Raw genomic sequence first — 72,089 nt, forward strand, 5'->3', positions numbered from 1 at the left:
CCATCACTACGGAGGTGAAGCATGGTGGTGGCAGCATCACGTCTGGAGGAAACCTGGCACCATCACTACGGTGAAGCATGGTGGTGGCAGCATCACGTCTGGAGGAAACCTGGCACCATCACTATGGTGAAGCATGGTGGCAACATCACGTCTGGAGGAAACCTGGCACCATCACTATGGTGAAGCATGGTGGTGGTAGCATCACGTCCGGAGAAACCGGGCACCATCACTACGGTGAAGCATGGTGGTGGTAGCATAACGTCTGGAGAAACCAGACACCATAGCTACGGTGAAGCATGGTGGTGGCAGCAGTCATGATCAAGGCAAGATGAACAGAGGAAGTACAGAGAGATGAAACGTAACAAATGCACTGTATAAAACACTTCATTCCACCTACTTGTTTCTGTGAGGTTGACAGTTTGGTCCAGTCCTCCCGCAGCATCTTCATCTTGCCCTGAGGGGAAAAAGGTGACAGCATTATAACAGGTGCGTGTTATACAGTTACATTTAGATTACATAACAACCATCTCTTTAACGCTGGTATAATGGAATGTGTTAAAGAATATTATATTTTCATCCCATTGACTCACAACTCATGAAAAAGTATTTGATTACTGGACACAGATACCAACCTGTGTCGCCCCCGGACTCCTCAGTACCAACCTCGTGCCCCCCCTCTTGACTCCTCAGTACCAACCTGCGTGCCCCCACCCCCCTCTTGACTCCTCAGTACCAACCTGCGTGGTTCCCCCCCCTCTGGACTCCTCAGTACCAACCTGTGTGGTTCCCCCCTCTGGACTCCTCAGTACCAACCTGAGTGCCCCCCCTCCCCCTCTGGACTCCTCCAGGACCAACCTGAGTGGTCCCCCCCTCTGGACTCCTCAGGACCAACCTGTGTGGTCCCCCCCCCCCCTCTGGACTCCTCAGGACCAACCTGTGTGGTTCCCCCCTCTGGACTCCTCAGTACCAACCTGTGTGGTCCCCCCTCTGGACTCCTCAGTAACTCCTCAGTACCAACCTGTGTGGTCCCACCCCCTCTGGACTCCTCAGTACCAACCTGAGTGGTTCCCCCCTCTGGACTCCTCAGTACCAACCTGAGTGGTTCCCCCCCCTCTGGACTCCTCAGTACCAACCTGCGTGGTCCCCCCTCTGGACTCTTCAGTACCAACCTGTGTGGTTCCCCCCCCTCTGGACTCCTCCGTACCAAACTGAGTGGTCCCCCCCTCTGGACTCCTCCAGTACCAACCTGTGTGGTCGTCCCCCTGGACTCCTCAGTACCAACCTGAGTGGTCCACCCCCCTCTGGACTCCTCAGTACCAACCTGTGTGGTCCACCCCCCCTCTGGACTCCTCAGTACCAACCTGTGTGGTCCACCCCCCCTCTGGACTCCTCAGTACCAACCTGAGTGGTCCACCCCCCCCTCTGGACTCCTCAGTACCAACCTGTGTGGTCCACCCCCCCCTCTGGACTCCTCAGTACCAACCTGTGTGGTCCACCCCCCTCTGGACTCCTCAGTACCAACCTGAGTGGTCCACCCCCCCTGGACTCCTCAGTACCAACCTGGTGGTCCACCCCCCCTCTGGACTCCTCAGTACCAACCTGAGTGGTCCACCCCCCCTCTGGACTCCTCAGTACCAACCTGAGTGGTCCACCCCCTCTGGACTCCTCAGTACCAACCTGAGTGGTCCACCCCCCCTCTGGACTCCTGTACCAACCTGAGTGGTCCACCCCCCTCTGGACTCCTCAGTACCAACCTGTGTGGTCCACCCCCCTCTGGACTCCTCAGTACCAACCTGTGTCCACCCCCCTCCTGGTACCAACCTGTGTGGTCCACCCCCCTCTGGACTCCTCAGTACCAACCTGTGTGGTGGGTCCCCCCTCTGGACTCCTCAGTACCAACCTGTGTGGTCCCCCTCTGGACTCCTCAGTACCAACCTGTGTGGTCCACCCCCCCCTCTGGACTCCTCAGTACCAACCTGTGTGGTCCACCCCCCTCTGGACTCCTCAGTACCAACCTGTGTGGTCCCTGCCCCCCCCCTCTGGACTCCTCAGTACCAACCTGTGTGGTCCACCCCCCTCTGGACTCCTCAGTACCAACCTGTGTGAGTCGTCCCCTGGTCCCCCTGGTCCACCCCCCTCTGGACTCCTCAGTACCAACCTGCGTGGTCCCCCCCCTGGACTCCTCAGTACCAACCTGTGTGGTCCCCCCCCCTCTGGACTCCTCAGGACCAACCTGTGTGGTCCACCCCCCCCTGGACTCCTCAGTACCAACCTGTGTCCACCCCCCCCCCTCTGGACTCCTCAGTACCAACCTGTGTGGTCGTCCCCCTCTGGACTCCTCAGTACCAACCTGTGTGGTCCACCCCCTCTGGACTCCTCAGTACCAACCTGTGGTCCCCCCCCTCTGGACTCCTCAGTACCAACCTGTGTGTCGTCCCCCCTCTGGACTCCTCAGTACCAACCTGTGTGGTCGTCCCCCCTCTGGACTCCCAGTACCCCTCTGGACTCCTCAGTACCAACCTGTGTGGTCGTCCCCCTCTGGACTCCTCAGTACCAACCTGTGGTCCACCCCCCTCTGGACTCCTCAGTACCAACCTGTGTGGTCCACCCCCCTCTGGACTCCTCAGTACCAACCTGTGTGGTCCGTCCCCCCCCTCTGGACTCCTCAGTACCAACCTGTGTGGTCGTCCCCCTGGACTCCTCAGTACCAACCTGTGTGGTCCCCCTCTGGACTCCTCAGGGACCAGCCTGTGTGGTCCGTCCCCTGGACTCCTCAGTACCAACCTGTGTGGTCCACCCCCCTCTGGACTCCTCAGTACCAACCTGTGTGGGTCCCCCTCTGGACTCCTCCAGGACCAACCTGTGTGGTCCACCCCCTCTGGACTCCTCAGTACCAACCTGTGTGGTCCCCCCTCTGGACTCCTCAGTACCAACCTGTGTGGTCCACCCCCCTCTGGACTCCTCAGTACCAACCTGTGTGGTCCACCCCCCCCTCTGGACTCCTCAGTACCAACCTGTGTGGTCCACCCCCCCTCTGGACTCCTCAGTACCAACCTGTGTGGTCCCCCCTCTGGACTCCTCAGTACCAACCTGTGTGGTCCACCCCCCCTCTGGACTCCTCAGTACCAACCTGTGTGGTCCACCCCCCTCCCTGGACTCCTCCAGTACCAACCTGTGTGTGGTCCCCCCCCCCTCTGGACTCCTCCAGTACCAACCTGTGTGGTCCACCCCCTCTGGACTCCTCAGTACCAACCTGTGTGGTCGTCCCCCCCTCTGGACTCCTCAGTACCAACCTGTGTTAGTCCACCCCCCCTCTGGACTCCTCAGTACCAACCTGTGTGGTTCCCCCCTCTGGATTCCTCAGGACCAACCTGTGTGGTCCACCCCCTCTGGACTCCTCCAGTACCAACCTGTGTGGTCCACCCCCCCCTCTGGACTCCTCAGTAACTCCTCAGTACCAACCTGTGTGGTTCCCCCCTCTGGACTCCTCAGTACCAACCTGTGTGGTCCACCCCCCCTCTGGACTCCTCAGTACCAACCTGTGTGGTCCACCCCTCTGGACTCCTCAGTACCAACCTGTGTGGTCCACCCCCTCTGGACTCCTCAGTACCAACCTGTGTGGTCGTCCCCCTGGACTCCTCAAAATGTTCTGCCATGAAGATGTTAAGGGTGACCGGGGACGTTTGGGTTTGCCAAGACTGTTCAACTCCTAAAAGTGGAAGATGTTGGTCAAGTCAGACGAGTCACCAGGAACATTTCAGTGGCACAACATCAGAACACACCACTACTAATACTATCACAAGGCCTTAGTAGTATGCCATTACATTCACTAGGAGGGGCCTGTCATGCCAAAGTGTCCACGGCCCACAGCACATCACTATGAAGTAGAGGTCGACCGATAATGATTTTTTCAAAGCCGATACAGATTACTGGAGGACCGAAAAAGCTGATTATAATAACAATTACAACAATACTGAATGAACACTTATTTGAACTTAATATAATACATCAATAAAACCAATTTAGCCTCAAATAAATAATGAAACATGTTCAATTTGGTTTAAATAATGCAAAAACAAAGTGTTCTTAACTGACTTGCCTAGTTAAATAAAGATTAAATAAAGGTGTAAAAAATAAATTAAAATACAATTTAAAAAATTTGGCCAAATCGGTGTCCAAAAATACAGATTTCGATTGTTATGAAAACTTGAAATCGGCCCCGAATTAATCTGCCATTCTGATTAATCGGTCAACCTCTACTATGAAGATCAATGAGCTACACTCACCCTCTTCCTCCTGATGGCTTTCCTCTTGGCCAGCCTCAGTCTCCTCTCCTGTTTCAGAGCAGCAGCCTGTGCAGGTGTGAGCTGCGACTGGTACCCCTGCATGTCCACCTTAAACTGTTCCCTGGCAGCCACTGACGCCTGTTGAAAAGGCTGTGGGGAAAGTCAACATGTATTTAGCTAATTAACCACACAAGTCTGTCCACAGTACAACAACACTGATATGTCAATTTCAGGTAGGCTATAAGTCAAACAGCCTATTTTCAGTTATTTAAATACTGGCAAGTACATCCATGTTGGTAGGAAGTAGACGCATGACAGTCTGTGTCGTCTTCTCTGATGGAAGGTGCAAACATGGACTACAGAAGTGTCAAATGTACTCTCCGTCACACACGGAGAAAGAAGATATCTAGGGGCCCTGCTGTCCATGGTGTCAGGGTCTGGGGGCCCTGCTGTCAGGTGTCAGGGTCTGGGAGGGATGCTGTCCAAGGTGTCAGGGTCTGGGGGCCCTGCTGTCCGGGGGGGCCTTGCTGTCCACGGCGTCGGGTATGGGGGGGCCTTGCTGTCACGCGTCAGGTATGGGGGGGCCTTGCTGTCCACGGCGTCAGGGTATGGGGGGCCTTGCTGTCCACGGCGTCAGGGTATGGGGGGCCTTGCTGTCCACGGCGTCAGGGTATGGGGGGCCTTGCTGTCCACGGCGTCAGGGTATGGGGGGCCTTGCTGGCGTCAGGGTATGGGGGGGGGCCTTGCTGTCACGGCGTCAGGGTATGGGGGGGGCCTTGCTGTCACGGCGTCAGGGTATGGGAGGGGGCCTTGCTGTCCACGGCGTCAGGGTCAGGGGGGCTTGCTGTCCACGGCGTCAGGGTCTGGGGGGGGGCTTGCTGTCTACTGAAGTGTCCCTACTGAATCAAGACACAACCTACCTGTTTCTGGTCTGCTGTCAGAGTTCTCCCTGCTGTCCACAGTGTCAGGGTCTGGGGGGGGGGCCTTGCTGTCCACAGTGTCAGGGTCTGGGGGGGGGGGCATGCTGTCCAAGGTGTCAGGGTCTGGGGGGCCCTGCTGTCCAAGGTGTCAGGGTCATGGGGGGGGGACATGCTGTCAAGGTGTCAGGGTCTGGGGGGGTCCTGCTGTCAGGGTCTGGGTGTGCCCTGCTGTCCAAGGTGTCAGGGTCTGGGGGGCCCTGCTGTCCAAGGTGTCAGGGTCTGGGGTGCCCTGCTGTCCAAGGTGTCAGGGTCTGGGGTGCCCTGCTGTCCAAGGTGTCAGGGTCTGGGGTGCCCTGCTGTCCATGATGTCAGGGTCTGGGGGGCCCTGCTGTCAGGGTCTGGGGGTGCCCTGCTGTCCAAGGTGTCAGGGTCTGGGGTGCCCTGCTGTCCAAGGTGTCAGGGTCTGGGGTGCCCTGCTGTCCAAGGTGTCAGGGTCTGGGGTGCCCTGCTGTCCAAGGTGTCAGGGTCTGGGGTGCCCTGCTGTCCAAGGTGTCAGGGTCTGGGGTGCCCTGCTGTCCAAGGTGTCAGGGTCTGGGGTGCCCTGCTGTCCAAGGTGTCAGGGTCTGGGGTGCCCTGCTGTCAAGGTGTCAGGGTCTGGGGTGCCCCTGCTGTCCAAGGTGTCAGGGTTTGGGGTGCCCTGCTGTCCAAGGTGTCAGGGTCTGGGGTGCCCTGCTGTCCAAGGTGTCAGGGTCTGGGGTGCCCTGCTGTCCAAGGTGTCAGGGTCTGGGGTGCCCTGCTGTCCATGGTGTCAGGGTCTGGGGTGCCCTGCTGTCAGGGTCTGGGGGTGCCCTGCTGTCCAAGGTGTCAGGGTCTGGGGTGCCCTGCTGTCCAAGGTGTCAGGGTCTGGGGTGCCCTGCTGTCCAAGGTGTCAGGGTATGGGGGGGGCCTTGCTGTCCACGGCGTCAGGGTCTGGGGTGCCCTGCTGTCCATGGTGTCAGGGTCTGGGGTGCCCTGCTGTCCATGGTGTCAGGGTCTGGGGTGCCCTGCTGTCCATGGTGTCAGGGTCTGGGGTGCCTGCTGTCAGGGTCTGGGGGCCTTGCTGTCACGGCGTCAGGGTATGGGGGGGGCCTTGCTGGGCGTCAGGGTATGGGGGGGGGGGCCTTGCTGTCCACGGCGTCAGGGTATGGGGGGGCCTTGCTGTCACGGCGTCAGGGTATGGGGGGGGGCCTTGCTGTCCACGGCGTCAGGGTATGGGGGGGGGGGGCCTTGCTGTCCACGGCGTCAGGGGGGGGGCCTTGCTGTCCACGGCGTCAGGGTATGGGGGGCCTTGCTGGGCGTCAGGGTATGGGGGGGGCCTTGCTGTCCACGGCGTCAGGGTATGGGGGGGCCTTGCTGTCCACGGCGTCAGGGTATGGGGGGCCTTGCTGTCCCGGCGTCAGGGTATGGGAGGGGGCCTTGCTGTCCACGGCGTCAGGGTCAGGGGGGGCTTGCTGTCCACGGCGTCAGGGTCTGGGGGGCTTGCTGTCTACTGAAGTGTCCCTACTGAATCAAGACACAACCTACCTGTTTCTGGTCTGCTGTCAGAGTTCTCCACTGCTGTCCACAGTGTCAGGGTCTGGGGGGGGGCCTTGCTGTCCACAGTGTCAGGGTCTGGGGGGTGGGGGGGGCCTTGCGGTCTACTGAAGTGTCCCTACTGAGTCAAGACACAACCTACCTGTTTCTGGTCTGCTGTCAGAGTTCTCCACTGCTGTGCAATCTTCCTTATCACATCGACAGATTTGACATCTGAAACTCACATCAACATTAACTCAGTGATGTGTGAAGACAAATGAATGAGTGAAGCTGTAGAGATACTGTCCATTCTAACACCAGTCACCTGGATACTCCCTGACAACGAGAGGTTGTTGCTGTTTCACAAATCTCATGTATCCGTTCAGGGGCCTCTTAGGGGGAGCGCCTGCAATGGTGGTCAAACTCTTTACAGCTGGGATCACATTGACGAACCTGCAACACACACAACACATTATCCCTACAACACATTATCCCTACAACACATTATCCCTACAACACATTATCCCTACAACACATTATCCCTACAACACATTATCCCTTGTAATGGAAAAATTGCAAGATTATGTTATAATGCTTTTATTGCATCATGGTTGTGTTATGCAACAGAATAGAGTATTTTGTTAACTATTGTGTGTGTGTTCTACTGAGGATGGGCTTCTGGGAGATTACACTGACTGGAGATTTACGATGTCTTTGGGTGATAAAAACCTAAAGAGCATTCCAGAGAATGAGGTAATGTTTCTGTTCTATACCGTATCAGGAAGAGTAGCTGCTGCCTTGGCAGGAACTAATGGGGATCCATAATAAACCCCAGGAAGAGTAGCTGCTGCCTTAGCAGGAACTAATGGGGATCCATAATAAACCCCAGGAAGAGTAGCTGCTGCCTTAGCAGGAACTAATGGGGATCCATAATAAACCCCAGGAAGAGTAGCTGCTGCCTTAGCAGGAACTAATGGGGATCCATAATAAACCCCAGGAAGAGTAGCTGCTGCTGATCATTCCAGAGAATGAGGTAATGTTTCTGTTCTATACCGTAGCAGGGTGAGATGGACCAGTCACTGGTCTATACAATGAAAACTGTTGACACAGCAGATGCTGTCTGCTATGTATTATAGATAGATACCTTTCATACAAATCTTAGCCTGGTGACCCATTCTATGTATTATAGATACCTTTCATACAAATCTTAATCTTGTGACCCATTCTATGTGTTATAGATACCTTTCATACAAATCTTAACCTCGTGACCCATTCTATGTATCTGTTGTTCGTCATATAGGCTGAGAGGGTGCATCTCGGCTATAAAGGATCTACTTTTTGTGTTGTCACTTTTCAATGGTTCATTAGAAATGGTGCATCATTGAGAGGGGTGTATTAGAAATGGTGCATCATTGAGAGGGTGGGGGTGTATTAGAAATGGTGCATCATTGAAAGGTGTATTAGAAATGGTGCATCATTGAAATTGGGGGTGTATTAGAAATGGTGCATCATTGAGAGGGTGTATTAGAAATGGTGCATCATTGAGAGGGGTGTATTAGAAATGGTGCATCATTGAGAGGGTGTATTAGAAATGGTGCATCATTGAAAGAAATGGTGTATTAGAAATGGTGCATCATTGTATTATAAAAGGGGTGTATTAGAAATGGTGCATCATTGAAAGGGGTGTATTAGAAATGGTGCATCATTGAAAGTCAAATGCTATTGCAAGGCTCTCATTGTTAAAGATTTAGTTTAAGTATAACTCTGACTTGTGTGATAAGTTTGTCTCTCCTCATTTGATACTAGAAATGAGCCACCACACCACAATACATAATCCCTACTACACACTAGGTGTCGACCGATTAGTGGTATGGCCGATTAATTAGGGCCGATTTCAAGTTTTCATAACAATCTGAAATCGGTATTTTTGGACACAGATGTTTTTATTATTTATTTATTTAACTAGGCAAGTCAGTTAAGAACACATTCTTATTTTCAATGACCGCCTAGGAACAGTGGGTTAACTGCCTTGTTCAGGGGCAGAACGACAGATTTTCACCTTGTCAGCTCAGGGTTCCAATCTTGCAACCGCACAGTTAACTAGTCCAACGCTCTAACCATGGCACTCCACAAGTAGCCTGCCTGTTACGCGAATGTAGTAGAAGCCAAGGTAAATTGCTAGCTAGCATTAAACTTATCTTATAAAAAACAATCAATCATAATCACTAGTTATAACTACTGATCCAGTTTATCAGGCAATATTAACCAGGGAAATTGTGTAATTTCTCTTGCGTTCATTGCACGCAGAGTCAGGGTATATGCAACAGTTTGGGCTGCCTGGCTCGTTGCGACCTAATTTGCCAGAATATTACGTAATTATGAAATAACATTGAAGGTTGTGCAATGTAACAAGAATATTTAGACTTAGGGATGCCACCCGTTAGATAAAATACCGAACGTTTCCGTATTTCACTGAAATAATAAACGTTTTGTTTTCTAAATGATAGTTTCCGCATTTGATCATATTAATGACCAAAGGCTCGTATTTCTGTGTGTTATTATGTTATAATTAAGTCTGATTTGATAGAGCAGTCTGACTGAACAGCAGCAGGCCCGTAATCATTCATTCAAACAGCACTTTCGTGAGTTTTGCCAGCAGCTCTTTGCAAGCGCAGCGATGTTTAGTCAGCCAACAATTGTGCAAGTTCTCCCACTTAAAAAGTTGAGGCCTGTAATTTTCATCATAGGTACATTTACATTACATTTAAGTCATTTAGCAGAAGCTCTTATCCAGAGCGACTTACAAATTAGTGCATTCACCTTATGACATCCAGTGGAACAGCCACTTTACAATAGTGCATCTAAATATTTTAAGGGGGGAGGGGGTGAGAAGGATTACTTTATCCTATCCTAAGTATTCCTTAAAGAGATGGGGTTTCAGGTGTCTCCGGAAGGTGGTGATTGACTCCGCTGTCCTGGCGTCGTGAGGGAGTTTGTTCCACCATTGGGGAGCCAGAGCAGCGAACAGTTTTGACTGGGCTGAGCGGGAACAGTACTTCCTCAGTGGTAGGGAGGCGAGCAGGCCAGAGGTGGATGAACGCAGTGCCCTTATTTGGGTGTAGGGCCTGATCAGAGCCTGGAGGTACTGAGGTGCCGTTCCCCTCACAGCTCCGTAGGCAAGCACCATAGTCTTGTAGCGGATGCGACTTCAACTGGAAGCCAGTGGAGAGAGCGGAGGAGTAGGGTGACGTGAGAGAACTTGGGAAGGTTGAACACTAGACGGGCTGCGGCGTTCTGGATGAGTTGTAGGGGTTTAATGGCACAGGCAGGGAGCCCAGCCAACAGCGAGTTGCAGTAATCCAGACGGGAGATGACAAGTGCCTGGATTAGGACCTGCGCCGCTTCCTGTGTGAGGCAGGGTCGTACTCTGCGGATGTTGTAGAGCATAAACCTACAGGAACGGGCCACCGCCTTGATGTTAGTTGAGAACGACAGGGTGTTGTCCAGGATCACGCCAAGGTTCTTAGCGCTCTGGGAGGAGGACACAATGGAGTTGTCAACCGTGATGGCGAGATCATGGAGCGGGCAGTCCTTCCCGGGAGGAAGAGCAGCTCCGTCTTGCCAAAGTTCAGCTTGAGGTGGTGATCCGTCATCCACACTGATATGTCTGCCAGACATGCAGAGATGCGATTCGCCACCTGGTCATCAGAAGGGGAAAGGAGAAGATTAATTGTGTGTCGTCTGCATAGCAATGATAGGAGAGACCATGTGAGGTTATGACAGAGCCAAGTGACTTGGTGTATAGCGAGAATAGGAGAGGGCCTAGAACAGAGCCCTGGGGACACCAGTGGTGAGAGCGCGTGGTGAGGAGACAGATTCTCGCCACGCCACCTGGTAGGAACGACCTGTCAGGTAGGACGCAATCCAAGCGTGGGCCGCGCCGGAGATGCCCAACTCGGAGAGGGTGGAGAGGAGGATCTGATGGTTCACAGTATCGAAGGCAGCCGATAGGTCTAGAAGGATGAGAGCAGAGGGAGAGAGAGTTAGCTTTAGCGGTGCGGAGCGCCTCCGTGATACAGAGAAGAGCAGTCTCAGTTGAATGACTAGTCTTGAAACCTGACTGATTTGGATCAAGAAGGTCATTCTGAGAGAGATAGCGGGAGAGCTGACCAAGGACGGCACGTTCAAGAGTTTTGGAGAGAAAAGAAAGAAGGGATACTGGTCTGTAGTTGTTAACATCGGAGGGATCGAGTGTAGGTTTTTCAGAAGGGGTGCAACTCTCGCTCTCTTGAAGACGGAAGGGACGTAGCCAGCGGTCAGGGATAAGTTGATGAGCGAGGTGAGGTAAGGGAGAAGGTCTCGGAAATGGTCTGGAGAAGAGAGAGGTACACTTAAACTATGACAGACAAAATGAGGGGAAAAAATCCATAAAAATCACATTGTAGGATTATAGATACAGACCTGTAACTTCTTCTTTAAGAGGCTCCTCTGTCCTCCATTCGTTACCTGTATTAATGGCACCTGTTTGAACTTGTTATCAGTATAAAAGACACCTGTCCACAACTCCAAACTCCACTATGGCCAAGACCAAAGAGCTGTCAAAGGACACCAGAAACAAAATTGTAGACCTGCACCAGGCTGGGAAGACTGAATCTGCAATAGGTAAGCAGCTTGGTTTGAAGAAATCAACTGTGGGAGCAATTATTAGGAAATGGAAGACATACAAGACCACTGATAATCGCCCTCGATCTGGGGCTCCACGCAAGATCTCACCCGTGGGGTCAAAATGACCACAAGAACGGTGAGCAAAAATCCCAGAACCACACAGGGGGGACCTAGTGAATGCCCTGCAGAAAGCTGGGACCAAAGTAACAAAGCCTACCATCAGCAAGGGCATTGAAGATGAAACGTGGCTGGGTCTTTCAGCATGACAATGATCCCAAACACACCGCCCGTGTAACGAAGGCTTCGTAAGCTCCTGGAGTGGCCTTGCCAGTCTCCAGATCTCAACCCCATAGAAAATCTTTGGGGGGAGTTGAAAGTCTGTGTGCTCAGCAACAGCCCCAAAATATCACTGCTCTAGAGGAGATCTGCATGGAGGAATGGGCCAAAATACCAGCAACAGTGTGTGAAAAGCTTGTGAAGACCTACAGAAAACATTTGACCTCTGTCATTGCCAACAAAGGATATATAACAAAGTATTGAGATAAACTTTTGTAATTGATCAAATACTTATTTTCCACCATAATTTGCAAATCAATTCATTAAAAATCCTACAAATGTGATTTTCTGGATTTTTTTCCCCCTCATTTTGTCTGTCATAGTTGAAGTGTACCTATGATGAAAATTACAGGCCTCTCATCTTTTTAAGTGGGAGAACTTGCACAATTGGTGGCTGACTAAATCTTTTTTTTATATACAGTGGGGCAAAAAAGTAAGAAATCGACGCCCAAAAATACCCGAATTAAATCGGCCATTCCTATTAATCCGTCGACCTCTAATCGAGAGCATCCTGACAGGTTGCATCACTGTCTGCTACGGCAATTGCTCGGCCTCAGACAGCGAGACACTACAGAGGGTAGTGCGTAAGGCCCAGTACATCACTGGTGCAAAGCTGCCTGCCATGCAGGACCTCTACACCAGGTGGTGTCAGAGGAAGGCGCTAAAAATTGTCAATGACCCCAGCCATAGACTGTTCTCTCTACTACAGCATGGCAAGCGGTTACCGGAGTGCCAAGTCCAGGACAAAAGGCTTCAACCATTTTTACCCCCAAGCCATAAGACTCCTGAACAGGTAATCAAATGGCTACCTGGACTATTTGCATTGTGAGCCCCTCAACCCCTCTTTTACGTTGCTGTTACTCTCGGTTCATCATATATGCACAGTCACTAACTATACATTCATGTACATACTACCTCAATTGGCCGACCAACCAGTGCTCCCACACATTGGCTAACCGGGCTATCTGCATTGTGTCCAGCCACCCGCCAACCCCTCTTTTATGCTACTGCTACTCTCTGTTCATCATATATGCATGGTCATTTTAACCATATCTACATACTACCTCAATCAGCCTGACTAACCGGTGTCTGTAGAAGCCTCTCTACTGTTTATAGCCTCGCTACTGTTTATAGCCTCGCTACTGTTTTTCACTGTCTTTTTACTGTTGTTTTATTTCTTTACTTGCCTATTGCTCACCTAACACCTTTTTGCACTATTTGTTAGAGCCTGTAAGTAAGCATTTCACTGTAAGGTCTCCACCTGTGGTATTCGGCACACGTGACACACAATAATGTTTTACCATGTTTTGTGCTGCTGCCGTGTTGTTGTCTTAGGTCTCTCTTTGTGTAGTGTTATGGTATCTCTTGTTGTGATGTGTTTTGACGTAGATTTTTAATTTAAAAAATATTTCACCTTTATTTAACCAGGTAAGCTAGTTGAGAACAAGTTCTCATTTACAACTGCGACCTGGCCAAGATAAAGCATAGCAGGGGCGACAGAAACAACAACACAGAGTTACATATGGAATAAACAAGTGTACAGTCAGTAACACAATAGAAAAAAAAGAGTCTATATTTTTTATTTTACCTTTATTTAACTAGGCAAGTCAGTTAAGAACAAATTATTTTCAATGACAGCCTAGGAACAGCACCTGTTCAGGGGCAGAACTACAGATTTGTACCTTGTCAGCTCGGGGATATGAACTTGAAACCTTTCGGTTAATAGTCCAACGCTCTAACCACTAGGCTACCCTGCCGCCCCTATATACAGTGTGTGCAAATGGCATGAGGAAGTAAGGCTATAAATATGCCATAGTAGCAAAGTAATTCAAATTTAGCAGATTAACACTGGAGTGATAGATGTGCAGATGATGGTGTGTAAGTAGTGATACAGGTGTGCAAAAGAGCAGCAAAGTAAATAAAAACAATATGGGGATGAGGTATGGGGATGAGGAGGTAGGGTGGGTGGGCTATTTACAGATGGACTATGAACAGCTGCAGCGATCGGTTAGCTGGTCAGATAGCAGATGTTTAAAGTTATTGAGGGAAATGTAAGTCTCCAGCTTCAGCTATTTTTGCAATTCGTTTCAGTCACTGGCAGCAGAGAACTGGAAGGAAAGGCGGCCAAAGGAATTGCTGGCTTTGGGGATGACCAGTGAGAAATATCTGCTGGAGCGTGGGCTACGGGTGGGTGTTGTTATCGTGACCAGTGAGCTGAGATAAGGTAGAGCTTTACCTAGCACAAACTTATAGATGACCTGGAACCAGTGGGTCTGGCAAAGAATATGTAGCGAGGGCCAGCCGACTATAGCATACTGGTCGCAGTGGTGGGTGGTGTAAGGTGCTTTGGTAACAAAACAGATGGCACTGTGACAGCAAATTGGATTTCGTCTGAGTAGAGTATTCAAAGCCATTTTGTAGATGACATCGCCGAAGTCGAGGATCGGTAGGATTGTCCGTTTTACTAGGGTAAGTTTGGTGGCGTGAGTGAAGGAGGCTTTGTTGCGACATAGAAAGACGATTCTAGATTTGATTTTTTATTGAAGATGTTTGATATGAGTCTGGAAGGAGAGTTTACAGTCTAGCCAGACACCTAGGTATTTGTAGTTGTCCACATATTCTAGGTCAGAACTGTCCACTGTAGTGATGCTAGTCGGGCGGGCAGGTGCGGGCAGCGAACGGTTGAAAAGCATGCATTTGGTTTTGCAGGCGTTTAAGAGCAGTAGGAAGCCACAGAAGGAGTGTTGTATGGCATTGAAGCTCGTTTGGAGGTTAGTTAACACAGTGTCCAAACAAGGGCCAGAAAGGAGCAGATTTCTGGGTGTGGTAGAATAGATTCAGGGCATAATGTGCAGACAGGGGTATGGTGTGGTGCGGGTACAGTGGAGGTAAGCCCAGGCACTGAGTGATGATAAGAGAGGTTGCATCTCTGGTCAAGCTGGTTATACTACGTGAGGTCACCGCATGTGTGGGAGATGGGACAAAGGAGGTATCTAAGGCATGTAGTGGGATTACCCTAAACAACAGTATACAAGACATTAACATTTGAGAGAGGCATAAAGCAATCACAGGTGTTGATTGGAAGAGCTAGCTAAGTCAACAACTGGTAAGACAACAGCTAATCAGCTAAGACAACAACAACAGGTAAAATTGAGATGAATGGGCAGAGAGGGTCAGTTAACTAGACACAGGGCCTGAGTTCGGAGCTAGGGAAGACAGATAAACGAAGGTAAACAAAGTGGAGTACCTTGATGAATTTACAGTCCAGCAGGCACCAGCCCCCGTCCAAACAGGAGGCCTTTTGCAGTCATTGGAAATAATAAGAATTTGTTCTTAACTGACTTGTCCATTTTTAAAGGTTAAAAACACTTGACAAAAATAAAACATGTCATTGGATACCAGTCAGTGCCAGTCAAGCTAACCTTGGCTAACCTTAACTAGCTAACTAACTAGGCTATAATTAGACTAATACTGGCGTGATAGCTGGAAATAAAGCAATTCCTTTGCATAATTTGTTTTATGAATGTCCAAAAATCTAAAATACCAATTATAAAGTGTACAGGGTGGCTTACTAACTATCTACCTAACATATCTATCTTGACAACGGGAAGTTTAGCTCCTTATGTTACCTTGGAAGACTGGATGCGTGGGAGAAGAGACTGAATGACTTTTTCAAAAGGCAAACCCCAGAAAACATGAGAGCGAAAGGTGCCATGTCTGGTTGACTAGACGGTCGGGATACAGCTTTGACAACAATGGTACTGTCCCGGACTGACTGGCTCACAAGTTCCTCGTTGTTTATTAGCTACCTAATTCAATAATGTCCGTTTGCCCCTGCCATGCACGGATAACCCGCCTTCACTGCTCCGCTGCATTGTGGGAAAAGGTCATGGCCGTGTTTACGTAGTTTAAGATTCACTGCAGCACATTCACGAAAAATGGGAACGTCAACCAATTATTTATGTCAATAAATAATCAAGTGACTTTTGAATTACTCCAATAAATTGCTGTGTTCTTGACCCACGGGATTCATTTATATAAATTATATTTTTTGCGTTCTTGACCCATGGGTTTCATTTATATGAATTATATTTTTTGCGTTCTTGACCCATGGGTTTCATTTATATGAATTATATTTTTGCGTTCTTGACCCATGGGTTTCATTTTATAAATTATAAATGCTGCGATATTTTTTCTTTTTTCCACCTTTATTTAACCAGGTAGTCAAATTGAGAACAAGTTCTCATTTACAATTGCGACCTGGCCAAGATAAAGCAAAGCAGTTCGACACATACAGCAACACGGAGTTACACATGGAGTAAAACAAACATACAGTCAGTAATAAGTAGAAAAATAAGTCTATATACAATGTGAGCAAATGAGGTGAGATAAGGGAGGTAAAGGCAAAAAAGGCCATGGTGACAAAGTAAATACAACATAGCAAGTCAAACACTGGAATGGTAGATTTGCAGTGGAAAAATGTGCAAAGTAGTGATAGAAATAATGGGGTGCAAAGGAGCTAAATAAATACAAAAGCGGGAGAGGTAGTTGTTTGGCCAAAATAATAGGTGGGCTATGTACAGGTGCAGTAATCTGTGAGCTGTTCTGACAGCTGGTGCTTAAAGCTAGTGAGGGAGCTAAGTGTTTCCAGTTTCAGAGAATTTTGTAGTTTGTTCCAGTCATTGGTTTTGGGGGTGACCAGACAGATATACCTGCTGGAGTGCGTGCTACAGGCGGGTGCTGCTATGGCGACCAGCGAGCTGAGATTTTTTACATTTTACATTTAAGTCATTTAGCAGACGCTCTTATCCAGAGCGACTTACAAATTGGTGTATTCACCTTATGACATCCAGTGGAACAGTCACTTTACAATAGTGCATCTAAATCTTAAGGGGGGGGGTGAGAGGGATCACTTATCCCTCTCACCCCCGAGAGGGATAAGTAATCCGAGATAAGGGGGGGGGGGGGGGCTTTACCTAGCAGGGTCTTGTAGATGACCTGGAGCCAGTGGGTTTGGCAATGAGTATGAAGCGAGGGCCAGCCAACAAGAGCATACAGGTGCAGTGGTGGGTAGAAAATGGGGCTTTGGTGACAAAACGGATGGCACTGTGATAGACTGCATCCAATTTGCTGAGTAGAGTATTGGAGGCTATTTTGTAAATGACATCGCCAAAGTCAAGGATCGGTAGGATGGTCAGTTTTACAAGGGTATGTGTGGCAGCATGAGTGAAGAATGCTTTGTTGCGAAATAGGAAGCCGGTTCTCAATTTAGCTTTGGATTGGAGATTTTTGATGTGAGTCAAAAGCTCGTTTGGAGGCTTGTTAACAGTGTCCAAAGAAGGGCCAGATGTGTACAGAATAGTGTCGTCTGCATAGAGGTGGATCAAAGAATCACCAGCAGCAGGAGCGACATCGTTGATATATACAGAGAAAAGAGTCAGCCCGAGAATTGAACCCTGTGGCACCCCATAGAGACTGCCAGAGTAACAGGGGCAGACAAGCCCCCATCACACTTTCTGTAAGACAGCCTGATGTCCCTTGGCCATACCCAGTAACGGGCAGACAAGCCCCCATCACACTTTCTGTAAGACAGCCTGATGCCCCTTGGCCATACCCAGTAACAGGGGCAGACAAGCCCCCATCCCACTTTCTGTAAGACAGCCTGATGCCCCTTGGCCATACCCAGTAACAGGGGCAGACAAGCCCCCATCACACTTTCTGTAAGACAGCCTGATGCCCCTTGGCCATACCCAGTAACAGGAGCAGACCCATCACACTTTGTTTGATCAGTTGAGCAACCCTCTGAATCTCCACCCAGTGGTCACACTCAACGTCAACAAAACTAAGGAGATGATTGTGGACTTCAGGAAACAGCAGAGGGAACACCCCCCTATCCATATCGATGGAACAGTAGTGGAGAGGGTAGCAAGTTTTAAGTTCCTCGGCATACACATCACAGACAATCTGAATTGGTCCACTCACACTGACAGCGTCGTGAAGAAGGCGCAGCAGCGCCTCTTCAACCTCAGGAGGCTGAAGAAATTCGGCTTGTCACCAAAAGCACTCACAAACTTCTACAGATGCACAATCGAGAGCATCCTGGCGGGCTGTATCACCGCCTGTTACGGAAACTGCTCCGCCCTCAACCGTAAGGCTCTCCAGAGGGTAGTGAGGTCTGCACAACGCATCACCGGGGGCAAACTACCTGCCCTCCAGGACACCTACACCACCCGATGTTACAGGAAGGCCATAAAGATCATCAAGGACATCAACCACCCGAACCACTGCCTGTTCACCCCGCTATCATCCAGAAAGCGAGGTCAGTACAGGTGCATCAAAGCTGGGACCGAGAGACTGAAAAACAGCTTCTATCTCAAGGCCATCAGACTGTTAAACAGCCACCACTAACATTGAGTGGCTGCTGCCAACACACTGTCATTGACACTGACCCAACTCCAGCCACTTTAATAATGGGAATTGATGGGAAATGATGTAAATATATCACTAGCCACTTTAAACAATGCTACCTTAAATAATGTCACTTACCCTACATTATTCATCTCATATGCATATGTATATACTGTACTCTACATCATTGACTGCATCCTTATGTAATACATGTATCACTAGCCACTTTAACTATGCCACTTTGTTTACTTTGTCTACATACTCATCTCATATGTATATACTGTACTCGATACCATCTACTGTATGCTGCTCTGTACCATCACTCATTCATATATCCTTATGTACATATTCTTTATCCCCTTACACTGTGTATAAGACAGTAGTTTTGGAATTGTTAGTTAGATTACTTGTTGGTTATCACTGCATTGTCGGAACTAGAAGCACAAGCATTTCGCTACACTCGCATTAACATCTGCTAACCATGTGTATGTGACAAATAAAATTTGATTTGCACTCATTTCCCAGGTAGTGTCTTTCAGGAGTCAGCAGTTACAACAACTCAACTCACTGTGAGCATCATTCACTCTACTGAACATGTTGAGCCTTTAAACCAGTGTAATATTTAACTCATAATAAAACTAACTCATGCTTACCTCAGGACAAGTTTCCATGCTTTCAACAGCAGTGAATTAGAACACATGAGCATTAATAAAGTGTACCATTATTTAATTATACAAAAGTGCTAAACAGCATAAGCCATAACTGAAGCCCCTAAATCACTGTTAATGGCAGAGAATGTATTTCAATGTTTTAATGATACAAGTTCTGACTTAATGCTAAAACAACTAAAGTAGGTCCAGAATAGTTTGATACAATAAAACAAAACTGTTGGTTTGATTCCTCAATTTCCCTCTTTATGGGTGACAGTCAGCAGAGCCATGAGTATGTTGTACTGTAGCAGTAGGCCACAGTATTCTGATGACTAACAGTAGGCCACAGTATTCTGATGACTGGAACAGCAGGCCACAGTATTCTAATGACTAACAGCAGGCTACATTATTCTGATGACTAACAGCAGGCTACAGTATTCTGATGACTGGAACAGCAGGCTACAGTATTCTGATGACTGGAACAGCAGGCTACAGTATTCTGATGACTAACAGCAGGCTACAGTATTCTGATGACTAACAGCAGGCTACAGTATTCTGATGACTAACAGCAGGCTACAGTATTCTGATGACTAACAGCAGGCTACAGTATTCTGATGACTGGAACAGCAGGCTACAGTATTCTGATGACTAACAGCAGGCTACAGTATTCTGATGACTAACAGCAGGCTACAGTATTCTGATGACTAACAGCAGGCTACAGTATTCTGATGACTAACAGCAGGCTACAGTATTCTGATGACTGGAACAGCAGGCTACAGTATTCTGATGACTGGAACAGCAGGCTACAGTATTCTGATGACTGGAACAGCAGGCTACAGTATTCTGATGACTAACAGCAGGCTACAGTATTCTGATGACTAACAGCAGGCTACAGTATTCTGATGACTAACAGCAGGCTACAGTATTCTGATGACTAACAGCAGGCTACAGTATTCTGATGACTAACAGCAGGCTACAGTATTCTGATGACTAACAGCAGGCTACAGTATTCTGATGACTGACTGGAACAGCAGGCTACAGTATTCTGATGACTGGAACAGCAGGCTACAGTATTCTGAATGTAACCGTGGGCTACAGTATTCTAATGACTTCCTCTTCCATTCATGAGACGAGAAACAAAAGTTCCCAAAACCAGGAAGTAGGGATAACAACAATGTCCAGTTGTTGTCCCCCATATCTATCACCCTTAATGTACATATGTGCAGTGTATACCCCCTGTAAACACAAAATCATCCATAGTTCATGGGTTCACATGATAAATGTTGACAGTACAATGTGTTCCATATCACCTAAGTTTACTTTCTATTACCAGAATGTACAGTGTTTTGTGACTTTAAAAAAAAAATCTTCAGGAGGGCCTTTACATTGCATACTTCTGAGTCCAATCTCTTGCTAGTCTGTTGTATCTGGAAACAAAATAAATACGGTTATCTCACAATAACAATGGCAGAAATAATATGAAACAAAGTTTAAATGTCATCTCTGTTGATTTGCTATAGAATGTTGAAATATACTGCAACGATCTAAATAGGTACCCCATTATTCAAAGAGTTTGGTTCCAGCAGCTCATTGGAGAAATAGGCCTAACACTTTACACAGTTACAATATACTCACTTCTCTTTGTCTAGTTTGTAGATCTGTGCTATGTCTGGAACTAAGGGGTCGTCCGGGTTCGGGTCACAAAGCAACGAACATATGGACAACAGCACTGGAAAACAGATGAAGCCACAGATGATGAAGTTGTGTCTTAAATGGTCATCGGCATTTCACATTCTATTCACAATCAGTGAGATTGTTCATTTGGATATTGTGATTTAATGATCGGGTTAAAGTCATAGGAGGGTTGTAATATTGTGATTTAATGATCAGGTTAAAGTTATAGGAGGGTTGTAATAGAACATTCTACAAGTGTTGGATGGAACAATGTTTTAACATGGAACCAGGTGTGTCATTTCTACCAGTTAGCCAGCTACATTGTGGCAGCATGTGTAGTAAAGTACCAGCCCAGTTAACTCACCTTTTGATACAGTTAATGCTGGAGACCACTGGGATCGCAAGATGTCCAAGCAGATGCTCCCGTTACTGTTGATGTTTGGATGATAGATCTTTGTTGTGAATGCTACCTGTAGAAAGATGGACATGTGTTAATGTTCAATTTATCCACGAGGAACATTCTTTAGCAACAGTTTAATGATGTAATGACTTGCATAACAAATCAATTCTTACCTTTGGTGGCTTGAAGGGATAGTCGGTGGGGAAGTGGATTGTGAGAAAGAAGACACCACTTTGGTATGGACTATCACCCTAGGAATAATAGGAACATATATACATTGTTATAAATGATGAAAATGTACAATAAAATTATTTCAACATCCATTCAAACCTATTGTTCAGATGACCTATGTTGCAATCAAGAAACCACACACATCCTTTTGAAGTCATACTCACTGGCCCCATTATTGTTGCTTGCCAATGGAACACTGGAATATAGAAAGAGAACATGTATTAGGCCTATAGAACCGGCCCCTCCAGGTAGGGGCCTATACAACCGGCCCCTCCAGGTAGGGGCCCATACAACCTGCCCCTGCAGGTAGGGGCCTATACAACCGGCCCCTGCAGGTAGGGGCCTATACAACCGGCCCCTGCAGGTAGGGGCCTATACAACCGGCCCCTCCAGGTAGGGGCCTATACAACCGGCCCCTCCAGGTAGGGGCCTATACAACCGGCCCCTCCAGGTAGGGGCCTATACAACCGGCCCCTCCAGGTAGGGGCCTATACAACCGGCCCCTCCAGGTAGGGGCCTATACAACCGGCCCCTCCAGGTAGGGGCCTATACAACCGGCCCCTCCAGGTAGGGGCCTATACAACCGGCCCCTCCAGGTAGGGGCCTATACAAGCCCGGCCCCTGCAGGTAGGGGCCTATACAACCGGCCCCTCTAGGTAGGGGCCCTATACAACCGGCCCCTCTAGGTAGGGGCCTATACAACCGGCCCCTCTAGGTAGGGCCTATACAACCGGCCCCTCTAGGTAGGGCCTATACAACCGGCCCCTCTAGGTAGGGCCTATACCACCAGCCCAGGCCCCTCTAGGTAGGGCCTATACAACCGGCCCCTCTAGGTAGGGCCCTATACAACCGGCCCCTCTAGGTAGGGGCCTATACAACCGGCCCCTCTAGGTAGGGCCTATACAACCGGCCCCTCTAGGTAGGGCCTATACAACCGGCCCCTCTAGGTAGGGCCTATACCACCAGCCCAGGTCCCTCTAGGTAGGGCCTATACCACCAGCCCAGGTCCCTCTAGGTAGGGCCTATACCACCAGCCCAGGTCCCTCTAGGTTGGGCCTATACCACCAGCCCAGGTCCCTCTAGGTAGGGCCTATACCACCAGCCCAGGTCCCTCTAGGTAGGGCCTATACCACCAGCCCAGGTCCCTCTAGGTAGGGCCTATACCACCAGCCCAGGTCCCTCTAGGTAGGGCCTATACAACCAGCCTTCGTCCCTCTCCCCTTCACCGGATATAGACTACATTACCCTCAGAGTCCTAAACTTACAGTCTTCTCCCACGGGTCCAGCAGAGCACTGTGCTGGCGGATCCCTCTGCAGGTCATGAAGCTCCTAGGGGACAAAACAAGTCAGACAAGTAGTGCTAAGGGTTACACATGGAACTGAAAGCTGTCCTTGAGGACGAGGTCAGATACATTTTACATCCACGAAATAGCTGGGTTTCTTAACATGTCCCTAGTCATAGCTTTATTCGTAGATATATTTGACTGTAATAATGATAGGCCTACTTCATAATGCCCTGCCTTAGCTACAACCTCAAGTCAAATTAGACAAATTAGTTATCATTACAACATGAACAGGTGCTGCACCTAAATAAGTGTATTTAGCATGAATAGCTGTGTCCTGGAGAGGGGTTGAATGGCTGACAAAGAAAATTACAATCTAGTTTAGACGTGGTACATACCATGATATCATGTAATGCTAAACATTAAGATTGTGGGCCGTGTTAATTCATTGTTAACTAGCCTCCTCGTATGTGTGCAGTCTAGCTCGATAGCTGGCTATGTGGTTAGGATTAGAAATGAACCAATTATCTAGCTAGCGTAACATTAATAAACAATAACTTCCGATAGATGAGGTTCGGTTCGGCTAACGTTAGTTATCCAGTCACCCTGGCACAGCCATCCAGTCACCTTGGCACAGCCGGCACAGCTAGCTACCCTGGTACAGCCGGCACAGCTAGCCACCCTGGTACAGCTAGCCACAGCTAGCCACCCTGGTACAGCCGGCACAGCTAGCACAGCTAGCCACCCTGGTACAGCCGGCACAGCTAGCCACCCTGGTACAGCTAGCCACAGCTAGCCACCCTGGTACAGCTAGCCACAGCTAGCCACCCTGGTACAGCTAGGTACAGCTAGCCACAGCTAGCCACCCTGGTACAGCCGGCACAGCTAGCTACCCTGGTACAGCCGGCACAGCTAGCTACAGCTAGCCACCCTGGTACAACTAGCTTCAGCTAGCCACCCTGGTACAGCTAGCCACCCTGGTACAGCCGGCACAGCTAGCTACAGCTAGCCACCCTGGTACAGCCAGCACAGCTAGCTTCAGCTAGCCACAATGCTAGCTAACCATCTTACCTTCTGTATTCTTTTCAGTGCCATGGCGACCGACTTAGTCAAATGCCCCCAAGTACTCGTCGACTTCGTATTTTCTTTAGATGTCTATTTAATAGTATTGCTTAAAAGGTAAAGGTATTTTATTTCCCTGAGTAGATCGCCAAGACAAGGGTGTGTGTATGTGGTTCTCTATTGTTTCCGCTTTCTGTTTACGGTCGGCTTTAAACAAGGGGGTTTGGGGGATTGTAGTTCCTCTTCGGGAAATGTAGTAGTGTTCCAGCTCCCAGTAGCATTATGCACAATGCATTTCTACCTTTCAACAATGATTGATTATTGAAATAACATATTTATTTCCCACTATCAATTAATTGATTATTGTATTTTTAAATAGTTAGCTCAACTGAGTGCGTGTGTGTTTATTACTTTTAAATAAGAATAAACCAACTTGACAAAGCACATTTCATAATTTTATACTTTATATCCTATTGTGTTGAGAGCTTCAAGTTCATTGGTGTCCACATCACCAACTAACATGGTCCAAGCACACAAAGACAGTCGTGAAGAGAGCACGACAAAACCAATTCCCCCTCAGGAGACTGAAAAGATTTGGCATGGGTCCTCAGATCCTCAAAAGGTTCTACAGCTGCACCTTCGAGAGAATCCTGACTGGTTGCATCACTGCCTGGTACAGAGGGTAGTGTGAACATCACTGGGGCCAAGTTTCCTGCCATCCAGGACCTCTATACCTGGCGGGGTCAGAGGAAGGACCAAAAAATTGTCAAAGACTCCAACCACCCTAGTCATGAACAAGCGGTACCGGAGCACCAAGTCTAGATCCAAGAGGTGTCTAAACTGCTTCTAACCCCAAGCCTCCTGAACAACTAATGAAATTTCTACCCAGAATATTTGCATTGCCCCTCTTTTACACTGATGCTACTCTCTGTAATTATCTATTTTTTATTTAACTAGACAAGTCAGTTAAGAACAAATTCTTATTTTCAATGACGGCCTAGGAAGAGTGGGTTAACTGCCTGTTCAGGGGCAGAACGACAGATTTGTACCTTGTCAGGTCGGGGATTCGAACTTGCAACCTTTCGGTTACTAGTCCAACGCTCTAACCACTAGGCTACCCTGCCGCCCCTATGCACAGTCACTTAACTCTACCTACATGCACATACAGTTGAAGTCGGAAGTTTAGATACACTTAGGTTGGGGTCATTAAAACTCGTTTTTCAACCACTGCACACATTTGTTGTTAACAAACTATAGTTTTGGCAAGTCGGTTAGGACAAATACTTAATTTTTCCAACAATTGTTTACAGACAGATTATTTCACTTACAATTCACTCTATCACAATTCAAGTGGGTCAGAAGTTTACAGATGCTAAATTGACTGTGCCTTTAAACAGCTTGTAAATTCAAGAAAATTATGTCATGGCTTTAGAAGCTTCTGTTAGGCTAATTGACATTTTTCGAGTCAATTGGAGCTGTACCTGTGGATGTATTTCAAGGCCTACCTTTGAACTCAGTGCCTCTTTGCTTGACATCATGGGAAAATCTAAAGAAATAAGCCAAGACCTCAGAAAAAAAATTGTAGGCCTTCACATGTCTGGTTCATCTATGGAAGCAATTTCCAAACGCCTGACTGTACCACGTTAATCTTTACAAACAATAGTACGCAAGTATAAACACCATGGGACCACGCAGCTGTCATACCGCTCAGGAAGGAGACGCGTTCTGTCTCCTAGAGATGAACGTACTTTGGTGCGAAAAGTGCAAATCAATCCCAGAACAACAGCAAAGGACCTTGTGAAGATGCTGGAGAAAACAGGTACAAAAGTATCTATATCCACAGTAAACTGAGTCCTATTTCGACAACCTGAAAGTCTGCTCAGCAAGGAAGAAGCCACTGCTCCAAAACCGAAAGTAAAAATCCCAAACTTCGTTTTGCAACTGCACATGGGGACAAAGATCGTACTTTTTGGAGAAATGTCCTCTCGTCCGGTGAACCAAAAATATAACTTTTTGGCCATAATGACCATCGTTATGTTTGGAGGAAAAAGGGGGAGGCTTGCAAGCCACAGAACACTATCTCAACCGTGAAGCACGGGGGTGGCAGCATCATGTTGTGGGGGTGCTTTGCTGCATGAGGGATTGGTGCACTTCACAAAATAGATGGCATCATGAGGGTGGGAAATTATATGGATATATTGAAGCAACATCTCAAGACATCAGTCAGGAAGTTAAAGCTTGGTTGCAAATTGGTCTTCCAAATGGACAATGACTCCAAGCATACTTCCAAAGTTGTGGCAAACTGGCTTAAGGACAACAAAGTCAAGGTAGTGGAGTGGCCATCACAAAGCCCTGACCTCAATCCCATAGAACATTTGTGGGCAGAATTGAAAAAGCATGTGTGAGCAAGGAGGCCTACAAACCTGACTGTTACACCAGCTGTGTCAGGAGGAATGGGCCACAATTCACCCAATTTATTGTGGGAAGCTTGTGGAACACCGCCCAAAACGGTTGACCCATGTTAAACCATTTTAAAGGCAATGCTACCAAATACTAATTGAGTGTATGTAAACTTCTGACCCACTTGGAATGTGATGAAAAAAATAAAAGCTCAAATAAATTAATCTCTGCTATTATTCTGACATTTCACATTCTTAAAATAAAGTAGTGATCCTAACTGACCTAAAACAGGGAATTTTAATTAGGATTAAATGTCAGGAGTTGTGAAAAACTGAGTTTAAATGTATTTGGCTAAGGTGTATGTAAATTTATGACAGATTATTAGGACATGTAAACACCTTAATTGGCGTCCCATCAGTGTATTTAAGGTGTTTACATGTCTTAATCATTTGAAAGATTGCTCAGAAAACCAGGTGTTTTAACCAGTGTATGCTTCGATTTTGTCCTTATGGCAATTAAGACAAGCAGAGTAAGGTGCTAACATGACTATTGTATAATCTGCCTTCTGCCATAATCAATTTAATATAAAATTATTCCTGGTCATATAAACAAACTCATTGAGGCTATCTCCATTTTAAAGTAGTCCATGTTCTTCATTAGATCAAGCTTCCCTCTAGCGCGAGTGAGTTCGGAACAACTGAAAGTATGTTTTAGAAATAGTTATCATATACACACGTTATATGTCCGAACTGACAATCAAATATACTTCCCAAAAATAACGTTGTCGCTATGGTAGAACATTTATTTTGATTGGCGATGTTCTGTATTTATCAGAGTACCATTATGTAGCCTGATTTCAGATGTGTCCATGTAAACATGATTATTAGGCAAGTTGTTCTTGCAAAGCATGTAAACGTTTTAATCAACTATTATATTAATCCGACTATCCACAATAATCGCATTATTATATGCATGTAACCTTTCTCATTGATGCTGCCCATGTCACAGATACAGAAACGTTTTGCAACAGAATCGACATAATGATTACACCCCTACTGTATCCAGTGCACGTGACGATTAAATTTTGACTTGATTTTGCGTGCAGATTGAATTTGATGATGATTGATTACTAATGCCTGGCAAGTAAAGTCTGTGCTTGCAAGTTCTGTCTGACTATCACGTGACGAGTTGCTGGTTGCTTGAGATAGAAGTAGCTGGTCGCGACTTTGAGCTCCGTTGTGAATGCAGTACAGTATTAGCTTCCACTAACAGAAAATATGGTGGTGTATAGTGCTAAAAACTAAATGTTTGACAGTACACGCTACGTGAGGTGTGACAGTTGTTATCCAGCCAGGTGGAGGAGCAGGTACAGTAGCTATGTGGGTGTTCGGTTATGGCTCGCTGATCTGGAAGGTGGATTTTCCCTATGAGGAGAAGCGGATCGGCTACATTATAGGCTTCAGCCGGCGCTTCTGGCAAGGCAGCACCGACCACAGGGGAGTGCCAGGCAAGGTGACGTATCTATCTGTATGGATGACTAGTGAAGGGAGTGTAAGTTTATTATTAAGTAACAGTCTATGTTGACTATTGGTGATATCCAGCTAGCTACATAACTGCTCTACAGCATCTGAACTGTAATACGGTGACTGGAGGCTCAATGCTGTTGACCTCTAAAGGTTGTATTTATTAAAACTCAATCAGCTCCTCCCTGTCTTCTCTTTTCAGCCTGGCTGAGTCGTGACTCTGGTGGAGGACCCAGAGGTGAGCTGCCACATAGTTACTTAAACCTGTGTGTGTGTGGTAATGTAACCGGTGTGACATGGCAACTAGTCCAACACTCTAACCATTAGGCTACCTGCCACCCCATGTGCCGAATACAACAGGTGTAGTAGACCTTACAGTGAAATGCTGAATACAACAGGTGTAGTAGACCTTACAGTGAAATGCTGAATACAACAGGTGTAGTAGACCTTACAGTGAAATGCTGAATACAACAGGTGTAGTAGACCTCACAGTGAAATGCTGAATACAACAGGTGTAGTAGACCTCACAGTGAAATGCTGAATACAACAGGTGTAGTAGACCTCACAGTGAAATGCTGAATACAACAGGTGTAGTAGACCTCACAGTGAAATGCTGAATACAACAGGTAGGTAGTAGGTAAAGTGACTATGCATAGATAATAAACAGTGAGTAGCAGCAGTGTAATAACAAAGGGAAGGGGGGCCAATGGTGTGGCCATTTGATTAAGAGCAGTATTATGGCTTGGGTGTAAAATGCTGAATACTGGGACAGGTGTAGTAGACAGTCTGACTTGGCGCTCTGGGAAATGCTGAATACAACTTGAGGTGTAGTAGACCTTACGGTGAAATGCTGAATACATGACAGGTGTAATAGAGGTAGGTAGTAGGTAAAGTGACTATGCATAGATAATAAACAGTGAGTAGCAGCAGTGTAATAACAAAGGGAAGGGGGGACAATGTAAATAGTCGGGTGGCCATTTGATTAATTGTGTAGCAGTATTATGGCTTGGGGGTAAAAGCTGTTAGAGAGAGCCATTTGGTCCGAGACTTGGCGCTCTGGGACCGCTTGCCGTGCGGTAGCAGAGAGAACAGTCTATGACTTGGCGCTCTGGGACAGCTTGCCGTGCGGTAGCAGAGAGAACAGTCTATGACTTGACTTGGCGCTGGGACCTTGCTGCGGTAGCAGAGAGAACAGTCTATGACTTGGCGCTCTGGGAGCGGTAGCAGAGAGAACAGTCTATGACTTGGCGCTCTGGGACCGCTTGCCGTGCGGTAGCAGAGAGAACAGTCTATGACTTGGCGCTCTGGGACCACTTGCCGTGCGGTAGCAGAGAGAACAGTCTATGACTTGGTGCATCGGTAGCAGAGAGAACACAGCTTGCCGTGCGGTAGCAGAGAGAACAGTCTATGACTTGGTGCATCGGTACCGCTTGCCGTGCGGTAGCAGAGAGAACAGTCTATGACTTGGCACTCTGGGACCGCTTGCTGTGCGGTAGCAGAGAGAACAGTCTATGACTTGGCACTCTGGGATCGCTTGCCGTGCGGTAGCAGAGAGAACAGTCTATGACTTGGCGCTCTGGGACCGCTTGCCGTGCGGTAGCAGAGAGAACAGTCTATGACTTGGCGCTCTGGGACCGATTGCCGTGAGGTAGCAGAGAGAACAATCTATGACTTGACTTGGCACTCTGGGACCGCTTGCCGTGCGGTAGCAGAGAGAACAGTCTATGACTTGGCGCTCTGCTATCTGACTCAGTTACACCAGCTCTGTCAGGAGGAATGGGCCAAAATTCAACCAACTTATTGTGGGAAGCTTGTGGAAGGCTACCCGAAACGTTTTACCCAAGTTAAACAATTTAAAGGCAATGCTACCAAATACTAATAGAGTGTATGTAAACTTCTGACCCACTGGGAATGTGATGAAAGAAATACAAGCTGAAATAAATCATTCTCTCTACTATTATTCTGACATTTCATATTCTTAAAATAAAGTGGGGATCCTAACTGAACTAAGACAGGGAATTTTTACTTGGATTAAATGTCAGGAATTGTGAAAAACTGAGTTTAAATGTATTTGGCTAAGGTGTATGTAAACTTTTGACTTACATTTACATTTAAGTCATTTAGCAGACGCTCTTATCCAGAGCGACTTACAAATTGGTGCATTCACCTTATGACATCCAGTGGAACAGTCACTTTACAATAGTGCATCTAAATCTTAAAGGGGGGGGGAGAGGGAATACTTATCCTATCCTAGGTATTCCTTAAAGAGGTGGGGTTTCAGGTGTCTCCGGAAGGTGGTGATTGACTCCGCTGTCCTGGCGTCGTGAGGGAGTTTGTTCCACCATTGGGTGGCCAGAGCAGCGAACAGTTTTGACTGGGCTGAGCGGGAGCTGCACTTCCTCAGTGGTAGGGAGGCGAGCAGGCCAGAGGTGGATGAACGCAGTGCCCTTGTTTGGGTGTAGGGCCTGATCAGAGCCTGGAGGTACTGAGGTGCCGTTCCCCTCACAGCTCCGTAGGCAAGCACCATGGTCTTGTAGCGGATGCGAGCTTCAACTGGAAGCCAGTGGAGAGAACGGAGGAGCAGGGTGACGTGAGAGAACTTGGGAAGGTTGAACACCAGACGGGCTGCGGCGTTCTGGATGAGTTGAAGGGGTTTAATGGCACAGGCAGGGAGCCCAGCCAACAGCGAGTTGCAGTAATCCAGACGGGAGATGACAAGTGCCTGGATTAGGACCTGCGCCGCTTCCTGTGTGAGGCAGGGTCGTACTCTGCGGATGTTGTAGAGCATGAACCTACAGGAACGGGCCACCGCCTTGATGTTGGTTGAGAACGACAGGGTGTTGTCCAGGATCAGACCAAGGTTCTTAGCGCTCTGGGAGGAGGACACAATGGAGTTGTCAACCGTGATGGCGAGATCATGGAACGGGCAGTCCTTCCCGGGAGGAAGAGCAGCTCCGTCTTGCCGAGGTTCAGCTTGAGGTGGTGATCCGTCATCCACACTGATATGTCTGCTAGACATGCAGAGATGCGATTCGCCACCTGGTCATCAGAAGGGGGAAAGGAGAAGATTAGTTGTGTGTCGTCTGCATAGCAATGATAGGAGAGACCATGTGAGGTTATGACAGAGCCAAGTGACTTGGTGTATAGCGAGAATAGGAGAGGGCCTAGAACAGAGCCCTGGGGACACCAGTGGTGAGAGCGCGTGGTGAGGAGACAGATTCTCGCCACGCCACCTGGTAGGAGCGACCTGTCAGGTAGGACGCAATCCAAGCGTGGGCCGCGCCGGAGATGCCCAACTCGGAGAGGGTGGAGAGGAGGATCTGATGGTTCACAGTATCGAAGGCAGCCGATAGATCTAGAAGGATGAGAGCAGAGGAGAGAGAGTTAGCTTTAGCAGTGCGGAGCGCCTCCGTGATACAGAGGAGAGCAGTCTCAGTTGAATGACTAGTCTTGAAACCTGACTGATTTGGATCAAGAAGGTCATTCAGAGAGAGATAGCGGGAGAGCTGGCCAAGGACGGCGCGTTCAAGAGTTTTGGAGAGAAAAGAAAGAAGGGATACTGGTCTGTAATTGTTGACATCGGAGGGATCGAGTGTAGGTTTTTTCAGAAGGGGTGCAACTCTCGCTCTCTTGAAGACGGAAGGGACGTAGCCAGCGGTCAGTGATGAGTTGATGAGCGAGGTGAGGTAAGGGAGAAGGTCTCCGGAAATGGTCTGGAGAAGAGGGGAGGGGATAGGGTCAAGCGGGCAGGTTGTTGGGCGGCCGGCCGTCACAAGACGCGAGATTTCATCTGGAGAACTGTACATTTTACCTCGACTAACCGGTGCCCCCGCACATTGACTCTGTTCCGGTACCCCCTGTATATAGCCTCCAGATTGACTCTGTACCGGTACCCCTGTATATAGCCTCCACATTGACTCTGTACCGGTACCCCCTGTATATAGCCTCCACATTGACTCTGTACCAGTACCCCCCCTGTATATAGTCTCCACATTGACTCTGTACCGGTACCCCCTGTATATAGCCTCCACATTGACTCTGTACCGGTAACCCCTGTATATAGCCTCCACATTGACTCTGTACCGGTACCCCCTGTATATAGTCTCCACATTGACTCTGTACCGGTACCCCCTGTATATAGTCTCCACATTGACTCTGTACCGGTACCCCCTGTATATAGTCTCCACATTGACTCTGTACCGGTAACCCCTGTATATAGCCTCCACATTGACTCTGTACCGGTACCCCCTGTATATAGCCTCCACATTGACTCTGTACCGGTACCCCTGTATATAGCCTCCACATTGACTCTGTACCGGTACCCCCTGTATATAGCCTCCACATTGACTCTGTACCGGTACCCCCTGTATATAGCCTCCACATTGACTCTGTACCCCCTGTATATAGCCTCCACATTGACTCTGTACCGGTACCCCCTGTATATAGCCTCCACATTGACTCTGTACCGGTAACCCCTGTATATAGCCTCCACATTGACTCTGTACCGGTACCCCCTGTATATAGTCTCCACATTGACTCTGTACCGGTACCCCCTGTATATAGCCTCCACATTGACTCTGTACCGGTACCCCCTGTATATAGCCTCCACATTGACTCTGTACCGGTACCCCCTGTATATAGTCTCCACATTGACTCTGTACCGGTATCCCCTGTATATAGTCTCCACATTGACTCTGTACCGGTACCCCCTGTATATAGCCTCCACATTGACTCTGTACCGGTACCCCCTGTATATAGTCTCCACATTGACTCTGTACCGGTACCCCCTGTATATAGTCTCCACATTGACTCTGTACCGGTACCCCCTGTATATAGTCTCCACATTGACTCTGTACCGGTACCCCCTGTATATAGTCTCCACATTGACTCTGTACCGGTACCCCCTGTATATAGTCTCCACATTGACTCTGTACGGTAACCCCTGTATATAGCCTCCACATTGACTCTGTACGGTACCCCCTGTATATAGTCTCCACATTGACTCTGTACCGGTACCCCCTGTATATAGTCTCCACATTGACTCTGTACCGGTACCCCCTGTATATAGTCTCCACATTGACTCTGTACCGGTACCCCCTGTATATAGTCTCCACATTGACTCTGTACCGGTACCCCCTGTATATAGTCTCCACATTGACTCTGTACCGGTACCCCCTGTATATAGTCTCCACATTGACTCTGTACCGGTAACCCCTGTATATAGCCTCCACATTGACTCTGTACCGGTACCCCCTGTATATAGCCTCGCTATTGTTATTTTACTTCTGCTCTTTAATTACTTGTTCCCTTTTATCTCTTATTCATATTTTTTAAACTGAATTGTTGGTTAGGGGCTTGTAAGAAGGATTTCACTGTAAGGTCTGTTGTATTCAGCGCATGTGACTATTAAAATAATTTTTGATTCCAGACTACAGACCTCTAATATATAATCTGCAATATTGTAATTATTCGCCTACCTCCTCATGCCTTTTGCACACATTGTATATGGACTCCCCCTTTTTTTCTACTGTGTTATTGACTTGTTAATTGTTTACTCCATGTATAACTCTGTGTTGTCTGTTCACACTGCTATGCTTTGTCTTGGCCAGGTCGCAGTTGCAAATGAGAACTTGTTCTCAACTAGCCTACCTGGTTAAATAAAGGTGAAATAAAATAAAATAAAAAATGTCCTCAGATTTGTCTTCTGCCCTTGTCTCTGCTGGCCAGTTCTCCCTTTGTCAGTGTAGCTTCCAAACAGCATGCACAGCGTCTCATTGGCTGTCAGCATATCCAGCACAGCGTCTCTTTGGCTGTTAGCCAATCCAGCACAGTGTCAAAGCTAGCTAACAAGACCCTCCTTCCTCTGATTTAGTTATTGCACAGTTGTGTCGCTGCTAATTTCCATAAACCTGGGACTTTCTGAGCTCTGGTCACCCGAGCTCTTCGCCACCAACAGTCACTGAATGTCTTCCTGTGTCTCCTTCTGCTATTGGCAGTGACGGGTCTCTGGTAGTTTTATTGGTAAAGGTCGTGCCTGCTATAACTGGGCTTCTCTCTCTCTCACTCTCTCAGGGTTGTGTCTGGGGCGTGGCATATAAGCTGCCGTCTGGCCGAGAGCAGGAAGTGAAGTGTTACCTTGACTACCGGGAGAAGGGCGGTTACCGCGTCATCGCAGTGAACTTTCACCCCAGACCCTCCGTGACCCCCACACAACACACTGACACTCCCCTGAACCCAGCCAGGCTCTGCTCTACATCGGTTCTAATGACAGCCCTGACTACCTAGGTCCCGCCCCCCTGGAGCTGATAGCCAATCAGATTGTAGATGCTGTCGGACCGAGTGGACGGAACACTGAATACCTGTTTTCATTGGCTGAGGCGCTGAGGACCCTCCTCCCTGAAGACTCAGACACACACCTCTTCTCTCTCGAAGACCTGGTTAGAGAGAGACTAGCACACTCACTTACTACATGTGTGTCAGTAAACCATCGCAGGGATGCTGTAGATTGTCAGTCATGTGATTGTCTCCAGGACCATTCAGAGCTGGGTTAAGGTTAGGACTGTTCAGAGCTGGGTTGGGATTGTTCTGAGCTGGGTTAGGGTTAGGACTGTTCAGAGCTGGGTTAGGACTGTTCAGAGCTGGGTTAGGGTTAGGACTGTTCAGAGCTGGGTTAGGGTTAGGACTGTTCAGAGCTGGGTTAGGACTGTTCAGAGCTGGGTTAGGACTGTTCTGAGCTGGGTTAGGGTTAGGACTGTTCAGAGCTGGGTTAGGACTGTTCAGAGCTGGGTTAGGACTGTTCTGAGCTGGGTTAGGGTTAGGACTGTTACATTTACATTTAAGTCATTTCAGAGCTCTTATCCAGAGGACTTACAAATTGGTGACTGACATCCAGTGGAACAGTCACTTTACAATAGTGCATCTAAATCTTAGGTTGGGGGGGGTGAGAAGGATTACTTATCCTATCCTAGGTATTCCTTAAAGAGGTGGGGTTTCAGGTGTCTAGGAAGGTTCAGAGCTGGGTTAGGACTGTTCTGAGCTGGGTTAGGACTGTTCAGAGCTGGGTTAGGGTTAGGACTGTTCAGAGCTGGGTTAGGACTGTTCTGAGCTGGGTTAGGACTGTTCAGAGCTGGGTTAGGACTGTTCTGAGCTGGGTTAGGACTGTTCAGAGCTGGGTTAGGACTGTTCAGAGCTGGGTTAGGACTGTTCAGAGCTGGGTTAGGGTTAGGACTGTTCAGAGCTGGGTTAGGGTTAGGACTGTTCAGAGCTGGGTTAGGACTGTTCTGAGCTGGGTTAGGGTTAGGACTGTTCAGAGCTGGGTTAGGACTGTTCAGAGCTGGGTTAAGGTTAGGACTGTTCAGAGCTGGGTTAGGACTGTTCAGAGCTGGGTTAGGACTGTTCAGAGCTGGGTTAGGGTTAGGACTGTTCTGAGCTGGGTTAGGGTTAGGACTGTTCTGAGCTGGGTTAGGGTTAGGACTGTTCAGAGCTGGGTTAGGACTGTTCAGAGCTGGGTTAGGACTGTTCAGAGCTGGGTTAGGACTGTTCAGAGCTGGGTTAGGACTGTTCTGAGCTGGGTTAGGACTGTTCAGAGCTGGGTTAGGACTGTTCAGAGCTGGGTTAGGGTTAGGACTGTTCAGACCAGGGTTAGGACTGTTCTGAGCTGGGTTAGGGTTAGGACTGTTCAGAGCTGGGTTAGGACTGTTCAGAGCTGGGTTAGGACTGTTCTGAGCTGGGTTAGGACTGTTCTGAGCTGGGTTAGGACTGTTCTGAGCTGGGTTAGGGTTAGGACTGTTCAGAGCTGGGTTAGGACTGTTCAGAGCTGGGTTAGGACTGTTCTGAGCTGGGTTAGGGTTAGGACTGTTACATTTACATTTAAGTCATTTAGCAGACGCTCTTATCCAGAGCGACTTACAAATTGGTGCATTCACCTTATGACATCCAGTGGAACAGTCACTTTACAATAGTGCATCTAAATCTTAAAGGGGGGGGGTGAGAAGGATTACTTATCCTATCCTAGGTATTCCTTAAAGAGGTGGGGTTTCAGGTGTCTCCGGAAGGTTCAGAGCTGGGTTAGGACTGTTCTGAGCTGGGTTAGGACTGTTCAGAGCTGGGTTAGGGTTAGGACTGTTCAGAGCTGGGTTAGGACTGTTCTGAGCTGGGTTAGGACTGTTCAGAGCTGGGTTAGGACTGTTCTGAGCTGGGTTAGGACTGTTCAGAGCTGGGTTAGGACTGTTCAGAGCTGGGTTAGGACTGTTCAGAGCTGGGTTAGGGTTAGGACTGTTCAGAGCTGGGTTAGGGTTAGGACTGTTCAGAGCTGGGTTAGGGTTAGGACTGTTCAGAGCTGGGTTAGGACTGTTCAGAGCTGGGTTAGGACTGTTCTGAGCTGGGTTAGGGTTAGGACTGTTCAGAGCTGGGTTAGGACTGTTCAGAGCTGGGTTAGGACTGTTCTGAGCTGGGTTAGGGTTAGGACTGTTACATTTACATTTAAGTCATTTAGCAGACGCTCTTATCCAGAGCGACTTACAAATTGGTGCATTCACCTTATGACATCCAGTGGAACAGTCACTTTACAATAGTGCATCTAAATCTTAAAGGGGGGGGGTGAGAAGGATTACTTATCCTATCCTAGGTATTCCTTAAAGAGGTGGGGTTTCAGGTGTCTCCAGAAGGTTCAGAGCTGGGTTAGGACTGTTCAGAGCTGGGTTGGGTTAGGACTGTTCAGAGCTGGGTTAGGGTTAGGACTGTTCAGAGCTGGGTTAGGACTGTTCAGAGCTGGGTTGGGTTAGGACTGTTCGGAGCTGGGTTGGGTTAGGACTGTTCAGAGCTGGGTTAGGACTGTTCTGAGCTGGGTTAGGACTGTTCAGAGCTGGGTTAGGACTGTTCTGAGCTGGGTTAGGACTGTTCTGAGCTGGGTTAGGACTGTTCTGAGCTGGGTTAGGACTGTTCAGAGCTGGGTTAGGACTGTTCAGAGCTGGGTTAGGACTGTTCAGAGCTGGGTTAGGGTTAGGACTGTTCAGAGCTGGGTTAGGACTGTTCTGAGCTGGGTTAGGGTTAGGACTGTTCAGAGCTGGGTTAGGACTGTTCAGAGCTGGGTTAGGACTGTTCTGAGCTGGGTTAGGACTGTTCATCCAGCTGGGAACAGGACTGTTCTGAGCTGGGTTAGGACTGTTCTGAGCTGGGTTAGGACTGTTCAGAGCTGGGTATCCTAGGGACTGTAAAGAGCTGGGTTTAGGGTTCCGGACTGTTCAGAGCTGGGTTAGGACTGTTCAGAGCTGGGTTAGGGTTAGGACTGTTCAGAGCTGGGTTAGGACTGTTCTGAGCTGGGTTAGGACTGTTCAGAGCTGGGTTAGGACTGTTCTGAGCTGGGTTAGGACTGTTCTGAGCTGGGTTAGGACTGTTCTGAGCTGGGTTAGGACTGTTCTGAGCTGGGTTAAGGTTAGGACTGTTCAGAGCTGGGTTAGGACTGTTCAGAGCTGGGTTAGGACTGTTCTGAGCTGGGTTAGGACTGTTCTGAGCTGGGTTAGGGTTAGGACTGTTCAGAGCTGGGTTAGGACTGTTCAGAGCTGGGTTAGGACTGTTCAGAGCTGGGTTAGGGTTAGGACTGTTCAGACCAGGGTTAGGACTGTTCTGAGCTGGGTTAGGACTGTTCAGAGCTGGGTTAGGACTGTTCAGAGCTGGGTTAGGACTGTTCTGAGCTGGGTTAGGACTGTTCTGAGCTGGGTTAGGGTTAGGACTGTTACATTTACATTTAAGTCATTTAGCAGACGCTCTTATCCAGAGCGACTTACAAATTGGTGCATTCACCTTATGACATCCAGTGGAACAGTCACTTTACAATAGTGCATCTAAATCTTAAAGGGGGGGTGAGAAGGATTACTTATCCTATCCTAGGTATTCCTTAAAGAGGTGGGGTTTCAGGTGTCTCCGGAAGGTTCAGTGCTGGGTTAGGACTGTTCTGAGCTGGGTTAGGACTGTTCTGAGCTGGGTTAGGACTGTTCAAAGCTGGGTTAGGACTGTTCAGAGCTGGGTTAGGGTTAGGACTGTTCAGAGCTGGGTTAGGACTGTTCAGAGCTGGGTTAGGACTGTTCAGAGCTGGGTTAGGACTGTTCAGAGCTGGGTTAGGGTTAGGACTGTTCAGAGCTGGGTTAGGGTTAGGACCGACTCCAGTGATGTCATTTAAACCTGTCTCACGCTCTAGTGATGTCATTTAAACCTGTCTCACACTCCAGTGATGTCATTTTAAACACTTGTCTCAGTCTCCAGTGATGTCATATTAAACACTTGTCTCAGTCTCCAGTGATGTCATATTAAACACTTGTCTCAGTCTCCAGTGATGTCATATTAAACACTTGTCTCACGCTCCAGTGATGTCATATTAAATAGCTGTCTCACTCTTCAGTCCATGTAGACGGGTTGGTTATTTAGCAACAAAACTGACGCATTGAGGTTGTATGTACAGTTGAAGTCGGAAGTTTACATACACTTAGGTTGTAGTCATTAAAACTCGTTTTTCAACCACTCCACACATTTCTTGTGAACAAACTACAAACTATAGTTTTGGCAAAGAGGTTAGGACATCTACTTTGTGCATGACATAAGTAACTTTTCCAACAATTCTTTACAGACAGATTATTTCACTTAGAATTCATTGAATCACAATTCCTGTGGGTCAGAAGTTTACATACATGAAATTGACTGCCTTTAAACAGCTTGGAAAATTCCAGAAAATTATGTAATGGTTTTAGAAGCTTCTGATAGGCTAATTGACATAATTTGAGTCAATTGGAGGTGTACCTGTGGATGTATTTCAAGGCCTACCTTCAACCTCAGTGCCTCTTCGCTTGACATCATGCGAAAATCTAAAGAAATCAGCCAAGACCTCAGATTTTTTTTTTGGACCTCCACAAGTCTGGTTAATCCTTGGGAGCCATTTCCAAACGCCTGAAGGTATCACGTTCATCTGTACAAACAATAGTACAGAAGTATAAACACCATGGGACCATGCAGCCGTCATACCGCTCAGGAAGGAGATGCGTTCTGTCTCCTCGAGATGAACGTACTTTGGTGCGAAAAGTGCAAATCAATCCCAGAACAACAGCAAAGGACCTTGTGAAGATGCTGGAGGAAACAGGTACAAAAGTATCTAGATCCACAGTAAAATGAGTCCTATATCGACATAACCTGAAAGGACACTCAGCAAGGAAGAAGCCACTGCTCAAAACCGCCATAAAAAGCCAGACTACGGTTTGCATCTGCACATGGGGACTTTTTGGAGAAATGTCCTCTGGTCTGATAAAACAAAAATAGTTTCGCCATAATGTCCATCGTTATGTTTGGAGGAAAAAGGGGGAGGCTTGCAAGCCGAAGAACACCATCCCAACCGTGAAGCACGGGTGGCAGCATCATGTTGTGGGGGTACTTTGCTGCAGGAGGGATTGGTGAACTTCACAAAATAGATGGCATCATGAGGTAGGAAAATTACGTGGATATATTGAAGCAACATCTCAAGACATCAGTCAGGAAGTTAAAGCTTGGTCACAAATGGGTCTTCCAAATGGACAATGACCCCAAGCATACTTCCAAAGTTATGGCAAAATGGCTTAAGGACAACAAAGTCAAGGTATTGGAGTGGCCATCACAAAGCCCTGACCTCAATCCCATAGAACATTTGTGGGCAGAACTGAAAAATGGGAGGCTTGTGGAAGGCTACCCGAAACGTTTGACCCAAGTTAAACAATTTAAAGACAATGCTACCAAATACTAATTGAGTGTATGTACATTTCTGACCCACTGGGAATGTGATGAAAGAAATACAAGCTAAAATAAATCATTCTCTCTACTATTATTCTGACATTTCACATTCTTAAAATAAAGTGGTGATCTCAACTGACCTAAAACGGAATTTCTACGAGGATTAAATGTCAGGAATTGTGAAACTGAGTTTAAATGTATTTGGCTATGGTGTATGTAAACTTACAACTTCAACTGTGTATGTGTGTGTGTGTATATATATCTATATATTATACACACACAGTGTTTTCAAAAAGTATTCAGGCCCCTTCCGCATTTTGTAAAGTTACAGCCTTAATTTTAAAAAATGTCAATCAATCGACACAATTCCCCATTATGAAACAGGTGTAGTAGACCTTACAGCGAAAACAGGTTTTTACATTTCTTGGGTACGTTTTTTAAAGTATTCAGACCCTTTGCTCTGAGACTCAATTTTGCTCCGGTGCATCCTGTTTCCATTGATCACCCTTGATGTTTCTACAACTTGATTGGAGTCCACCTGTGGTAAATTCAATTGATTTGACATGATTGTAAAGGAACACACCTGTCTATATAAGGTCCCACAGTTGACAGTGCATGTCAGAGCAAAAACCAAGCCATGAGGTCGAAGGAATTGTCCGTAGAGCCCCGAGACAGGATTGTGTCGAGGCACAGATCTGGGGAAGGGTACTTAAAAAAAATCTGCAGCATTGAACGTCCCCAACAACACAGTGGCCTCCATCATTCTGCAGCATTGAACGTCCCCAACAACACAGTGGCCTCCATCATTCTGCAGCATTGAACGTCCCCAACAACACAGTGGCCTCCATCATTCTGCAGCATTGAACGTCCCCAACAACACAGTGGCCTCCATCATTCTGCAGCATTGAACGTCCCCAACAACACAGTGGCCTCCATCATTCTGCAGCATTGAACGTCCCCAACAACACAGTGGCCTCCATCATTCTGCAGCATTGAACGTCCCCAACAACACAGTGGCCTCCATCATTCTGCAGCATTGAACGTCCCCAACAACACAGTGGCCTCCATCATTCTGCAGCATTGAACTCCCCAACAACACAGTGGCCTCCATCATTCTGCAGCATTGAACGTCCCCAACAACACAGTGGCCTCCATCATTCTGCAGCATTGAACCTCCCCAACAACACAGTGGCCTCCATCATTCTGCAGCATTGAACGTCCCCAACAACACAGTGGCCTCCATCATTCTGCAGCAAACCCCCAACAACACAGTGGCCTCCATCATTCTGCAGCATTGAACATCCCCAACAACACAGTGGCCTCCATCATTCTGCAGCAAACGTCCCCAACAACACAGTGGCCTCCATCATTCTGCAGCATTGAACGTCCCCAACAACACAGTGGCCTCCATCATTCTGCAGCATTGAACGTCCCCAACAACACAGTGGCCTCCATCATTCTGCAGCATTGAACACCCCCAACAACACAGTGGCCTCCATCATTCTGCAGCATTGAACTTTCCCCAACAACACAGTGGCCTCCATCATTCTGCAGCATTGAACGTCCCCAACAACACAGTAGCCTCCATCATTCTGCAGCATTGAACGTCCCCAACAACACAGTGGCCTCCATCATTCTGCAGCATTGAAGTCCCCAACAACACAGTGGCCTCCATCATTCTGCAGCATTGAACGTCCCCAACAACACAGTGGCCTCCATCATTCTGCAGCATTGAACGTCCCCAACAAACAGTGGCCTCCATCATTCTGCAGCATTGAACGTCCCCAACAACACAGTGGCCTCCATCATTCTGCAGCATTGAACTTCCCCAACAACACAGTGGCCTCCATCATTCTGCAGCATTGAACGTCCCCAACAACACAGTGGCCTCCATCATTCTGCAGCATTGAACGTCCCCAACAACACAGTGGCCTCCATCATTCTGCAGCATTGAACTCCCCAACAAACAGTGGCCTCCATCATTCTGCAGCATTGAGGTCCCCAACAACACAGTGGCCTCCATCATTCTGCAGCATTGAACAATCCCCAACAACACAGTGGCCTCCATCATTCTGCAGCATTGAACGTCCCCAACAACACAGTGGCCTCCATCATTCCAGCATTGAACGTCCCCAACAACACAGTGGCCTCCATCATTCTGCAGCATTGAATCCCCAACAACACAGTGGCCTCCATCATTCTGCAGCATTGAACGTCCCCAACAACACAGTGGCCTCCATCATTCTGCAGCATTGAACGTCCCCAACAACACAGTGGCCTCCATCATTCTGCAGCATTGAACCCCCAACAACACAGTGGCCTCCATCATTCTGCAGCATTGAACGTCCCCAACAACACAGTGGCCTCCATCATTCTGCAGCATTGAACGTCCCCAACAACACAATGGCCTCCATCATTCTGCAGCATTGAACGTCCCCAACAACACAGTGGCCTCCATCATTCTGCAGCATTGAACGTCCCCAACAACACAGTGGCCTCCATCATTCTGCAGCATTTTGTCCCCAACAACACAGTGGCCTCCATCATTCTGCAGCATTTCCCCAACAACACAGTGGCCTCCATCATTCTGCAGCATTGAACGTCCCCAAGAACACAGTGGCCTCCATCATTCTGCAGCATTGAACGTCCCCAACAACACAGTGGCCTCCATCATTCTGCAGCATTGAACGTCCCCAGACAACACAGTGGCCTCCATCATTCTGCAGCATTTTGTCCCCAAGAACACAGTGGCCTCCATCATTCTGCAGCATTGAATCCCCAACAACACAGTGGCCTCCATCATTCTGCAGCATTGAACGTCCCCAACAACACAGTGGCCTCCATCATTCTGCAGCATTGAAGGTCCCCAAGAACACAGTGGCCTCCATCATTCTGCAGCATTGAAGGTCCCCAACAACACAGTGGCCTCCATCATTCTGCAGCATTGAACGTCCCCAACAACACAGTGGCCTCCATCATTCTGCAGCATTGAACGTCCCCAACAACACAGTGGCCTCCATCATTCTGCAGCATTGAACGTCCCCAACAACACAGTGGCCTCCATCATTCTGCAGCATTGAACGTCCCCAACAACACAGTGGCCTCCATCATTCTGCAGCATTGAACGTCCCCAAGAACACAGTGGCCTCCATCATTCTGCAGCATTGAACGTCCCCAACAACACAGTGGCCTCCATCATTCTGCAGCATTGAACGTCCCCAACAACACAGTGGCCTCCATCATTCTGCAGCATTGAACGTCCCCAACAACACAGTGGCCTCCATCATTCTGCAGCATTGAACGTCCCCAACAACACAGTGGCCTCCATCATTCTGCAGCATTGAACGTCCCCAACAACACAGTGGCCTCCATCATTCTGCAGCATTGAACGTCCCCAACAACACAGTGGCCTCCATCATTCTTAAATGGAAGAAGTTTGGAACCACCAAGACTCTTCCTAGAGCCGGTCGCCTGGGCCAAACTGAGCAGTCGGGAAGGGCCTTGGTCAGGGAGGTGACCAAGAACCCGATGGTCACTCTGACAGTGGAGATGGGAGAACCCTCCAGAAGGACAACCATCTCTGCAACACTCCACCAATTAGGCCGTTATGGTAGAGTGGTCAGACAGAAGCCACTCCTCAGTAAAAGGCACATGACAGCCCGCTTGGAGTTTGCCTGAAGAATTTCAGACCTTGAGAAACAAGATTCTCAGGCCAAAGATTGAACTCTTTGGCCTGAATGCTAAGCAGAGGAAACCTGGCACCATCCCTACGGTGAAGCATGATGGTGGCAGCATCATGCTGTGGGGATGTTTTTCAGTCGTAGGGACTTGGAGACTAGTCAGGATCAAGTGAAAGATGAACGGATCAAAGTACAGAGAGATCCTTGATGAAAACCTGCTCCAGAGCTCTCAGGACCCCATCCAAACCGTCCAGAACTTGAGTGGATCTGCAGAGAGGAATGGGAGAAACTCCCCAAATACAGGTGTGCCAAGCTTGTAGCGTCATACCCAAGAAGACTTGAGGCTGTAATCACTGCCAAAGGTGCTTTAACAAAGTACTGAGTAAAGGGTCTGAGTACTTATGTAAATGTAATATTTTTGGGGGTTTTGCCAACTTTTCTAAAAACTTGTTTTTGCTTTGTTGATATGGGGTATTGTGATGTCATTATGGGGTATTGTGATGTCATTATGGGGTATTGCGATGTCATTATGGGGTATTGTGATGTCATTATGGGGTATTGTGATGTCATTATGGGGTATTGCGATATCATTATGGGGTATTGTGTGTAGCTTGATGAGGGGGAAAAAAACATTTAATCCATTTTACAATAAGGCTGTAAATGAACAAAATGTGTTAAAAGTCAAGAGGTCTGAATGCTTTGTGAAGGCCCTGCAGATGGATATACAGAACCATATCTATCATTTGGCTGTACGTATTTTTTAATATAGGCCTATTGTAAATGTGTATTATTGTTGCTCCACCATCGTTATTGCAAAAAGAAATACAAGTACAAACAACTTCAAGCTACATGTTATTTTGACAGAGGTAATAAACTGTCCATTGATCAACACAGCAATTGATAAAACAAGTCCTAGTTTGAAACACAAGTGGTTCTGAGCTTACGTCAATATTGCACAGGTAAGCTAATCAATCCAAATGTATTCCAATCACTCACGTTTATTTGTAAAGCTCTTTTTACATCAGCAGATGTCACAAAGTGCAATACAGAAACCCAGACTAAAACCCCAAACAGGGAGAAATGCAGATGTAGAAGCATGGTGGCTAGGAAAAACTCTCTAGAAGGGCAGGAACCTAGGAAGACACCTAGAGAGGAACCAGGCTCTGAGGGTGATCAGACCTCTTCTGCCTGTACCGGTTGGAGATTATAACTGTGCATAAGGCATAAGGCTAGATTCTTCTTCAAGATGTTCAAACGTCCATAGATGACCAGCAGTGTCAAATAATATTCACAGTGGTTGTAGAGGGTGCAAAAGGTCAGTACCTCAGGAGTAAATGTCAGTTGGCTTTTCATAGCCAAGCATTCAGAGGTTGAGACAGCAGGTACGGTAGAGAGAGAGAGTCAAAAACAGCAGGTCTGGGACAGGTAGCACTTCCGGTGAACAGGTCAGGGTTCCATAGCCGCAGGCAGAACAGTTGAAACTGGAACAGCAGCATGACCAGGTGGACTGGGGACAGCCAGGAGTCATCAGGCTAGGTAGTCCTGAGGCATGGTCTTAGGGCTCAGGGAGGGAGAGAGGGAAAGAGAGAATTAGAGGGATCATACTTTCACACATGACACCTGATAAGACAGGAGAATTACATCAGATATAACAGACTGACTCCAGCCCCCCAGCACATGAACTATTGCACCATAGATACTGGAGGCTGAGAAGGGGGGATCGGGGGACACAGTGACCCCGTCCGACAATACCCCTGGACAGGGCCAACCAGGCTGGATATAACCCCACCCACTATGCCAAAGCACAGCCCCCACACTACTAGATGGATATAAACAGACCACCAACTTACTACCCTGAGACCAGGCTGAGTATAGCCCACACACCACTAGAGGGATATCTACTACCCTACTACCCTACTACCCTACTACCCTACTACCCTACTACCCCTAGGCTGAGTATAGCCCCCACACCACTAGAGGGATATCTACCACCCTACTACCCTGAGACCAGGCTGAATATAGCCCCCACACCACTAGAGGGATATTTTTTATTTTTTTTATTTAACCTTTATTTAACCAGGCAAGTCAGTTAAGAACATATTCTTATTTTCAATGACGGCCTGGGAACAGTGGGTTAACTGCCTGTTCAGGGGCAGAACGACAGATTTGTACCTTGTCAGCTCAGGGGTTTGAACTCGCAACCTTCCGGTTACTAGTCCAACGCTCTAACCACTAGGCTACGCTGCCGCCCCTATCTACCACCCTACTACCCTGAGACAAGGCTGAGTATAGCCCCCACACCACTAGAGGGATATCTACCACCCTACTACCCTGAGACAAGGCTGAGTATAGCCCCCACACCACTAGAGGGATATCTACCACCCTGAGACAAGGCTGAGTATAGCCCCCACACCACTAGAGGGATATCTACCAACCACCACCCTACTACCCTGAGACAAGGCTGAGTATAGCCCCCACACCACTAGAGGGATATCTACCACCCTACTAGTGTGCGTCCTCTAATTCTCTCCTTCTCTCTTTCTTTCTCTCTCTCGGAGGACCTGAGCCCTAGGACCATGCCCCAGGACTACCTGACATGATGACTCCTTGCTGTCCCCAGTCCACCTGGCCATGCTGCTGCTCCAGTTTCAACTGTTCTGCCTTACTATTATTCAACCATGCTGGTCATTTATGAACATTTGAACATCTTGGCCACGTTCTGTTATAATCTCCACCCGGCACAGCCAGAAGAGGACTGGCCACCCCACATATGCTCTCTCTAATTCTCTCTTTCTTTCTCTCTCTTAGAGGACCTGAGCCCTAGGACCGTGCCCCAGGACTACCTGACATGATGGCTCCTTGCTGTCCCCAGTCCACCTGACTGTGCTGCTGCTCCAGTTTCAACTGTTCTGCCTTATTATTATTCGACCATGCTGGTCATTTATGAACATTTGAACATCTTGGTCATGTTCTGTTATAATCTCTACCTGGCACAGCCAGAAAAGGACTGGCCACCCCACATAGCCTGGTTCCTCTCTAGGTTTCTTCCTAGGTTTTGGCCTTTTTAGGGAGTTTTTCCTAGCCACCGTGCTTTTACACCTGCATTGTTTGCTGTTTGGGGTTTTAGGCTGGGTTTCTGTACAGCACTTTGAGATATCAGCTGATGTACGAAGGGCTATATAAATAAATTTGATTTGATTTGATTTACTACCCTGAGACAAGGCTGAGTATAGCCCCCACACCACTAGAGGGATATCTACCAACCACCACCAACTTACTACCCTGAGACCAGGCTGAGTATAGCCCCCACACCTCTAGAGGGATATCTACCACCCTACTACCCTGAGACCAGGCCGAGTATAGCCCACAAACATCTCCACCACACGGGCCCGAGGGGGCGCAAACCAGACAGGAAGATCACGTCTGTGACTGCATGGAAGAGCACTAGTAAGCCAGTTACTCAGCCCCTGTAATAGGGTCAGAGGCAGAGAATCCCAGTGGAGAGAGGGGAGACAGCCAGTCAGAGACAGCGAGGGCGGTTCCTTGCTCCAGTGCCTTTCCGTTCACCTTCACACTCCTGGGCCAGACTACACTCAATCATATGACCCACTGAAGAGATGAGTCTTCAGTACAGACTTAAAAGTTGAGACCGAGTCTGCTTCTCTCACATGGATAGGCAGACCATTCCATAAAAATGGAGCTCTATAGGAGAAAGCCCTGCCTCCAGCTGTTTGCTTAGAAATTCTAGGGACAATTAGGAGGCCTGCGTCTTGTGACCATAGCGTACGTGTAGGTATGTACGGCAGGACCAAATCAGAAAGATAGTTTGGAGCAAGCTCATGTAATGCTTTGTAGGTTAGCAGTAAAACCTTGAAATCAGCCCTTTCCTTAACAGGAAGCCAGTGTAGTGAGGCTAGCACTGGAGGAATATGATCACATTGTTTGGTTCTAGTCAGGATTCTAGCAGCAGTGTTTAGTACTAACTGAAGTTTATTTAGTGCTTTATCCGGGTAGCCGGAAAGTAGAGCATTGTAGTTGTCTAACCTAGAAGTGGCAAAAGCAATGATACATTTTACTGCAATATGTTTGGACAGAAAGTTTCTGATTTTTGCAATGTTACGTAGATGGAATAAAGCTGTCTTGATATGTTCGTCAAAAGAGAGATCAGGGTCCAGAGTAACGCCGAGGTCCTTCAGTTTTATTTGAGACGACTGGACAACCATCAAGATTAATTGTCAGATTCAACAGAAGATCTCTTTGTTTCTTGGGACCTAGAACAAACATCTCTGTTTTGTCTGAGTTTAAAAGTAGAACATTTGCCACCATCCACTTCCTTATGTCTGAAACACAGGCTTCCAGGGAAGGTAATTTTGGGGCTTCACCATGTTTCATTGAAATGTACAGCTGTGTGTTGTCCGCATAGCAGTGAAAGTTAACATTATGTTCCAGAATGACATCACCAAGAGGTAAAATATATAGTGAAAACAACAGTGGTCCTAAAACGGAGCCTTGAACACCGAAATTTACAGTTGATTTGTCAGAGGAGAAACTATCTTGTCTCATCGCTACAACTCCCGTACGGGCTCAGGAGAGACGTAGGTCGAAAGTCATGCGTCCTCCCCTACAAAACCCAACCAAGCCGCACTGCTTCTTAACACAGCGCATCCAACCCGGAAGCAAGAGGGACATTATTGATGTATACAGAGAAGAAAGTCGGCCCGAGAATTGAACCCTGTGGTACCTCCATAGAGACTGCCAGCGGTCCAGACAACAGGCCCTCCGATTTGACACACTGAACTCTATCTGACAAGTAGTTGGTGAACCAGGCGAGGCAGTCATTTGAGAAACCAAGGCTATTGAGTCTGCTGATAAGAATGCTTTTTTTAACCTTTATTTAACTAGGCAAGTCAGTTAAGAACAAATTCTTATTTTCAATGACGGCCTAGGAACAGTGGGTTAACTCCCTGTTCAGGGGCAGAATGACAGATTTGTACCTTGTCAGCTCAGGGATTTGAACTTGCAACCTTTCGGTTACTAGTCCAACGCTCTAACCACTAGGCTACCCTGAGTCGAAAGCCTTGGCCAGGTCGATGAAGACGGCTGCACAGTATTGTCTTTTATCAATGGCGGTTATGATATCGTTTAGTACCTTGAGCATGGCTGAGGTGCACCCCTGACCAGCTCGGAAACCGGATTGCACAGCGGAGAAGGTATGGTGGGATTCGAAATGGTCAGTGATCTGTTTGTTAACTTGGCTTTCGAAGACTTTAGAAAGGCAGGGCGGGACGGATATAGGTCTGTAACAGTTTGGCCACGGCAGCTTTCCAATCTTTAGGGATCTCGGACGATACGAAAGAGAGGTTGAACAGACTGGTAAATAGGGGTTGCAACAATGGCGGCGGTTTAGAAAGAGAGGGTCCAGATATTCTGAGTACAGTGACTGCAATTCAAACGCATCATGTTAATGTTACTACTTAGCTTCTGCTGGTGGAGGTCCTGATGAACCACTTCCAGATAAAGCATCATGTTAATGTTACTACTGGTTGGCTGGTGGAGGTCCTGATGAACCAAGTCCAGATAAAGCATCATGTTAATGTTACTACTGGTTGGCTGGTGGAGGTCCTGATGAACCACCATGTTAATGTTACTACTGGTTGGCTGTTGGAGGTCCTGATGAACCACGTCCAGATAAAGCATCATGTTAATGTTACTACTGGTTGGCTGGTGGAGGTCCTGATGAACCACCATGTTAATGTTACTACTGGTTGGCTGGTGGAGGTCCTGATGAACCACCATGTTAATGTTACTACTGGTTGGCTGGTGGAGGTCCTGATGAGCCATGTCCAGATAAAGCATCATGTTAATGTTACTACTGGTTGGCTGGTGGAGGTCCTAATGAACCACGTCCAGATAAAGCATCATGTTAATGTTACTACTGGTTGGCTGGTGGAGGTCCTGATGAACCACCATGTTAATGTTACTACTGGTTGGCTGGTGGAGGTCCTGATGAACCACATCCAGATAAAGCATCATGTTAATGTTACTACTGGTTGGCTGGTGGAGGTCCTGATGAACCACCATGTTAATGTTACTACTGGTTGGCTGGTGGAGGTCCTGATGAACCACCATGTTAATGTTACTACTGGTTGGCTGGTGGAGGTCCTGATGAACCACGTCCAGATAAAGCATCATGTTAATGTTACTACTGGTTGGCTGGTGGAGGTCCTGATGAACCATCATGTTAATGTTACTACTGGTTGGCTGGTGGAGGTCCTGATGAACCACCATGTTAATGTTACTACTGGTTGGCTGGTGGAGGTCCTGATGAACCACCATGTTAATGCTACTACTGGTTGGCTGGTGGAGGTCCTGATGAACCACGTCCAGATAAAGCATCATGTTAATGTTACTACTGGTTGGCTGGTGGAGGTCCTGATGAACCACATCCAGATAAAGCATCATGTTAATGTTACTACTGGTTGGCTGGTGGAGGTCCTGATGAACCACCATGTTAATGTTACTACTGGTTGGCTGGTGGAGGTCCTGATGAACCACCATGTTAATGTTACTACTGGTTGGCTGGTGGAGGTCCTGATGAACCACGTCCAGATAAAGCATCATGTTAATGTTACTACTGGTTGGCTGGTGGAGGTCCTGATGAACCACGTCCAGATAAAGGATCATGTTAATGTTACTACTGGTTGGCTGGTGGAGGTCCTGATGAACCATCATGTTAATGTTACTACTGGTTGGCTGGTGGAGGTCCTGATGAACCACCATGTTAATGTTACTACTGGTTGGCTGGTGGAGGTCCTGATGAACCACGTCCAGATAAAGCATCATGTTAATGTTACTACTGGTTGGCTGGTGGAGGTCCTGATGAACCACATCCAGATAAAGCATCATGTTAATGTTACTACTGGTTGGCTGGTGGAGGTCCTGATGAACCACGTCCAGATAAAGCGTCCGAGGGGAAAAAATTGAATGAAAAAAGTTGAGCGAGCTACAACTGTAGGACTACAACAGTAGAGCTACAATTAGAACAGTATATCTAGAACCGTAGAACTACAACTGTAGGACTACAACAGTAGAGCTACAATTAGAACAGTATATCTAGAACCGTAGAACTACAACTGTAGGACTACAACAGTAGAGCTACAATTAGAACAGTATATCTAGAACCGTAGAACTACAACTGTAGGACTACAACAGTAGAGTTACAATTAGAACAGTAAATATAGAACAGTACATCTAGAACAGTGGAACTAGAACAGTAGAACTACAATTAGAACAGTATATCTAGAACTGCAGAACTACAACTGTAGGACTACAACAGTAGAGCTACAATTAGAACAGTAAATATAGAACAGTACATCTAGAACAGTGGAACTAGAACAGTAGAACTAGAACAGTGGAACTACAATTAGAACAGTATATCTAGAACCGTAGAACTACAACTGTAGGACTACAACAGTAGAGCTACAATTAGAACAGTAAATATAGAACAGTAGAACTAGAACAGTAGAACTACAATTAGAACAGTATATCTAGAACCGTAGAACTACAACTGTAGGACTACAACAGTAGAGCTACAATTAGAACAGTAAATATAGAACAGTACATCTAGAACAGTGGAACTAGAACAATGGAACTAGAACAGTAGAACTACAATTAGAACAGTACATCTGGAACTGTAGAATTAGAACACTAGAACTCCCTGGTCAAGTCATCATGATGATACAGCTATAAGGACAGACTAGACAGTGCTTCCTCTAGCTGCCTTTGACAGCAATACTGTCAATTTACAGCACCAGTCAAAGTTTGTACAGGGTTCATTAATATTCTACAATGTAGAAAATAGTGAAAATAAAGAAAAACCCTGGAATGAGTAGATGTGTCCGAACTTTTGACTGGTACTGTATGTGTTCATGTTTGACTGTGCTTTGGAACCCTGGAATGAGTAGATGTGTCCAAACTGTTTGACTGTGCTTTGGAACCCTGGAATGAGTAGATGTGTCCAAACTGTTTGAATGTGTGTTGGTACAAGCATCAACATATGTAGGACTCATTACCTCTCACAGTGGAACCAGCAGATGGAAAGGAGATTGGAGAGATTAATCTGTGACTCAGCAGGACAGAACCACACACACACACGCGCACACGCACACATACACACATACTTATAACTAACATGGCGGTGGTGTAATAATACAACTGGGTTACTGGATGGTAATAATTAGCAAACACGTTGGGCCCCAGCTATGGAAACACGTCAATACCCCAAACACTGTGGAGAGATGAGAGGGGGGGGGGGGAGAGGGGAGAGGGGGAGCGGAGAGAGGGGGGGAGAGGGGGAGAGTGAGAGACAGAGACAGGGAGAGAGAGCGGGGGGAGAGTGAGAGACAGGGAGAGAGAGCGGGGGGGAGAGTGAGAGTCAGAGAGAGGGAGAGAGAGGGGGGGGGAGAGGGGGAAGAGAGAGTGGGGGGAGAGGGGGAAGTGTTGAGAGGGGGGCGGAGAGAGAGAGAGAGGGGGGAGAGGGGGAAGAGAGAGAGGGGGGGGGAGAGGGAGAGAGAGAGAGAGAGAACACGTAGAACAGAGTAGGGCCATCTGGCCTCTGCTATGGAAACATGTCTATACCCCAAACACTGTGGAGAGATGAGAGGGGAGAGAGAGAGGGGGGAGAGAGAGAGAGAATGGGGGGGAGAGAGAGGGGGAGCGGAGAGAGGGAGAGGAGAGAGACAGGGGGTGGAGAGAGAGAGAGACAGAGAGAGGGGGGGAGAACACGTAGAACAGAGTAGGGCCATCTGGCCTCTGCTATGGCAACATGTCTATACCCCAAACAGTGTGGAGAGATGAGAGGGGAGAGGGGGGGGAGAGTGAAACAGAGGGGGAGGGGGAGAGAAAGAGAGGGGGGAGAGAAAGAGGAGGAGAGAGAGAGGGGGGGGGGTCATTTTGATAAACTCCCATTGGGTGAAATACCACAGTGTGGAATCACAACAGCAAGGTTTGTGACCTGTTGCCACAAGAAAAGGGCAACCTGTGAAGAACAAACACCATTGTAAATACAACCCATATTTAAGTTTATTTATTTTCCCTTTTGTACTTTAACTATTTGCACATTTGAAATGTCTATTCCTTTGAAACGTTTTTGATTGAATATTTAACTTTTGTTTATTATCTATTTCACTTGCTTTAGCAATGTTAACATGTTTCCCATGCCAATAAAGCCCTTTTCATTGAATTGAATTGAACTGAGAGACAGAGAGAATTGGTATAAAATATATAGAGTACTGTACACACTACAATTACTTACAGTGCATTCGGAAAGTATTCAGAGCCCTTGACTTTTTCCATATGTTGTACGTTACAGCCTTATTCTAAAATGTATTAAATATGTTTTTCCCCTCATCAATCTACACACAATATCCCATAATAACATCACAATACCCCATAATGACATCACAATATCCCATAATAACATCACAATACCCCATAATGACATCACAATACATTTACATTTAAGTCATTTAGCAGACGCTCTTATCCAGAGCGACTTACAAATTGGTGCATTCACCTTATGACATCCAGTGGAACAGTCACTTTACGATAGTGCATCTAAATCTTAAAGGGGGGGGGGAATACTTATCCTATCCTAGGTATTCCTTAAAGAGGTGGGGTTTCAGGTGTCTCCGGAAGGTGGTGATTGACTCCGCTGTCCTGGCGTCGTGAGGGAGTTTGTTCCACCATTGGGGGGCCAGAGCAGCGAACAGTTTTGACTGGGCTGAGCGGGAGCTGTACTTCCTCAGTGGTAGGGAGGCGAGCAGGCCAGAGGTGGATGAACGCAGTGCCCTTGTTTGGGTGTAGGGCCTGATCAGAGCCTGGAGGTACTGAGGTGCCGTTCCCCTCACAGCTCCGTAGGCAAGCACCATGGTCTTGTAGCGGATGCGAGCTTCAACTGGAAGCCAGTGGAGAGAACGGAGGAGCGGGGTGACGTGAGAGAACTTAGGAAGGTTGAACACCAGACGGGCTGCGGCGTTCTGGATGAGTTGAAGGGGTTTAATGGCACAGGCAGGGAGCCCAGCCAACAGCGAGTTGTAGTAATCCAGACGGGAGATGACAAGTGCCTGGATTAGGACCTGCGCCGCTTCCTGTGTGAGGCAGGGTCGTACTCTGCGGATGTTGTAGAGCATGAACCTACAGGAACGGGCCACCGCCTTGATGTTGGTTGAGAACGACAGGGTGTTGTCCAGGATCACACCAAGGTTCTTAGCGCTCTGGGAGGAGGACACAATGGAGTTGTCAACCGTGATGGCGAGATCATGGAACGGGCAGTCCTTCCCGGGAGGAAGAGCAGCTCCGTCTTGCCGAGGTTCAGCTTGAGGTGGTGATCCGTCATCCACACTGATATGTCTGCCAGACATGCAGAGATGCGATTTGCCACCTGGTCATCAGAAGGGGGAAAGGAGAAGATTAGTTGTGTGTCGTCTGCATAGCAATGATAGGAGAGACCATGTGAGGTTATGACAGAGCCAAGTGACTTGGTGTATAGCGAGAATAGGAGAGGGCCTAGAACAGAGCCCTGGGGACACCAGTGGTGAGAGCGCGTGGTGAGGAGACAGATTCTCGCCACGCCACCTGGTAGGAGCGACCTGTCAGTTAGGACGCAATCCAAGCGTGGGCCGCGCCGGAGATGCCCAACTCGGAGAGGGTGGAGAGGAGGATCTGATGGTTCACAGTATCGAAGGCAGCCGATAGATCTAGAAGGATGAGAGCAGAGGAGAGAGAGTTAGCTTTAGCAGTGCGGAGCGCCTCCGTGATACAGAGGAGAGCAGTCTCAGTTGAATGACTAGTCTTGAAACCTGACTGATTTGGTCATTCAGAGAGAGATAGCGGGAGAGCTGGCCAAGGACGGCACGTTCAAGAGTTTTGGAGAGAAAAGAAAGAAGGGATACTGGTCTGTAATTGTTGACATCGGAGGGATCGAGTGTAGGTTTTTTCAGAAGGGGTGCAACTCTCGCTCTCTTGAAGACGGAAGGGACGTAGCCAGCGGTCAGTGATGAGTTGATGAGCGAGGTGAGGTAAGGGAGAAGGTCTCCGGAAATGGTCTGGAGAAGAGGGGAGGGGATAGGGTCAAGCGGGCAGGTTGTTGGGCGGCCGGCCGTTACAAGACGCGAGATTTCATCTGGAGAGAGAGGGGAGAAAGAGGTCAGAGCACAGGGTAGGGCAGTGTGAGCAGAACCAGCGGTGTCGTTTGACTTAGCAAACGAGGATCGGATGTCGTCGACCTTCTTTTCAAAATGGTTGACGGAGTCGTCTGCAGAGAGGGAGGAGGGGGGAGGGGGAGGAGGATTCAGGAGGGAGGAGAAGGTGGCAAAGAGCTTCCTAGGGTTAGAGGCAGATGCTTGGAATTTAGCGTGGTAGAAAGTGGCTTTAGCAGCAGAGACAGAGGAGGAAAATGTAGAGAGGAGGGAGTGAAAGGATGCCAGGTCCGCAGGGAGGCGAGTTTTCCTCCATTTCCGCTCGGCTGCCCGGAGCCCTGTTCTGTGAGCTCGCAATGAGTCATCGAGCCACGGAGCGGGAGGGGAGGACCGAGCCGGCCTGGAGGATAGGGGACATAGAGAGTCAAAGGATGCAGAGAGGGAGGAGAGGAGGGTTGAGGAGGCAGAATCAGGAGATAGGTTGGAGAAGGTTTGAGCGGAGGGAAGAGATGATAGGATGGAAGAGGAGAGAGTAGCGGGGGAGAGAGAGCGAAGGTTGGGACGGCGCGATACCATCCAAGTAGGGGCAGTGTGGGAGGTGTTGGATGAGAGCGAGAGGCAAAAGGATACAAGGTAGTGGTCGGAGACTTGGAGGGGAGTTGCAGTGAGGTTAGTGGAAGAACAGCATCTAGTAAAGATGAGGTCGAGCGTATTGCCTGCCTTGTGAGTAGGGGGGGAAGGTGAGAGGGTGAGGTCAAAAGAGGAGAGGAGTGGAAAGAAGGAGGCAGAGAGGAATGAGTCAAAGGTAGACGTGGGGAGGTTAAAGTCGCCCAGAACTGTGAGAGGTGAGCCGTCCTCAGGAAAGGAGCTTATCAAGGCATCAAGCTCATTGATGAACTCTCCGAGGGAACCTGGAGGGCGATAAATGATAAGGATGTTAAGCTTGAAAGGGCTGGTAACTGTGACAGCATGGAATTCAAAGGAGGCGATAGACAGATGGGTAAGGGGAGAAAGAGAGAATGACCACTTGGGAGAGATGAGGATCCCGGTGCCACCACCCCGCTGACCAGAAGCTCTCGGGGTGTGCGATAACACGTGGGCGGACGAAGAGAGAGCAGTAGGAGTAGCAGTGTTGTCTGTGGTGATCCATGTTTCCGTTAGTGCCAAGAAGTCGAGGGACTGGAGGGAGGCATAGGCTGAGATGAACTCTGCCTTGTTGACCGCAGATCGGCAATTCCAGAGGCTACCGGAGACCTGGAACTCCACGTGGGTCGTGCACGCTGGGACCACCAGATTAGGGTGGCCGCGGCCACGCGGTGTGGAGCGTTTGTATGGTCTGTGCAGAGAGGAGAGAACAGGGATAAACAGACACATAGTTAACAGGCTACAGAAGAGGCTACGCTAATGCAAAGGAGATTGGAATGACAAGTGGACTACACGTCTCGAATGTTCAGAAAGTTAAGCTACGTAGCAAGAATCTTATTGACTAAAATGATTAAAATGATACAGTACTGCTGAAGTAGGCTAGCTGGCAGTGGGTGCGTTGTTGACACTACACTAATCAAGTCGTTCCGTTGAGTGTAATAGTTTCTACAGTGCTGCTATTCGGGGGCTAGCTGGCTAGCTAGTAGTGTTGTTTACGTTACGTTGCGTTAAAAGAACGACAATAGCTGGCTAGCTAACCTAGAAAATCGCTCTAGACTACACAATTATCTTTGATACAAAGACGGCTATGTAGCTAGCTACGTAGCTAGCTACGATCAAACAAATCAAACCGTTGTACTGTAATGAAATGAAATGAAAATGTGATACTACCTGTGAATGCGACCGGGTTGTTGAGTTCTATTCAGAAGACGTTGGCTAACAATACCCCATAATGACATCACAATACACCATAATAACAAAGCAAAACAGGTTTTTAGACAAATTTATGAGATTTTTTGTTGTTGAGGGATGACAGTTTGTTTTCATGAGCTTGGCCTTATTTCTATTACAACATGTTGGATGACTGTCATTCATATTCACCCAGCTCAATGTAACAGTGATAGGTTTAGGTTACTGTCATTCATATTCACCCAGCTCAATGTAACAGTGATAGGTTTAGGTTACTGTCATTCATATTCCATTCACCCAGCTCAATGTAACAGTGACAGGTTTAGGTTACTGTCATTCATATTCACCCAGCTCAATGTAACAGTGATAGGTTTAGGTTACTGTCATTCATATTCCATTCACCCAGCTCAATGTAACAGTGACAGGTTTAGGTTACTGTCATTCATATTCCATTCACCCAGTTCAATGTAACAGTGACAGGTTTAAGTTACTGTCATTCATATTCTAGTCACCCAGTTCAATGTAACAGTGATAGGTTTAGGTTACTGTCATTCATATTCACCCAGCTCAATGTAACAGTAATAGGTTTAGGTTACTGTCATTCATATTCCATTCACCCAGTTCAATGTAACAGTGACAGGTTTAGGTTACTGTCATTCATATTCACCCAGTTCAATGTAACAGTGATAGGTTTAGGTTACTGTCATTCATATTCACCCAGCTCAATGTAACTGTGATAGGTTTAGGTTACTGTCATTCATATTCACCCAGTTCAGTGATAGGTTTAGGTTACTGTCATTCATAATCATCCATTTCAGTGATAGGTTTAGGTTACTGTCATTCATATTCACCCAGTTCAATGTAACAGTGATAGGTTTAGGTTACTGTCATTCATATTCACCCAGTTCAATGTAACAGTGATAGGTTTAGGTTACTGTCATTCATATTCACCCAGTTCAATGTAACAGTGATAGGTTTAGGTTACTGTCATTCATATTCACCCAGTTCAATGTAACAGTGATAGGTTTAGGTTACTGTCATTCATATTCACCCAGTTCAATGTAACAGTGATAGGTTTAGGTTACTGTCATTCATATTCCAGTCACCCAGTTCAATGTAACAGTAATAGGTTTAGGTTACTGTCATTCATATTCCATTCACCCAGCTCAATGTAACAGTGACAGATTCAGGCTATGACATGATACTCAAATGTTCCCTATACCCATCATGAAGTTGCTACAACCTAGTGAGAGAGAGAAGAGCCCCAGTGTGTTCTGGGAGATGAGATGTTGTTTTACCCAGGAGTCTCCTCCATAATAATCTGAGCATGAAGGGTCTCTCACACACACTATTTTTCCATATCCCCAGTAGGGTTTCTCTCTGGGAGATATGCAGCTCTATTTAACGCCAGACAGACAGGTAAAATATGGTTCCTGTCTCTCACACACACACACACACACACACACACACACACACACACACACACACACACACACACACACACACACACACACACACACACACACACACACACACACACACACACACACACACACACACACACACACACACACACACACACACACACACACACACACACTCTCTCTCTTGCATTGTAACGCTTAACTGATGTGGGATGTTACTGTGGATCTATCTGACAAGGATTCTGAGGAGGAGTTGGGACATCAGGACACTGAGGAGGAGTTGGGACATTAAAACAGGACACTGAGGAGGAGTTGGGACATCAGGACACTGAGGAGGAGTTGGGACGTCAGGACACTGAGGAGGAGTTGGGACGTCAGGACACTGAGGAGGAGTTGGGACGTCAGGACACTGAGGAGGAGTTGGGACGTTAAAACAGGACACTGAGGAAGAGTTGGGATGTCAGGACACTGAGGAAGAGTTGGGACGTCAGGACACTGAGGAGGAGTTGGGACATTAAAACAGGACACTGAGGAGGAGTTGGGACATTAAAACAGGACACTGAGGAGGAGTTGGGACATTAAAACAGGACACTGAGGAGGAGTTGGGACGTCAGGACACTGAGGAGGAGTTGAGGACACTGAGGGAGTTGGGACGTCAGGACACTGAGGAAGAGTTGGGACGTCAGGACACTGAGGAGGAGTTGGGACATTAAAACAGGACACTGAGGAGGAGTTGGGACATTAAAACAGGACACTGAGGAGGAGTTGGGACATTAAAACAGGACACTGAGGAGGAGTTGGGACGTTAAAACAGGACACTGAGGAGGAGTTGGGACATTAAAACAGGACCCTGAGGAGGAGTTGGGACGTTAAAACAGGACACTGAGGAGGAGTTGGGACGTCAGGACACTGAGGAAGAGTTGGGACGTCAGGACACTGAGGAGGAGTTGGGACATTTGATGCAGGTAGGTCCAATGTTAGTTTGTAACATTTCTCTGCTGTTCGTGTCACTGTTTCTATAAGCAACAGAGACCATTAAATATGTTATTTATCAGTCTACAGTGCATTCGGAAAGTGTTCAGACCCCTTGACTTTTTTCATATTTTGATACGTTACAGCCTTATTCGAAAATGTATTAAATCGTTTTCCCCTCATCAATCTACACACAATATCCCATAATGACAAAGCAAAAACAGGTTTTTAGACATTTTTCCAAAGTATACAATAAAAAAAGATGCAATATCACATTTACATAAATATTTAGACCTGTTATGCAGGTGAATGAGGACCCAAAAGCGACTTGGCGAAAACAGAGTCTTTAATCCAGTAAAGTAAATATACAATCATAAAGCACAATTCCACTCGTAATGACGAGAACAGACTGGAGACTCGATCATGAACTGCAGGTTGCCTCGGGAAGGCACTTGACCGTAGCAGACTCAGACACCTGCTCACCACGCAGCATCTGAGGGAAACACGACACGACAGGGCGATACACAGACACAGCACGGTGAACAATAGACAAGGATCCGACAGGGCAGAAACGGAAAACAAGGGGAGAAATAGGGACTCCAATCAGGGGAAAAGATAGGGAACAGGCGCGGGAAGACCAAATGACTGACTAGGGGAACAGGAACAGCTGGGAGCAGGAACGGAACGACAGAGAGAAGAGAGAGAGGGAGGGAGAGAGAAAAAGGGGAACAAACCCAAAAAGACCAGCAGGGGGAAAACGAACAGAAGGAAAAGCAAAATGACAAGACAATACAAGACAAAACATGACAGCACCCCCCCACCCACCGAGCGCCTCCTGGCGCACTCGAGGAGGACTCCTGGCGGCAACGGAGGAAATCATCAATAAGTGAACGGTCCAGCACGTCCCGAGACGGAACCCAACTCCTCTCCTCAGGACCGTAACCCTCCCAATCCACTAAGTATTGGTGACCCCGTCCCCGAGAGAACGCATGTCCATGATCCTACGTACCTTGTAAATAGGTGCGCTCTCGACAAGGACGGGAGGGGGGGAGGGAAGACGAACGGGGGTGCGAAGAAAGGGCTTGACACAGGAGACATGGAAGACAGGATGGACGCGACGAAGATGTCGCGGAAGAAGCAGTCGCACAGCGACAGGATTGACGACCTGGGAGACACGGAACGGACCAATGAACCGCGGAGTCAACTTACGAGAAGCTGTCGTAAGAGGAAGGTTGCGAGTGGAAAGCCACACTCTCTGGCCGCAACAATACCTTGGACTCTTAATCCTACGTTTATTGGCGGCTCTCACAGTCTGTGCCCTGTAACGGCAAAGTGCAGACCTCACCCTCCTCCAGGTGCGCTCACAACGTTGGACAAACGCTTGAGCGGAGGGAACGCTGGACTCGGCAAGCTGGGATGAGAACAGAGGAGGCTGGTAACCCAGACTACTCTGAAACGGAGATAACCCGGTAGCAGACGAAGGAAGCGAGTTGTGAGCGTATTCTGCCCAGGGAGCTGTTCTGCCCAAGACGCAGGGTTTCTGAAAGAAAGGCTGCGTAGTATGCGACCAATCGTCTGATTGGCCCTCTCTGCTTGACCGTTAGACTGGGGATGAAACCCGGAAGAGAGACTGACGGACGCACCAATCAAACGACAGAACTCCCTCCAAAACTGTGACGTGAATTGCGGGCCTCTGTCTGAAACGGCGTCTAACGGGAGGCCATGAATTCTGAACACATTCTCGATGATGATTTGTGCCGTCTCCTTAGCGGAAGGAAGTTTAGCGAGGGGAATGAAATGTGCCGCCTTAGAGAACCTATCGACAACCGTAAGAATCACAGTCTTCCCCGCAGACAAAGGCAGACCGGTAATGAAGTCTAGGGCGATGTGAGACCATGGTCGAGAAGGAATGGGGAGCGGTCTGAGACGACCGGCAGGAGGAGAGTTACCTGACTTAGTCTGCGCGCAGTCTGAACAAGCAGCCACGAAACGGCGCGTGTCACGCTCCTGAGTCGGCCACCAAAAGCGCTGGCGAATAGACGCAAGAGTGCCTCGAACACCGGGATGACCAGCTAACTTGGCAGAGTGAGCCCACTGAAGAACAGCCAAACGAGTGGAAACAGGAACGAAAAGAAGGTTACTAGGACAAGCGCGCGGCGACGCAGTGTGCGTGAGTGCTTGCTTAACCTGTCTTTCAATTCCCCAGACTGTCAACCCGACAACACGCCCATAAGGAAGAATCCCCTCGGGATCAGTAGAAGCCACAGAAGAACTAAAAAGACGGGATAAGGCATCAGGCTTGGTGTTCTTGCTACCCGGACGGTAAGAAATCACAAACTCGAAACGAGCGAAAAACAACGCCCAACGAGCTTGACGAGCATTAAGTCGTTTGGCAGAACGGATGTACTCAAGGTTCTTATGGTCTGTCCAAACGACAAAAGGAACGGTCGCCCCCTCCAACCACTGTCGCCATTCGCCTAGGGCTAAGCGGATGGCGAGCAGTTCGCGGTTACCCACATCATAGTTGCGTTCAGATGGCGACAGGCGATGAGAAAAATAAGCGCAAGGATGAACCTTATCGTCAGACTGGAAGCGCTGGGATAGAATGGCTCCCACGCCTACCTCTGAAGCGTCAACCTCGACAATGAATTGTCTAGTGACGTCAGGAGTAACGAGGATAGGAGCGGACGTAAAACGTTCTTTTAGAAGATCAAAAGCTCCCTGGGCGGAACCGGACCACTTAAAACACGTCTTGACAGAAGTAAGAGCTGTGAGAGGGGCAGCAACTTGACCGAAATTACGAATGAAACGCCGATAGAAATTAGCGAAACCTAGAAAGCGCTGCAACTCGACACGTGACCTTGGAACGGGCCAATCACTGACAGCTTGGACCTTAGCGGAATCCATCTGAATGCCTTCAGCGGAAATAACGGAACCGAGAAAAGTAACGGAGGAGACATGAAAAGAACACTTCTCAGCCTTCACGTAGAGACAATTCTCTAAAAGGCGCTGTAGAACACGTCGAACGTGCTGAACATGAATCTCGAGTGACGGTGAAAAAAATCAGGATATCGTCAAGATAGACAAAAACAAAGATGTTCAGCATGTCTCTCAGAACATCATTAACTAATGCCTGAAAAACAGCTGGCGCATTGGCGAGACCAAACGGCAGAACCCGGTACTCAAAATGCCCTAACGGAGTGTTAAACGCCGTTTTCCACTCGTCCCCCTCTCTGATGCGCACGAGATGGTAAGCGTTACGAAGGTCCAACTTAGTAAAGCACCTGGCTCCCTGCAGAATCTCGAAGGCTGATGACATAAGGGGAAGCGGATAACGATTCTTAACCGTTATGTCATTCAGCCCTCGATAATCCACGCAAGGGCGCAGAGTACCGTCCTTCTTCTTAACAAAAAAAAACCCCGCCCCGGCCGGAGAGGAAGAAGGCACTATGGTACCGGCGTCAAGAGACACAGACAAATAATCCTCGAGAGCCTTACGTTCGGGAGCCGACAGAGAGTATAGTCTACCCCGAGGAGGAGTGGTCCCCGGAAGGAGATCAATACTACAATCATACGACCGGTGAGGAGGAAGGGAGTTGGCTCGGGACCGACTGAAGACCGTGCGCAGATCATGATATTCCTCCGGCACTCCTGTCAAATCGCCAGGTTCCTCCTGAGAAGTGGGGACAGAAGAAACGGGAGGGATGGCAGACATTAAACACTTCACATGACAAGAAACGTTCCAGGATAGGATAGAATTACTAGACCAATTAATAGAAGGATTATGACATACTAGCCAGGGATGACCCAAAACAACAGGTGTAAAAGGTGAACGAAAAATCAAAAAAGAAATAGTCTCACTGTGGTTACCAGATACTGTGAGGGTTAAAGGTAGTGTCTCAAATCTGATACTGGGAAGATGACTACCATCTAAGGCGAACATGGGCGTAGGCTTGTCTAACTCTCTGAAAGGAATGTCATGTTTCCGAGCCCATGCTTCGTCCATGAAACAACCCTCAGCCCCAGAGTCTATCAAGGCACTGCATGTAGCACCCGAACCGGTCCAGCGTAGATGGACCGACAAAGTAGTACAGGATCTAGATGGAGAGACCTGAGTAGTAGCGCTCACCAGTAGCCCTCCGCTTACTGATGAGCTCTGGCTTTTACTGGACATGAATTAACAAAATGTCCAGCAAGTCCGCAATAGAGGCACAGGCGGTTGGTGATCCTCCGTTCCCTCTCCTTAGTCGAGATGCGAATACCTCCCAGCTGCATGGGCTCAGTCTCTGAGCCAGAGGAGGGAGATGGTTGCGATGCGGAGCAGGGAAACACCGTTGACACGAGCTCTCTACCACGAGCCTGGTGACGAAGATCTACCCGTCGTTCTATGCGGATGGCGAGAGCAATCAAAGAGTCCACACTTGAAGGAACCTCCCGGGAGAGAATCTCATCTTTAACCACTGCGTGGAGTCCCTCCAGAAAACGAGCGAGCAGCGCCGGCTCGTTCCACTCACTAGAGGCAGCAAGAGTGCGAAACTCAATAGAGTAATCCGTTATGGATCGATCACCTTGGCATAGGGAAGCCAGGGCCCTAGAAGCCTCCCTACCAAAAACTGAACGGTCAAAAACCCGAATCATCTCCTCTTTAAAGTTCTGGTAATTGTTAGAGCAATCAGCCCTTGCCTCCCAGATAGCTGTGCCCCACTCTCGAGCCCGGCCAGTAAGGAGTGAAATGACGTAAGCAACCCGAGCTCTCTCTCTAGAGTATGTGTTGGGTTGGAGAGAGAACACAATATCACACTGGGTGAGAAAGGAGCGGCACTCCGTGGGCTGCCCGGAGTAGCAAGGTGGGTTATTAACCCTAGGTTCCGGAGGCTCGGCAGGCCAGGAAGTAACAGGTGGCACGAGCCGAAGACTGGAACTGTCCAGAGAGGTCGGAAACCTGAGCGGCCAGGTTCTCCACGGCATGGCGAGCAGCAGACAATTCCTGCTCGTGTCTGCCGAGCATGGCTCCTTGGATCTCGACGGCAGTGTTACGAGCGTCTGTAGTTGCTGAGTCCATTCTTTGCGGATCCTTCTGTTATGCAGGTGAATGAGGACCCAAAAGCGACTTGGCGAAAACAGAGTCTTTAATCCAGTAAAGTAAATATACAATCATAAAGCACAATTCCACTCGTAATGACGAGAACAGACTGGAGACTCGATCATGAACTGCAGGTTGCCTCGGGAAGGCACTTGACCGTAGCAGACTCAGACACCTGCTCACCACGCAGCATCTGAGGGAAACACGACACGACAGGGCGATACACAGACACAGCACGGTGAACAATAGACAAGGATCCGACAGGGCAGAAACGGAAAACAAGGGGAGAAATAGGGACTCCAATCAGGGGAAAAGATAGGGAACAGGCGCGGGAAGACCAAATGACTTACTAGGGGAACAGGAACAGCTGGGAGCAGGAACGGAACGACAGAGAGAAGAGAGAGAGGGAGGGAGAGAGAAAAAGGGGAACGAACCCAAAAAGACCAGCAGGGGGAAAACGAACAGAAGGAAAAGCAAAATGACAAGACAATACAAGACAAAACATGACAAGACCCTTTACTCAGTACTTTGTTAAATCACCTTTGGCAGCGCTTACAGCCTCGAGTCTTCTTGGGTATGACGCTACAAGCTTGGCAGCGATTACAGGTTACTGTCATTCATATTCACCCAGATCAATGTAACAGTGACAGGTTTAGGTTACTGTCATTCATATTCACCCAGTTCAATGTAACAGTGACAGGTTTAGGTTACTGTCATTCATATTCACCCAGTTCAATGTAACAGTGATAGGTTTAGGTTACTGTCATTCATATTCACCCAGTTCAATGTAACAGTGATAGGTTTAGGTTACTGTCATTCATATTCCATTCACCCAGCTCAATGTAACAGTAATAGGTTTAGGTTACTGTCATTCATATTCACCCAGTTCAATGTAACAGTGACAGGTTTAGGTTACTGTCATTCATATTCACCCAGCTCAATGTAACAGTGACAGATTCAGGCTATGACATGATACTCAAATGTTCCCTATACCCATCATGAAGTTGCTACAACCTAGTGAGAGACAGAGAGAGAGAAGAGCCCCAGTGTGTTCTGGGAGATGAGATGTTGTTTTACCCAGGAGTCTCCTCCATAATAATCTGAGCATGAAGGGTCTCACACACACAATTTTTCCATATCCCCAGTAGGGTTTCTCTCTGGGAGATATGCAGCTCTACTTAACGCCAGACAGACAGGTAAAATATGGTTTCTGTCTCTCTCACACACACACACACACACACACACACACACACACACACACACACACACACACACACACACACACACACACACACACACACACACACACACACACACACACACACACACACACACACACACACACACACACACACACACACACACACACACAACTCTCTCTCTCTTGCATTGTAACGCTTAACTGATGTGGGATGTTACTGTGGATCTATCTGACAAGGATTCTGAGGAGGAGTTGGGATGTTAAAACAGGACACTGAGGAGGAGTTGGGACGTCAGGACACTGAGGAGGAGTTGGGACATTAAAACAGGACACTGAGGAGGAGTTGGGACATTAAAACAGGACACTGAGGAGGAGTTGGGACATTAAAACAGGACACTGAGGAGGAGTTGGGACGTCAGGACACTGAGGAGGAGTTGGGACGTCAGGACACTGAGGAGGAGTTGGGACGTCAGGACACTGAGGAGGAGTTGGGACGTCAGGACACTGAGGAGGAGTTGGGACGTTAAAACAGGACACTGAGGAGGAGTTGGGACATTAAAACAGGACACTGAGGAGGAGTTGGGACATTTGATGCAGGTAGGTCCAATGTTAGTTTGTAACATTTCTCTGCTGTTCGTGTCACTGTTTCTATAAGCAACAGAGACCATTAAAAATGTTATTTATCAGTCTACAGAGCATTCGGAAAGTGTTCAGACCCCTTGACTTTTTTCATATTTTAATGTATTAAATCGTTTTCCCCTCATCAATCTACACACAATATCCCATAATGACAAAGCAAAAACAGGTTTTTAGACATTTTTCCAAAGTATACAATAAAAAAAGATGCAATATCACATTTACATAAATATTTAGACCCTTTACTCAGTACTTTGTTAAAGCACCTTTGGCAGCGCTTACAGCCTCGAGTCTTCTTGAGTATGATGCTACAAGCTTGGCAGCGCTAACAGCCTCGAGTCTTCTTGGGTATGACGCCACAAGCTTGGCAGCGATTACAGCCTCGAGTCTTCTTGGGTATGACGCTACAAGCTTGGCAGCGATTACAGCCTCGAGTCTTCTTGGGTATGACGCTACAAGCTTGGCAGCGCTTACAGCCTCGAGTCTTCTTGGGTATGACGCTACAAGCTTGGCACATGTATTTGGGGAGTTTCTCCCATTCTTCTCTGTAGATCAGTGTCGTTTAAGATGAGGGAGGACAATTATTTTTTTCATTAGCATGTGCTTATTTCTGTTGCAGTATATTGGGGGACTGTCATTCATAATCCATCTCAATGCAACAGTGATTGGTTTAGGCTACGACATGATACTCAAATGACCCCTAAACCATCATGAGGTTTCTACGACCTGAGCTATTTATGTATTTATTTCACCTTTATTTAACCAGGTATTTATATATATAACCCTTTAATTAACCAGGTATTTATATATATAACCCTAACCCTTTACTTAACCAGGTATTTATATATATATATATATAACCCTAACCCTTTATTAAACCAGGTATTTATATATATATAACCCTAACCCTTTATTTAACCAGGTATTTATATATATAACCCTAACCCTTTATTTAACCAGGTATTTATATATATAACCCTAACCCTTTATTTAACCAGGTATTTATATATCCAATTTGTAAGTCGCTCTGGATAAGAGCGTCTGCTAAATGACTTAAATGTAAATGTAAATGTATATAACCCTAACCCTTTATTTAACCAGGTATTTATATATATTTTACCCTATCCCTTTATTTAACCAGTGTCGTGTCTTTGGCTATGCCGGATTAAGTGATATGACATGCTATTCTATAAAATAATTTATCCGTAATTAATATCACCCGATTGAGCTAATCATGTATATGTAATTAACTAGAGAGTCTGGCACCACAAAATAATATTTATAGAGTTATCTTATAGAGTTATCTTAAAAGACCGAGTAATATTTTACATCAATAGCAGTCAATATCAATCGTCATCTTAATTCAGTCTCATCTGAAAGTTGTAAATTCTTGCACGAACCCTGGCTAACAATTTGAATCAGCAATACAAAATTGGGTTTAATTATTTATTTACTAAATACCTAACTAATCACACAGAATTACACATAAACATAATTAAAACATAACTTGATTACAAATGATGTCATAAAGGAAAACATCCCTAGTGGGCGGAACAGATATGACAGCTTGTTACACAAAAGAAAAGGGGCTGGGTTTGAGTGAAAGAGCGGGAAGATAGGAACAAAGGCGAAGCTGTGCTATCGTAAATACAGTATCGTATGCATTCTAAATTACCGGCCATTTGGAAAAGGGAAATGCAATAAATATTTACTCTGAGCTGCGCTTCGGTAGGTTGGTGGTAGATGGAAGGCCGTGTTGCCAAACCGAGTCCTTTGAAGAATGTCTCTGGTTGTCAACAATTGGATACATTGTAGTAACGTCGTTGGGTGATAGATGGGATACTCTGTCTGTTCCTTCCTAACCCTTTTTGCATCTGCTGTTGCTTACTCAACGGCTAGGAGGTATCACTTCTGTACTGAATAAGAGTTCAAAGTTCATACAATTCGCAACTAAAGCTCACGCTGATGTTGGCTTCGTTCTGTAGTTATTGGCTCGGGTGGTTGTTGTCCTTGATGATCTTTATGGCCTTCCTGTGACATCGGGTGGTGTAGGTGTCCTGGAGGGCACCTGCCCCCGGTGATGCGTTGTGCAGACCTCACTACCACTGTTGTGTCGTCCGCAAACTTGATGATTGAGTTGGAGGCGTGCGTGGCCACGCAGTCGTGGGTGAACAGGGAGTACAGGAGAGGGCTCAGAACGCACCCTTGTGGGGCCCCAGTGTTGAGGATCAGCGGGGTGGAGATCTTGTTGCCTACCCCCACCACCTGGGGACGGCCCGTCAGGAAGTCCAGTACCCAGTTGCACAGGGCGGGGTCGAGACCCAGGGTCTCGAGCTTGATGACGAGCTTGGAGGGCACTATGGTGTTAAATGCCGAGCTGTAGTCGATGAACAGCATTCTCACATAGGTATTCCTCTTGTCCAGATGGGTTAGGGCAGTGTGCAGTGTGGTTGAGATTGCATCTGGACCTATTTGGGACCTATTTGGGCGGTAAGCAAGTTGGAGTGGGTCTAGGGTGTCAGGTAGGGTGGAGGTGATATGGTCCTTGACTAGTCTCTCAAAGCACTTCATGATGACGGAAGTGAGTGCTACGGGGCGGTAGTCATTTAGCTCAGTTACCTTAGCTTTCTTGGGAACAGGAACAATGGTGGCCCTCTTGAAGCATGTGGGAACAACAGACTGGGATAGGGATTGATTGAATATGTCCGTAAACACACCAGCCAGCTGGTCTGCGCATGCTCTGAGGGCGCCGATGGGGATGCCGTCTGGGCCTGCAGCCTGGGCCTGCAGCCTTGCGAGGGTTGACACGTTTAAATGTTTTCCTCACGTCGGCTGCAGTGCAGGAGAGTCCGCATGTTTTAGTTGCGGGCAGTGTCAGTGGCACTGTATTGTCCTCAAAGCGGGCAAAAAAGTTATTTAGTCTGCCTGGGAGCAAGACATCCTGGTCCATGACGGTGCTGGTTTTCTTTTTGTAATCCGTGATTGATTGTAGACCCTGCCACATACCTCTTGTGTCTGAGCCGTTGAATTGAGATTCTACTTTGTCTCTATACTGACGCTTAGCTTGTTTGATTGCCTTGCGGTGGGAATAGTTACACTGTATTCGGTCATGTTTCCAGTCACCTTGCCCTGATTAAAAGCAGTGGTTCACGCTGTCAGTTTCACGTGAATGCTGCCATCAATCCACGGTTTCTGGTTAGGGAATGTTTTAATCGTTGCAATGGGAACGACATCTTCAACGCACGTTCTAATGAACTCGCACACTGAATCAGCATATTCGTCAATGTTGTCGTCTGACGCAATACGGAACATATCCCAGTCCACGTGATGGAAGCAGTCTTGGAGTGTGGAATCAGATTGGTCGGACCAGCGTTGAACAGACCTCAGCGCGGGAGCTTCTTGTTTTAGTTTCTGTCTGTAGGCAGGGATCAACAAAATGGAGTCGTGGTCAGCTTTTCCGAAAGGAGGGCGGGGCAGGGCCTTATATGCGTCGCGGAAGTTGGAATAGCAATGATCCAAGGTTTTTCCAGCCCTGGTTGCGCAATCGATATGCTGATCAAATTGAGGGAGTCTTGTTTTCAGATTAGCCTTGTTAAAATCCCCAGCTACAATGAATGCAGCCTCCGGATATACGGATTCCAGTTTGCAAAGTGTCAAATAAAGTTCGTTCAGAGCCATCGATGTGTCTGCTTGGGGGGGAATATATACGGCTGTGATTATAATTGAAGAGAATTCCCTTGGTAGATAATGCGGTCTACATTTGATTGTGAGGAATTCTAAATCAGGTGAACAGAAGGACTTGAGTTCCTGTATGTTGTTTTGGCCACACCACGTCACGTTAACCATAAAGCATACGCCCCCCGCCCCTCTTCTTACCAGAAAGATGTTTGTTTCTGTCGGTGCGATGCGTGGAGAAACCAGCTGGCTGCACCGTCTCCGATAGCATCTCTCCAGTGAGCCATGTTTCTGTGAAGCAAAGAACGTTACAGTCTCTGATGTCCCTCTGGAATGCTACCCTTGCTTGGATTTCATCAACCTTGTTGTCAAGAGACTGGACATTGGCGAGGAGAATGCTAGGGAGTGGTGCACGATGTGCCCGTCTCCGGAGTCTGACCAGAAGATCGCTTCGTTTTCCCCTTTTTCGAAGTCGTTTTTTTGGGGTCGCCGGCTGGGATCCATTCCGTTGTCCTGGGTGAAAGGCAGAACACAGGATCCGCTTCGCGAAAGTCATATTCTTGGTCGTACTGATGGTGAGTTGACGCTGCTCTTATGTTCAGTAGTTCTTCTCGACTGTATGTAATGAAACCTAAGATGACCTGGGGTACCAATGTAAGAAATAACACGTAAAAAAACAAAAAACTGCATAGTTTCCTAGGAACGCGAAGCGAGGCGGCCATCTCTGTCTTGGCCATTATGGAGAGGTTGGAGTCTGTTTGATTGAATGTGTGGACAGGTGTCTTTTATACAGGTAACGAGTTCAAACAGGTGCAGTTAATACAGGTAATGAGTGGAGAACAGGAGGGCTTCTTAAAGAAAAACTAACAGGTCTGCGAGAGCCGGAATTCTTACTGGTTGGTAGGTGATCAAATACTTATGTCATGCAATAAAATGCTAACTAATTACTTAAAAATCATACAATGTGATTTTCTGGATTTTTGTTTTAGATTCCGTCTCTCACAGTTGAAGTGTACCTATGCTAAAAATTACAGACCTCTACATGCTTTCTAAGTATGAAAACCTGCAAAATCAGCAGTGTATAAAATACTTGTTCTCCCCACTGTAGGTCTGTAGCAGTTTGGGTCTAGAGTTTCTCCCCCTTTGAAGAGGGGGATAACCGTGGCAGCTTTCCAATCTTTGGGGATCTCAGACGACACAAAAGAGAGGTTGAACAGGCTGGTAATAGGGGTTGCAACACTTTTGGCTGATAATTTTAGAAAGAGAGGGTCTATGAATGAAGGTTTACAGCATAGGAACACACAGGTCGAGAGATCTGCATCTAGCTGACCTAGGGTTTTATCATTTGTCCAACAGTTGCAAGCAAGAGTTTCTATTGGACAAATTCAGGTATGTTTATCCCCGTTTCGTTCCATTTGCTTCCGTTTCAAAAGAAACGTTTTTCAACAGAATCGGCAGAATGAATACACCCCTGATCACGCGTAAACACAGTTCACTTTCATAGCATCCACATTTTATTCCTTCTCACATCTATGCGCTCTCCTTCTCTCACCTTTTCCCTTCGCTTATGGACTTCAATGCACCACACAGGCGAAAAAACCTTTCTAGGCCAAACGATCTCATAGCCGCTACACACAGCATTGTCACAGCATTGTCATCATATTCAACATAAAGTTGTCATAATTACTGCCTGCGGTCCAAACACGTAAAAGACACACCCTGTCCACTCAGCCCTCAAATAAGTGGACACTTCTGATGGCGTATCATGGATGTGTGACGAGTATACACTTGCAGGGCGAGGGGCGAAGGAGGCAGGAATGATTTTAAATGGACCACCATTGGCCGGAAATTTGTCACTCGTTCATCCCGCGATGATTGTGTTTTCAACCACCAGTAACTTGTGGGTGCTTTATATGTGCCCCAGTCAATTATGATTGCAAGTCTACATATATTAAATATATAATTATTAATTTACGCCTACTCTATGATAGCTAGCAAACGAATTAGCTAACGAAGGCCTGCCTAGCTGGAACTTCTGAAGAAGGAAAATGTTTTATTTCTACAATTTCCAAAAGATAACCAAACAAAAATGTGTTTGTGCCGTCATGTGCGTTAGTGGCACAATTTCCAACTTATTTGCATTCATTTTTACTTACACTTGTATGTTGACTTCTCCATTGATATTATTTTTACGTTTTGGCACTTTTCTTCAATCGTCACAAATTGAATTATGGGGAGTTTCAGGCCCCGGAGTGAACATAATTATACACTCACAAAGCCGACTAAAAACGAGGGCTGAGGGCCTCACGTGCAAACTTCCCTTGCTTGGCTAATTATTTGGACCACCCTCCAAGATGGCGACGGGGATACCCCAGGGGAATAAGGCAAGGGTAAGTGGACAAGGGGGTGTCTTTTCAGTGTTTGGACCGCAGCCACTGTGTAAGTCTATTGAAGGGGTTGAGAACCATGAGCTTCCTAGGTTTTGTATTGAATCAATGTACACAGAGGAGGACGGAAGCTAGCTTGTCCAGAAGCCACTCCTGCGTTGTCTTGGCTGTGTGCTTAGGGTCGTTGTCCTGTTGGAAGGTGATCCTTCACCCCAGTCTGACGTCCTGAGCGCTCTGGAGCAGGTTTTCATCAAGGTTCTGCTTCACCGTAGGGATGGTGCCAGGTTTCCTCCAGACGTGATGCTGCCACCACCATGCTTCACCGTAGGGATGGTGCCAGGTTTCCTCCAGACGTGATGCTGCCACCACCATGCTTCACCGTAGGGATGGTGCCAGGTTTCCTCCTGACGTGATGCTGCCACCACCATGCTTCACCGTAGGGATGGTGCCTGGTTTCCTCCAGATGTGACGCTTGGCATTCAGGCCAAATAGTTATTGAGAATCTTGATTCTCATGGTCTGAGTCCATTAGGTTCCTTTTGGCAAACTCCCAGCGGGCTGTCATGTGCCTTTTACTGAGGAGTGGCTTCGTCTGGCCACTCTACCATAAAGGGTTAGGGTTAGGGTTCATTCCCAGCGGGTTGTCATGTGCCTTTTACTGAGGAGTGGCTTCTTCTGGCCACTCTACCATAAAGGGTTAGGGTTAATTCCCAGCGGGTTGTCATGTGCCTTTTACTGAGGAGTGGCTTCGTCTGGCCACTCTACCATAAAGGGTTAGGGTTAGGGTTCATTCCCAGCGGGTTGTCATGTGCCTTTTACTGAGGAGTGGCTTCTTCTGGCCACTCTACCATAAAGGGTTAGGGT

The 72,089-nt window shown here is 47.6% G+C and overlaps 2 protein-coding genes and 2 pseudogenes across 3 annotated transcripts in view; 2 read left to right on the forward strand and 2 right to left on the reverse strand.

Annotated features, from left to right (window-relative positions):
* Positions 1 to 397: 397 nt before the first annotated feature.
* Positions 398 to 15,650, reverse strand: LOC124020950 (annotated as a pseudogene).
* Positions 15,651 to 20,115: 4,465 nt separating this feature from the next.
* Positions 20,116 to 23,673, reverse strand: LOC124020948 (ubiquitin-conjugating enzyme E2 D4-like). The gene is made up of 7 exons (XM_046336262.1): positions 23,476 to 23,673; positions 22,387 to 22,450; positions 21,286 to 21,317; positions 21,064 to 21,141; positions 20,855 to 20,960; positions 20,452 to 20,545; positions 20,116 to 20,243 (listed from the first exon to the last, which is right to left on the reverse strand). The coding sequence occupies exons 1-7, from the start codon at positions 23,497 to 23,499 to the stop codon at positions 20,198 to 20,200; spliced, it is 444 nt and encodes a 147-aa protein (XP_046192218.1). The 5' UTR covers positions 23,500 to 23,673; the 3' UTR covers positions 20,116 to 20,197.
* A 3,349-nt stretch (positions 23,674 to 27,022) lies between these two features.
* LOC124020952 lies at positions 27,023 to 34,056 on the forward strand (annotated as a pseudogene).
* Positions 34,057 to 64,800: 30,744 nt separating this feature from the next.
* The window catches only part of LOC124020951 (thrombospondin-2-like), a 77,473-nt gene continuing 70,184 nt past the window's right edge, over positions 64,801 to 72,089 (forward strand). For both annotated transcript variants that reach the window (XM_046336266.1, XM_046336267.1), the window contains exon 1: positions 64,801 to 65,125. The gene's annotated coding sequence lies outside the window, so the exon portion shown is untranslated. The remainder of the gene's footprint in view (positions 65,126 to 72,089) is intronic.

The sequence above is a fragment of the Oncorhynchus gorbuscha genome, unplaced genomic scaffold, assembly GCF_021184085.1.
Source record: "Oncorhynchus gorbuscha isolate QuinsamMale2020 ecotype Even-year unplaced genomic scaffold, OgorEven_v1.0 Un_scaffold_1005, whole genome shotgun sequence".
NCBI lineage: Eukaryota > Metazoa > Chordata > Actinopteri > Salmoniformes > Salmonidae > Oncorhynchus > Oncorhynchus gorbuscha.

Excerpts from the sequence above, each read along its gene's own strand:
- LOC124020948 (XM_046336262.1), bottom strand. The coding sequence starts at position 23,499 with ATGGCACTGAAAAGAATACAGAAG. Across the intron at positions 21,142-21,285 it reads AAGCAACAATAATGGGGCCA|GGTGATAGTCCATACCAAAG; the intron begins GTGAGTATGACT and ends TATTATTCCTAG. Across the intron at positions 20,244-20,451 it reads TACAAACTAGACAAAGAGAA|ATACAACAGACTAGCAAGAG; the intron begins GTGAGTATATTG and ends TTTTGTTTCCAG.